Raw genomic sequence first — 72,089 nt, forward strand, 5'->3', positions numbered from 1 at the left:
TCAAGCGAGTCAACGAGAACGAGTTCGGATGAACTGGGCATTATACGACCTAACATACTGGTCGTATAAATTATACTGGCCGTATAATCAGCCCAGAATGGCACACCTCACTGGACCAGATCTACGGCCAGACATACGGTCAGTATAAATTATACGGACCGTATGTTGGTCCGTAAAATCTGGTCGGGACAGATTTTAAAACGATATAAGGACCTCTCCCTCATTTATTTCATTTCATATTCCACTCTCCACACTTCAAGAATCCTCTAGAATTCTCTCCACTCTCCATCCACAAGAACCTAAGAGAAATTGATGATCAACTTGATCAAACCCACAAAATCAAGTGCATGAAACATATCAAAGTTCATCTAAGCCAAGAAATCTCAAGGGAAGTGGACTAGGGTTTTTGTGCAAGAAGAGAATTCCCACTCAAGGCTTATGCTTCCATTATCTAAGGTGAGTTTTATGATCATTCCTTGTTATTTAAGATGTTGAAAGTTAAAACACTTGGATTGTAGAAAGATATAGAAAATGGGTCATAAATGTGGGAATAGTATCATTGTTGAGTAAAGGCTTGGATTGAGTCATGATTATCGATACGTTGTGATTTTAAGTATGTTATGAACGATATTTAGAACATGGAATGAGTATTATATGTGAGAAAATACAATAATGAATTATGACCATGACTATGGAGAAATTGGAGTGAAATTGCGAAATGTGGGTAATGTATGCGAAAGATGATTGTTGCTTGTGATATTGTGAATGTTGTTATCGATGTTGGGAGTTGATATGGAATATGGGGAAAGTTGTATAAACAAAGGAAATGCTGCCCAATTTTCTTTAGCTTTAGTAAGCACGTTTAAGTAATCGATTAGCTAATGTTCATGCGACTTCTCTTGAAGGTAGAAACGTGGGCATCGAAGGAGAACAAGCGAGCGATAGATTAGTTAAACGAAAAAAGTATGTGAGGCTAGTCCTTTTTTTGTAAGGCATGAATCCTATGGCATGATTTTTCATTCTTCTCCATGAATCTTCTACATCCCGGAAAGCTAAGAGTCTATGTTCATGAATAGTCATATGAGATAAGAGTTACATTATGAGCCTAACAATGATGATGATGAGCTTAAGCCTAAAGATTTTAGAGTTCATGATATGATGTTCCTATAAAGTTAATGATGTTGTTTATTGTATACACTCACCTTATATACTATTTCCTTCAAGGTGAGGCAAGATGCTTATAAATGTTCCATAATGTAATCGGGGGTTCACGACCTTATGTCACCTCGATAAAGTATAGCTGTCTTTGAGTTTCTATGCATGCATTATGATAAGTACACATTGATGATATTACATCGCGCCTATACGGCCGGGCAGACACCGCTAAGGTGGGTAGCGTATACACCATGTCTAGATGGCATGAGCAGACACCACTAGTGGGCGGCATGAGATGGTACCCTGGACGCGGGAAGCTTGGACGCAGCTTATGCATATATGCATACATGATATGATGATGATTATGAAGTAAGTTAGCATGCACTATTTCAGTTTTAAGTGACAGTCAGTTACAAATCACTCTTTATTCGATGTCTCCGTATTTCATTGATATATCATTATTGTTTATGCCTTACATACTCAGTACAATATTCGTACTGACGTCTGTTTTCTTTGGACGTTGTGTTCATGCCCACAGGTATACAGGGAGACGGTGTAGATCCATAGGGGTTATCAGCAGATTTACAGGAGCACTCCATTATTCCGGAGGTGCTATTTGGTTGATTCTTTTGTGTGTGTGTGTGTGTGTGTATATATATATATATATATATATATATATATATATGTATTTTGGGCACGACGGGGTCTTGTCCCGTCCATATGTCTAGTACTCTAGTAGAGGCTCGTAGATACGCATGTGTGGGTAGTATGGTCTCACAATGTTACTATTGTATATGTTTATATTATTTTGATAGCCGAAGGGCTTATGTATATATAAGTAATTATGTTTCCAAACGAGAAATGATTTCTCTATGATTTGAGTATGAAGTTGATAAAAGAACGCTTAATGAGTATGATGAGTAGTAGAATGAGTGGTGCTCGGTGGTTAGCCTCGGGTACCCGTCACGGCCTCTAGTCGGGTCGTGACAAAAGTGGTATCAGAGCAGTTCAGTCCTACGAGCTGTGTCTAGTAGAGTCTTGTTTATAGTGTGTTGCGCGCCACACTAATAAACAGGAGGCTACAGGGTATTTAAGAAAATTGACCATCTTTCATCTTAAGAGATCGTGCGATAGAGCTGTGTTATAAGATTTTCTCCTCTTAATAGTGTGCTATGATTTCAGAAATGCCGCCAAAGGGAAAGTTACAGCCGCCCAGAAGGGCAAGACTACAATAAAAAGGCGGGTAGAAAGAGAGCCGCCAATGAATGTAAAAGAGGGTGAGTCACATAATGAGGCCCCATCTTATTTCCTGGCTTTCTCAATCTTTTGAGAAATATATTTAAACTCTGTGTTGTTCAAGTGCCTTAGATCAGGTTTCAGTGCCTTCAACTTGAACCAAACATCCTTCATTCTATGGCCAGCTAGTCTATATTTCCACCTATCTGACACAATAGGCAAAAACTTATCATGTGTAGCCCAAATATTGAAGAACAAAGGTGTTTTCCTATTACATAGGCTGGTCTTCAAGCTCAACACCATAAGAGCATGGTCAGATACAGTTGGTACCTCATACTCTATCACAATGTGCCCCCAGTTCATCATCCACTCATGGTTGCCAAACACTCTATCAATTCTTGTGCAAACTCTAGCATTCCCTAATTGTTTGTTTGACCAAGTAAAGTATTCACCCTTCTAAGCTAATTCCGTTAGTGTTGTGTTTTGGATACATTCAGAAAAATCTTTCACTTCAAAGGCAGTCACTGCATTGCCCATCCATCTATCAGCAACACTCAGAATGGAGTTGAAATCACCACTTACGATCCAAGGTATATTTATGCCCCGATCTAAAGTGTTCAATTGTTACCATAGTGTTTTCCTCAAAGCCCCAGTATTGAAGCCATATACTACAGTCACCAACCACTTATAGTGTTCAATCACATCCTCTACCAAACAGTGTATCAATTGGTCTTCAACTTGCAGCACTTGCACATCATAACAGGCATTATCCCAAAGCACCCAAATTCTTCTATTGAGTCCTTTTTGATAGTTAGTATGGAGACCCCATCCAGGTAGAATACTATTGCTCACCCTTTTAGCACTATGTTGCTTAACTCTAGTTTCTATTAGTCCAACTAACTTTATTTTTTTGGTTTTCATATAGTTCCTAAATTCCTTTTGTTTATACCTTTTATTGATGCCTCTTACATTCCAAAAAAAACAAATCATGATAATTTGCTTTTTCCTCTATCAAGAGGTTGAGCATTGTTTTCTCTGTTCCTCAGTTTCACATTCCCAGTAGCTAGCTTTGTAGTAGTGGTTAATGCTAGAAACTCTTCCAAACTTAAACCTGGACTAACTACTTCAGTTTGCCTATTTGCAATTATCGGCCTCAGGGGAAGCTTCCCAGATGCTAAGTTTGTTGTAGCCTATTTAACTATCTCCTGGCTGCTGTCCTCATTTTGCACATGAGATACCACTTGGCTAGTTGAAGGAATATCAGGTGCCATTGCCACTTGTTCCTCAACTTGGTGCAAATTTTGCATAACTATTTTGGACCTCCATGCTTGAGGTACCCTCATGTTCTCCCTTCTCCTTCTAGGTTGTTCAACAGGTTGTTTAGGTGGAATTGATTCTTTGCAGATGTGTCCAATGACTTGACATTTACTACAAAATTCAGGTTTCCATTCAAATTCTACATCCTGTTGAAACTGCCTTCCTTTTGGATCAACCACTTTTATCTCCTCGGGCAAAGGTGTTGTAACATTAACTTCGATTAACATCCTTGCATATGATATTCAGGACTGCTTGGTGGTGCATTCATCAACATACAGTGGCTTCCCCAGTACACTTGCTATTTTACCCCAAGAGGCACGCCTCTAACAGCTCATTGGTAGCTTTGGTAATGTAACCCATAATGGAATTTCAGTAAGAAATTCCTTGTCCAGTTCAAATTCAGCTGTCCAAGGTTTTAGAATGATCGGTTTATTAGTTATTGTATAAGGTCCAGCATAAAGTATCTCTTACATATCCTCAACTGTCACAAATTTGATTACAAAGTAGCCTTCATCATGATAGAAAATGTTCGGGTCAGCAACACTTGACTCATTGCATGGTAGCCAGGTCCAGGGCCAATCACATATGCAATTAGGGCACATTTCCATTTTTTCCTCTTTAGATTCAACATCAGCTTGTTCCAATTGAACTACTGGTTGCCCATTAATCAGTTGAAGAGTAGTCCAGATTCATACCATTTGCGGCTGATTGATTCTTCTGGAAAAGTATATTCCATGGTTTCGCTGGTGATTGCACAAGGGTTGTTACAGTGTCCTCGTCGGTGTTGACGATTGTTTCATCGGTCATGACTGGGACATTCCCCAACTCAGTTACTATTGCTTTGGCTAGATTTGTACTTTTGGATGTCTTTGACAACTTCTCGATTGATTTCCCACTCATACTCAGTTGCTTATTAACACTGGAAGCTCGAGCAGTCTACACCTCTTCTCGATTTGTTTGTTGCTTCCCAATTTGCATACGGGTAAAGTCATCTTGGGTTTGTCTCTTTCCTTGGCCAAAAGATTTCAAAAGTACTTCGGGGAAGAAAAGGTGTTTTTTTAGCTTATAAAAAAATAGCTTTTGCTACAACTCAAAATCATTTAATTTTTTTTTCCTAAAAGCTTGACCAAACACTTTAATTCTTTAAAATAGATATCCTTCTAAAAAAGGAGTCAAGTACTTTTAACTTCCTAGAAGCTTGACCAACCATACTACTATATATTAATCACATAAAAATATGTTCTATTTTCCCCATTTTTCCTCTTTAAGTTGCCCTTCACCTCTTCTTCCAAAAATTATATCTCATTATCTAGTTTCTTCTTTAAAATATGAGAGATTACAGAACTGACCAAGTTGTTTTCTACATAATTGAATGAAACTAACAATAGTAGCTTGTGCTTAACGAAGACAAAAATTATTAGGACAAGAAGCGAAGAAAATAACAAAATAACAAAAAGAGAGGTGTATATCTTTTTGTACAAGCTTTTGACAGTACTCTAAAGATGATATCTTTTTCCTGTTATAGATTCCTTTGGCCCAGCCTGACAAACTTTGGACTACTTTCAATTGAGAAATTCATCATCCTACAAAAAATTTCACACACTAGCTAATTATCATCCTATATTCAAACACAAAAAGTTAAAAGTGTTACGGCTATTTTGTGTAAAACTAAAGGTAGTAGCAACCTCTTATCTATTTTTTTCTGCACTATGAGACAGTTCGATGACTAAGATGTCACAGTTAGAACATGTTTGGAACTACAAAAAATAAATAAATACTCTGTCGGTCCCATTTTAAGTGTCTTAGTTTGACTAGACACGAAGCTTAAGAAATAAAGAAGGACTTTTGAATGATGTGGTCCTAAATTAAAGAAGTGTTTAATGTACTAAAATGTCTTTCGAATCTTTTGGTTATAAACTTGTCATGTAGGATATTTGAATTGTCAACTAACTAAATATAGAAAGAGGCACTCGTTTTGGGACAAACCAAAAAAGAAAGTAAGACACTTAAATTGAGACGGATGGAGTAGAAATTAGCTAGGGGTGTCAATGGGACGGTTCGGTCGGTTATTTTAAAAAATTATAGCATCCCAATTCTTCGGTTATTTTATTTTGTATAACCAAAATTAGACTTTTCGAGACCGTCCCATCATCTCTGTTTTTCTTCGGTATCAGTACTGTTCGGTTATTCTAGTTTTAAAGTGTCACCTAAGAATACACCACCATTAAAATGTAACGACACAGACCTCCACAAACCTATTTGTAGTACACCATCAAATAAAGCTTCTATTAGTTTCTTATGAAATACTTAATGTAAAAGCTATTAAAAAAACTACACAAAGTAATTAAACTGAAATGTGTTATATCAAGTAGCAAGACAACAACGACGTGAAACCTCACTGATTGACCAGAGAGAAGAATAACTTGCCAAAGACAATAATGTTGAATTGAGCCAAAACAAACATTAACTTATAGGCCACGGAAACCACAACTTGAATTTGATACAATTACATCAAGCAACATAGTAGAGGAGACTAAGATGGAGGTAAACTTCTGTTACTGCTAACTATAACCAAAAATGCCTACTTAAATCATCTAAATCTATGACTGTATGACTATGTATATGAGGTATCCTTTTGAAACTAAATCGAATCAACTAAAGGCCCAAAATTTAGTGGCCAAAATTCTTTTCAATATTTGAAACAGAACTTATAAAATATATTTTATATTTTCAATTTAACATATCTGTAATATATAAAATATATTTCATACATGTAAGGCTATTCGGTTCAGTTCGGGAATTTTTCGGTTTTTTGTATAAATTAAAAAGACCACCCTAATTGTTCGGGATGGTTATAAGCTTAAATAAAAATCCACGGTTTTATTGGAAAAACACTATAAATCGGTTCGGTCGATTTTTCATATTTTTTTGACACCCTTAAAATTAGCGAGAAACAATTTATGTCGCTAACTAAACAACAAAAATCTATTGCCCAATTTATTTAACAATGGATTAGTTATGGGCTATTTAGTGATAAATTAACGATGATTCTCTCTCTCTCTCTCTCTCTCTCTCTCTATATATATATATATATATATATATATATATATATATATATATATATATATATATTGAGTTTGGAAGGCCCGTGCTCCCAAACTCAAAATATAAACAATTTTTTGTGCGGAGTGCCCTTACAATGCACTGGTCTTTAATTTTTGCCCCTCAAATTGGTTGTCTTTAATTTTTGTCCCTTTCGCCTAATGTTATGAGGTTTGGGGTTCGAACCCCGACTCAGTTAAAAAAAGAAGAAGATAATTTCGCAAGACAGAATTTTGTAGTAAAGTTGGGCTTGTTCGGGCCAAAGTTAGGCCTTAAGACAGAGTTTTGTAAGGCCTTAAGGCACTCTGCCTTTAGGTGTTTGGGCATGCCTGAAGGCAAAACTCTACCTTAAGGTAAACTCTGCCGGATCAGGAAGAGTTTTGAGGCAAACTCTACCTGAAGGTAGCAAAATTCTGTCTGAAGGCACATACACTTAGAATTTCATTTACATTTTGTGTATGGAAAACTATATTAAAAATTTCACTTACACATACACATTTCATACAGCTTTCATACACAAAAATTTGAGGTAATTTTTTAAGCCTTTGAGAGAAAAAGATTTTTTTTTTAAATAATTTTTTTAAAAATATAAAATTGTTTTTTTTAAAGTTTAAAATAAATTTTTTAGTTTTTTTTAAAATAAAATTATTTTTCTAAAAAAATATTTTTTAAAATAAAATTAAAAAAACGAAAAATATATGAAAATCCGTCATATTTCGTAAAATACCGTTATGTTTTGTAAATAAAGAAAACTATCGTCACGTTTCGTAAATATTTCTCCTTAACATGTATATATACGTAGTTTTTCCAAAAAAAAGACCTATGCTTGTCATCGGGCCAGGCCAAACCCAACCCCCAAGGGACAACCCTACCGGTCCGGGCCCTTAAGGGGCCAGGTTTTTGGGGGTAAAGTGTTGTCCAGCACAGCACCCTGCCTGTTTTTGGGTTAGCTGGGCTTTAGGCGGGGCAGGGCAGGCTGGTGAGGCGGGTTGTAATTTATTTATTTATTTATTATTATTATTATTATTATTATTATTATTATTATTATTTGAAAATAATCTTCAATTGATAACAATGTAAATTTAAATTCAAAATTTTCAAACCCGATTTTTATAATTTCATGAACTTAAAAAAATAGAGAAACTCCAAATTCAATCTCCGAACGATATTCTACTCTTCCTTTGTTTCTTCTTTCCGACACATCTAATCCAATCTCTGACCTTCTAGGCTTCTAGCCTTCTATTTCATCTCTCATATGTGGGTGCCTATGAACCAAGTGTCTCATGTATTTCAATACCTTTTATTCGATCAAAATAAATCTACGCCTTACTTTGTTTTTGATTGATTTCAGGGCCTAAACACACAAGGAGAACTATCCATTGTACAAATGGATATTTGATGGCAATTTAAGAGAGATAGATAATTAGGGAGATTGTAAGTAAAAGAGGTGTGAAAGAAATGAATAATGGTTAGGGGTATTTTATAGGTGAACTTAGGTTAAAATGTAATTTTATAAATTTGGGGATTAGAATAAGTTGTCCGTTTAGAAATGACCACTGGTCAACGTCTAGCAAGTAGCCAAATTAAAAGGAAAAAGTTACTTAAACGGGACAACCCGGGACAATGGCAAGATGGGCCGAGACCCAAGATACCACTACTAAAAAATCTCTATTTTCAAACTGAATGTCGGTGAGAAAAAACTTAAATAGTGTTTTCATGTAAGAGTACTCAATAAAAGGGGCGATCTTTTAGCGAGAAACGTAAAGAAAATCAAATCAAAGTGACTATTGAATAATAGAAACTTGAGTATGACTTTTAACTATTGGTATGTTTGTCTCTATAGCAAGACACCACAAGCATATTGTATGGTACAATCACAGTTTTGGATCACAAACTTTAATGAGACAACCTTAGTCCTTTCCTTTTGTCAATTTCCCAGCTTCTTAGTTGTATTTGTTCCTTCATATCTTTTCAATCTTTTCCCTCTTTCGTTCAATGGAGGTTTCTCAAGTGTTGTTTTGTTCCTACTAAGAGACAAATGGTAAGGGAAAAAATCGTCTCACCTTGTTTAGATTGACGCGTAATTATTGTTGTTGTTGTAAGAACTATTTGGGTAATGTAATTTGAGTCAATATAGAATTGGAAAAAAAAAAAAACTTTAGAAATTTATGATGTTAAATATGTCATAAGACATTGTTTGTCTTGCCATAAGATTTTCAAAATTTGTGATCTAAAAATTATAGTAGCTAAAAATTATTAGGTGATATGCAGAGTCACATACTATTTTTATTTAACTTGTACATCCCTAATTTTTTCTAGGGAAGAAAAATGCTAAAGGGTAAAAAAAGATTATGCACTCATATTTTATGTTTTACACAGAAGGAGAAATTACAACATCTTTTTACTGAATAAAAACAGAAGTGGGAGCAATACATATATTCAATTTGATACTGATAGAGTATCCAGTTTCAAGAGTTAGAATTACTCATGCATGTTTAATAAGTATAAATTAATTTTCAAAATGTTTAATTTTATTGATATAATTTAATGTAACTTCTAATAATATAAATATATAAATTTAATGTAACTTCTAATAATATAAATATATAAATTTTATTTCCTCATTATCCTTTGCCACAATAAAGATGAGTAAAATCTCAAAATAATTCTCTATGAGTTTAAGTTACGTACATCGTCATTGTACGTAAGGAATCTTTATACTATCGTTTCACCTTTACTTGTTGTAGCACGTAACCTATCAATTACCTATCTTATTTTCAAGATTACAAATTATCGCATTTGAAGGAGATTTACTTGTAAATATCCATAGATGGCCTGATGATATAAATATGTGAAGGTGTATATATATGACTTAAACTCTTATTTTCAAGATTACAAATATCACATTTGAAGGAGATTTACTTGTAAATATCCATTTGGTGTGACCTCATAATATAAATATCTGAAGGTGTATATATATGACTTAAAACTCTTTCTCTACTACTTCTGCTAAATATTTGATAGCTTTTACAATAAAAAAGCTTTTAATTTCAGTACCAAATTTTGATATTAGGAATTTCATTTTTCTTCTTTCAGAATAAACTAATATTTTGAGGGTACATAGGGACAAAAGGGTGTTTACCAGCTTTGGACCATACAATACACACACATAGTTTGTAATTCTACAACTGTATATTATCTCTTCTCCTAGAAAATAAAAGTTAGAGAAATCTTGCATACTGAAAAGGAGAAAAAGACAAAAATATAAAGACAAATAATAATCTTCCAACACGAAACATCCCATGCTATTGTTGAAGGGTTGATGGGAAATTGTACCTTAGTATGGGATCCTCTTTCTTGCAGAATATATTTGTTGAGAAAGACTTGTGGCATCAATATGTCTATTTGGTGTGTCTCTTAGATGCAAACAAAAGTATAGAAGACAAGATGCCACAGAATTCAGTGCAATGAAAGATGCCGTTACTACTGCTCTGGTACCCACCATAAAATTATTGAGTAGCATATGGAAGGTGTTTAATTCATATCACTGCTAGAAAATCGTTAATTTCCGATGAACATTCCAGATGAAATTGTCCTGTCGGCAACGTTTTCGACTATTCTTCCGTCGAACCCCTTACCAATGAGCCAAATTCTAACAGCATGTCCATTGAAAATTAACGACTTTTTGCTAGTGTATGCAAGATGTTAGATTCAAACCTAAGATTTAAATATGTTAATTTAGAATTATTATTAAAAAGATATGAAAGACAATTGGAAGTTGACAATTGAGTGACTTGAATTTGCTTGAGCAGTTTGAGAAAGATTGGAGGGAATTCTTAATATTAGCTATCATGGGAAGACTTCTACATCAATGGGCCTTTGTTTAAGATAAATGAGTGCAAATATATCAATTTCCTGTTGCGTTCAAGTCATATGCATAGATAATGTACTAACTTTTTAACACTATCATTGAATTTTAGCATGTAATGATAATAGGTTAGATACCATATTTATTTATTATGTTGTCAATTAATGTTTATTACAGAAAGTTACATGTAATTATCTTACATATCACCTCATTGTGATATAGCTGAAGCTCAAACAAAAATGACTGAAGTTCAGGCAAAAAAGACAGAAATGCAGAACTTCACTCATATGTAACTTCAGACACTTTGTCCGAAGTTTGATTTTGTCAAGGTTAACTTCAGACACCTTATATTTGAAGTGGTATATGTTGAAAAAAAAAATTAAAAAGCAGGTATAGGTTAATGACGGTATCAAAACAAACTGAACCGTGAAACTTTTAACGGTTTTGATTATGAGTGTGTAAAGTTGAGCTAAATAGCCCAAAGTTTGATTTTGTCAAGGTTAACTTTAGACACCGTATGTTTGAAGTGATATATGTTGAAAAATAAATTAAAAAGCAGGTATAGGTTAAATGACGGTATCAAAACAAACTGAACCGTGAAACTTTTAACAGTTTTGATTATGAGTGTGTAAAGATGAGCTAAATAGCCCAATCTGAAATATTTGGTTAATGGGCTAAATTGTAGCCCATTAATTAGATTTCTCTTTTACATTTGTGTGGGCACCGTAAAAAAGTAATTACGGGTCGCGTACCTCGTGTCTAATTATACCCGGTAGCATTTTATTTCAACCATTTCTATACTTTTAAAAAAACTATTTATACCCAGTAACTATCCCTTTTAAAACTGCAGAATCCCCAAAAGTTATGGATATGGTGATATTTTGAAGGTAATAAGTGTTACTAATGTGAGGAAAGTAAATGTGTAATGGAGGTTAATGAGTAAACACATCAGCTGCTTATTATTAGTTTCAACACTTCAATCTAAACAATTAGTTTCTCATTTATAAAATCATCTTAGTACCAAAAAGTATTTTTCACCAATTAATGTTTATCAACTACTTTCAATCAGGTAATCTGAATAGGCTCTTATAAGCTTATTCAAACAGTCTCATAGAAGACACATATAGTGATTCTATCGTTATTTTACTTTGCACATTCAAGATATATGTATTTCCTCCTGCTCCGTAGGATTAAGATTCATTTCTTGACGCTAATATTCACTTGTAGCATAATATATTTGATGAATTGACATACGTAGATGCAAAAGGAAATGGGATAAAATAGCCAGCAAATATATAAATTTTGTATATTATCTTTAAATATACATATGCTATGCATATAATGTACGTATAATATACATATCAATGTATAAGTTTCGTATATTTGGGCTACCGCCGTAATTAAGTTTGTCAGAATGGACAAAAGCAAGAATCCCAAAAGAAATTGGTAAAGCAGATGTTTATCTAGTTACTTTTCACAAATCTCATGTTAATTATCTACCATCAAGGTTTGTCAAAGTAACATAATTTACAGAACCTCCATTAATATCATCATAAAAGTTAGCAAAAGCAGGCTGCAATGGTGCTGGCAGACTTATAACTTCACTAGAAAGCATGGAGAGTACTGTTGAAATTGTTGGCCTGTCTCTAGCAAATTCTTGAACACATAGCAAACCTATGTGTATGCATTTTGTTAACACCATTTCAAAGTTGGGATCCCATATCACTGGATCAATGAAATTTGATAAATCATTCTCTTTCCAGAGTTCCCATGCCTGAACAAAAAAATGTTTTAGTGGTTTTAGATGTAAAGAGTTGCACAACTTCAGGTTCAAACACATAAACGGATTCTGGATTTGAAGTTTATGGGTTCTGGATTCTAGTCCTTTGAAGTTAGTGAGTTCTTATAATATGTACAACTTAAATGGACAGATACAGGATTTGAGCCAAAGCTACTGAGTTCTGCCGAACCTATAATATAAACGGCCTATCCACCCCCGTTCAAACATGCAGACATAATATGAAGGAAATCCAATAGAGTTCTAATCCGGTTGTCCACAGTAAACATATGATGACCCCAAACAAGAAATCTAAGACACCTAGATACTCAAAAATTGTTTTTCCCAAAAATGTTGAAATGATATGACTATGATACTGGATACAGTCATACAGGCAAAATGGGAATAGACACCTTTAGATGACTGAAGAACCAAAAGAGATGTTCTTATAATATGGGGGCTCCCCTCCAGCGGGATAAAAAAAAAGTTGTATTAAAGTTTCCATCGATCAACCTTATTTCACAGGGCTATAACATTCATAAGTTCTCAAGCTAGATTCTGATGAACGTCTTTATCAAAAAAAAATTGCTTCTCTCTTCGGTCAAATTAGAAATAATGTTATAATGTTTATTTTACTTTTCACACATATGTTTCATCCTAGTCTTATCCTTTGGGAATTAACGAGTATTGAGATAGATTCAATTTTTGTTTTGTTTTATGAGACTATATTCATCCGAGATATATTGAGAGGTACAAGTAGAACAGAGGTTTAAATGAACTTACATATCCAAGAAGGCTTAATGACATCTCCTCATTCCAAAAACTTGCAACCTTTTGCCCACTCATGATCTCCAACAGTAGCACTCCAAAGCTAAAAACATCGGATTTCTCAGAGAACGTCCCTTTGATCGCGTACTCTGGGGCCATATACCCGCTAAGACAATGAAAATTAGACGATAAGTCAACGAAATGGCTTAATGTGGGAACTTTTAGACAACAATGAAAATTTGCACGTTGAATGTTTATATACTATGGATTATCTTTATTCTTGAATCTCTGTGTAGATATAGTAGTCCTCGGCCAATCCCTTCGATAATGTGCAATCGTTTGCTCAAATCCAACATCCCTTTATACGTCTGATCTAAATATTCATCGAAAAGAAATGACATTTAAGATATTTTATTCCCGTAACAACTTAAGCATTTGTATGAGATAAAACAAGAAAGTTATAATGAACATACAGTCAAACCTCTCTATAACAATGACGTTTTTGTGGATATTTTTTTACTGCTATAGCAAAATACTATTATAGAGAATATATAATATAACATAATATTACATCGGTTCCAAAGAAAACTTGGCCTTTATAGTTAAATGTTGTAATAGAGAATGACTGTTATAGAGAAGTCTGATTATATATATTGCAGAGTAAGAGTTTTTTTAGGACTAACCAAAGAGAAAAACATCCAAGCTTTTGTTTGGCAAATACTCATAGATCAACATCTTCTCTTCTTTTTCAATGCAACATCCCAATAATCTAACAAGGTTTCTATGTTGGACTCTAGATATCAACAAAACTTCATTCATGAACTCTTCCATCCCTTGTCCAGAGGCGGTCGAAAGCCTCTTGACAGCTATTTCTTCTCCATCTGCTAATACTCCCTACGAACAAAACAGGAAAGCGATATTACTAGACAGTTGCATTTACAAGAACGGATTGCTCCACTCGAAGAAAAAATGGTTTACTTTGTATACTGGACCAAAACCACCTTGTCCAAGCTTATTGTTTTCATGAAACTGGTCTGTTGACATTGCAAGCACTTCAAACTTGAAAATTGGTAACTCCTCCAAATCAAGTTTAGTAACATTTTCTTCCCAAGAGATCTTCTTTCCGTCCAACTGACGTTTCCTTTTAAAGTGAAACCATATTTTACCTCTTCGCCTTGACATCCAAAACCAGCTGAGAAACACACCAACACAAATGGTAAAAAATGATACGATCACTAGAATCGCGATCAGTCTAATCTCTCCGGGATGATCTGCAACAAAAATAAAACATGTAAAACTACTGAAAACAGTGGAATAGACTATAGAGGCAAACCAAGAAATTGTTCTTGGAATCCCACGAACTCAATGAAGATCCATTGGTTGCAGAGACGGAGCCCGGATTTAAAACTTATGGGTTCAAGATTCTAGTCATTTTAATTTAGTAGGTTCTAGATTAATAATTTGCATTTATACAATGAATTTCTTAAGACAAATGCAGAGTTTGCTGGAAAAAAATTAGTACCGAGTTCCGAATGTGCCACACGGATGTAAAGTGTCGTGCCAGAGCCTTGGAATTTTTGAACGTCAATCAGGAATCTGCTCCAAGACATGCAGCCTATCCCGGTGTCAAAAGCATAGGCTAAGCAAGAACAATTACTCAAGCATTGGCTTCTGCATTCATCTTCAAGCTTAGGAGGTAACCATTCAGCTAAATCGGGCACTTTCATGAATCCCAACTTTAAAAATCCATCTCTTTTACTTGTTTTGTTCTTTTCTTGATTACATTGCAATGGTTTCCTCCTCACACAACCACTAGTCCAATTTCCCTTTTCCCATTCCTCTCTATTCTTTGGCTCGAACCCTCTGAAACACGAACAAATTGGCGAATCCAATGAATTGCAACTCCCAAATGGACCACAAGTTCCATAAACATCACAATCGTTTTGTATAGCCGACCATAAAAACTTCCAAATCCTATCAATCCCGTCCCAGTACGACTGCACAAAGTTCCCACTCGGGTCCAAGACGATCCTTGTCACTTCCTTTCGTTCAACAAGACCCGTAACATAGACAGTACCTTCATCATCAACAACATCATATCCACCTGTGTGCACGCTACGCATATCTTTCACCCCAATAAAAACCTGACCATTCCATTGACCACTTCGCCAGTGAATATTTTTCCCTTTCCAAATCAAAACCTGAGGAAGAATCGCGGTAATGCTAGTCGAAAAATTCCCAAAATTTGGGTCCAAAGGGTTTTTCCAAGATCTTAACCCGGTTTTCTCCCCTGTTTTGACAGAGTTAATAGGTATTTTCATCTTAGGCAAAAATGTATCACTAGGATGTTGGTAACTTTGCCATATTATGTTCCTATTATTCGAGTTATCGAATAAAACAAGGTTCCCACCTTGTAACTGAGCAGTAATTGAATTTGGATTAACCAATATATCTGACAATTTGTTAGATGAAACATTCGACGTCCAAAGAATTTCTTTCATTCGATTCATCATAACAAGATTTCCATCCTTGTGAATCTTGAAAACCCCAGATGAATCTTTCAATGGCTTATCTCTATTTGCAGCCCAAACAACAGTTGTTTCTGAGAAGTTATACCAAATACCAACGTAACGATTCGACGTATTTCCAGGACTGAAAAATCCCAACTTGAAGATGTTATCATTGCACCATAAAGTTGCTGGATCTCTTAGATACTGAGTGCTGTTAATGCTACATATTGAGAAGCAAAGTCCTAAGTAAAAAGAATTAAAAACAAGAATGTTAACAAGAAAATCTTGAAGATTTTGTTTACTAGTCATCATCACTTTGGTTTTTTCTCTGCTGCAAAAAATAAAGATTTTGTTGGAATTAGGCTGGAATTAATGCCCTTTTAAATTTGCAGAGTAATATGCATCTGCAACCACAAAAAAAAGTACGGTGTTGTAATGACTAAGTTCACATAATGGTGAGGGACAGTAGAGTCTGTTTCAGCCAGAATTTTTCCCCACCTAAGTGAATCACTCTCTAACTTTGTTATACAGTAGTTTGTCCACATTTTTGCTGATAATAAGTTAGACACTTGACAGTGCATTAATTTGAAAGAACTATATTGCTCCCAAACGCACACGCAAGTATATGCGATCTTACAAATAATATAGGATTCAAGTCCCAATATCGTATCCACAAAGACTTATGATAAACTATTTACTAAATTAAACTAATGCTAATTATCTAAACAAGAAATAAAATCCAAAGTTATATTTATAAACTAACTAAAAATAAAAGAAAGCAAATAATGAACTTCAACCAGAAAAGAGTAGACTTTTATCGGATAAGAGATAAATCTAGGGCTATGACCACTAACAATCCAGTTGAGTCTTCCAATTGTTATACCTATTTTATTTTCGGGATTACTAGTTGAAGGTTACTTTATGAGTATCTTCCGAGTTTTTCGCAAGTCCGTAGATGTTACTCCAATGCCTATATCCCTATAGTCATTAGAAAATAACAAGAACGCATTTAAATTTCCGTAATCAATTAAGCAAGGGTAAAGGGTATTCCTATCCTCAAGAGCGAAATGATTACTCGAACAAACTTTATTTATTCTAATTACGCATGCAAATTTCCTATCCCTGGTTCAATTCACATAGCCACAGATAGTGTTCAACTATTGGCCAGATAATCAAACAATTAAGACCAAGAATAAATAAATAACCCAAAGATGAAACCAATATATATAACCGATAATCAAAACGTGAACTTTCGCTAGTGTCAAAACCCTATAACTATAAAGTTTAGCTCCACATAGACATGGAGGAAAACCAACAAATCATCCGAATAAAAACGAAAAAATAAGTATTACAAAGAAGAAAAGATAAAACCCTATAACTTCGGCCTCTACGGAGGCTCCAAGCTCTCTTTAGGTTCAAAATTATGTAGAATAGGTATTTATAAGGTACCAAAAGGCTTGAATTTAAAAAAAAAAAACAATTCCAACTCGGACGGAGAAAAATTACTAGAATAACAGCCACAATTCCAGTGAGCAATATTTCTGGCTGCCAGGTGCGTGTGTTGACTTTGCTCTTCTCTTTTGTTTTGCTTCTTTATTCTTTTATTCTTCACTTGGTTGCCACGTACTAATTCAATTTCAATCTTCAGTCTACAATGTGTTACTCTTGAAACGTATTTTCCATTCAATCTATGCAATCCCTTTCCTTGTCCCCTTTTTTCCTTTCTTTTCTTTTCTTTTTCTTCCACGTTTTATTCAATTTTTGCTCCAAACTCACTAATTCAATTTCAATCTTCAGTCTACAATGTGTTACTCTTGAAACGTATTTTCCATTCAATCTATGCAATCCCCTTCCTTGTCTTCCTTTTTTCCTTTCTTTTCTTTTCTGTTTCTTCCACGTTTTATTCAATTTTTGCTCCAAACGTACTAATTCAATTTCAATCTTCAATCTGTTACTCTTGAAACATATTTTCCATTCAATCTATGTAATCATTATGTCCCCTTCCTTGTCCCCCTTTTTCCCTTTTTTTCTTTCTTTTTCCTTCCACGTTTTATTCAATCTTTGTTCCAAATCTCTTCATCTTCATCCTGCTTTATTCCTATCTAATAAAAATATAATATTAATCACATATCATTATAACTAATACTTAAACAACGATTAAAAGTAATAGAATGTGAGGCAACAATGAGTAAATATATGCATTTTTTACCGAACATCAAACTGCTCACATGTCACAGCCAAACACTTATTTTTCTTTTGGCTTAACCACTGAGTATATGAAGCTCATTGGCTCGATTAAGAATGTTCGGCTCAATTAGATCCACTAAGGGGGGTAAAATGCTCCTCACCGAAAAGTTTTTCATTCTCAGAGCTCGGATACAAGACCCGTAATTAAAGGTGAAGGTTCTCTTCCATTTCATCCATAACATTCCTCAGTAGTAGCTAGGCCTACTGGCGTAAAATGTTCCTTATCAAAATGTTGTTTATTCTCAATGTTCGAATCTAAAACCCCTAATTGAAGGTGAAGGATCACATCCAGAGTGAATAGGTTAAAAACCCTCTAAACTATCACCGTTTTGCGAGTCTCATACTTAACTATTAGATGTTCAAAAAACCCCTCTAAACTATCATGAACTCATACTAAAATACCCCCCAGAGAAATATGACATGTTATGTGAATATCACGCCTCAAAAGCTCCTCCAAAGAATTCCAAATCGTGATATACGTGGAACTTCTTGAGTGAATAAGTTAAAACCCCCACTAAGATTACCACCATCTTCCGAGTTTCATACTTAAACTATTGGGCGTTCACAAAACCCTCCTAAACTACCATAAACTCATTTTGCCACGTGGACTCATTTTTAAGACTTTCTCTCAGCAAATTATCCTAAACATTTTGCCACATATTCAACCGGAGGTTTGTAATCTAAAGAGAGTTACAGTCCAAAGAGTAATAACATGAACACCTAGCTAATAGTTAAGGCATAAAACTCGCAAAATAACAATAATTTAGGAGGTTTTTAACTTATTCTCTCTTTCATCCATAACACTCCTGATCAATGGTTGCCAGCCAGCCCCCCCCCCCCCCCCCCCCCCCCCACTGAAGGGGTAAAGCTCTCTTTACGGAATCATCTTTCATTATCAAAGCTTGAATCCAATACTCCTAATTGAAGGTGAGGATTCTCATCCATTTCATCCACCGCGCTCAACAGTGATAGCCAGGCTCATTCCTTAATGAAGTGACAAGCATGTTTGAGCTACCTACTGAGCAAGGTGTTGTTTGGTTACTCTCAAACACTCTTGAATTTCATCTTCATCTGTATAAATCTCTGTGTTCCACTTATTTCTAACGCAAGTGTTTGAAAACCGCAAGAGGCTAGGATTCAAATTTCAACAGAGATGAAAAAAAAAAAAAACGCTTGAGATTGATTTCTTCTCACCTATCTAAATCTTGGTTAAATAAGTTAGCTGGTACATAGAAGGTAGCAGAAGGTAGCAGGTATCCTTTAAAATAGTTGTGAAAATAAGAGAATAGAAGAAAATGACTTTTTCAAATCTCTTATGTATTTTTTTTTTCCAGATCTCTTATGCGAAAAAAATGAAGATCTCTTATATAAGGTCATAAAACTAAATAAAGCTTGTAAAGGACCACAAATCCATTTCTCCCATCCTTTTCTTGGACCACTATTGGTGATTGAAATAATTGCACACATTATAAATGCAGATGAATCCTCATATGTTCTTGTGAAGAGTCTCTAGTGGAATATTCCAGTGGTCACAATTGAATCATAGCAAATACTTATCTACATTGAATAGTTATATCAAATCAATCAATTTAATTTTAATAGTTAAAAATTGAAGTGAAAATATATATCATTAAATGGTTTGGTGATAAATAGATGTATGCAAGATATTTCATTGATCTCATGTGAACATATAAGTAAGTTTTTACCATTGAGTAATATATATAGTAGCTTCTCCCCAGTTAATCATTCCTTACTTCCCTTTTTTACCATTAGCAATCTGAAAAACAAAGAGAAAAGGATCATGTAACCAAAAAACAAATTGCCAGTTTCCGAGAACTATAATGGTCCTTTGGACGGTTCTATATATTGGTTAATTTGCTGTATTATTTGCGATATTTTCAAAGCAATTGTTGAAGATTTACTTTTCTGTCTAGTTTTTATTATAATTATTAGTTTAGATAATTAAATTCCCTCTCTCACATTGCGGATCCCAAGCCGGGGTAAAGGAGGAGGATTGCGGTAGGCTGACAGATAGAGTAAAACTTGTCAATTTATGACGAATCCTGATAATACAGATATCGTTGGGACATGCTCACCTAGGAAAGCATTAAGTTGGCACTTGGATGTGATGAAAAATGAATATGGAAAAGTTGAAGATATAATATCCAAATTTACTTCGAAATATTAGGCAATCTAACGCACATACACCGAATCATGTCACATAAAATGGACGAGGGGCCATGTTAGAAAAATAGAAAATCATAATCAGAAGAGAAATGGCTTTGAGGCATGGATAAATCGACTTTCCTTAAAGAGATATCGCCTGTATACAAATTAGGGAAAATACAGACAATTCCCTTTATGATACAACAAAGCTCGTGTTTATACCTGTAGATTTTTCTATATGCTACTTCAAGAGTGTCCTTATATTTATATAAATTGAGAGATGACTTTTAAGAATAGTCATACCCTTTTATGAACAGATGTGTCTGTTCATTTAAGACCTCCAAATATTACAAAATATCTAACCGGCTATGATTCCAAGGCCGGCTTTAGGGTAGAACCCCTAAAGCACAGCTTTAGGCCCCCAAATTTGGGGGGCCCCAATTTTATTTTCAATAATAAGCTAAATGGTTAATTATTTTGGAGAGTAATGAGTATATCTTTAAGTAGAAAGTAAGTATTTGGGCTACCGCCATAATTAAGTTTGGAATGGACAAAAGAAAGAATTCCAAAAGAAATTTAAAGCAGATGTTTATCTAGCTACTGTTCACAAATCTCATGTTAATTATCTACCATCAAGGTTTGTCAAAGTGACATAATTTACAGAACCTCCAATATTATCATCATAGAAGTTAGCAAAAGCAGGCTGCAATGGTGCTGGCAGACTTATAACTTCACTAGAAAGCATGGAAAGTACTGTTGAAATTGTTGGCCTGTCTCTAGCAAATTCTTGAACACATAGCAACCCTATGTGTGTGCATTTTGTCAACACCATTTCAAAGTTGGGATTCCATATCACTGGATCAATGAAATTTGATAAATCATTCTCTTTCCAGAGTTCCCATGCCTGAACAAAAAGAATGTTTTAGTGGTTTTAGGTGTAAAGAGTTGCACAACTTTAGGTTCAAACACATAAACGGATTCCAGATTTGAAGTTTATGGATTCTGGATTCTAGTCCTTTGAAGTTAGTGAGTTCTTATATTTTGTACAACTTAAATGGATCTTTTAAGACAGATACAAGATTTGAGCCAAAGCTACTAAGTCCTGCCGAACTTATACTGTAAATGGCATATCCGCCCCTGTTCAAATATATAGACAGAATATGAAGGAAATCCAATAGAGTTCTAATCCGGTCGCCCACAGTAAACATATGATGACCCCAAACAAGAAATCCAAGACACCTATATTGATCATGGTATAAAGCATGCCTAGATACTCGAAAATCGTTTTTCCCAAAAAAGATGAAATGATATGACTATGATACCGGATACAAGCAAAATGGTAATAAACACCTCTGGATGACTGAAGAACCAAAAGGGATGTTCTTATAATATGGGGGCTCCCTTCCAGCGGGATCAAAAAAAGTTGTATTAAAATTTCCATTGTTTAATGACATACAATCTGGTCGATCAACCTTATTTCACAAGGCCATAACATTCTTAAGTTCTCAAGTTAGATTCTGATGAACGTCTTTATCAAAAAAAAAATTGCTTCTCACTTCAGTCAAATTAGAAATAATGTTTGTTTTACTTTTCACACATATGTTTCATCCTATTCTTCTCCTCTGGGAATCAACGAGTATTGAGATTGATTCAAATTGTTTTTTTTTTCCTTTTGGTTCTATGAGACTATATTCATCCGAGATATATTGAGGGGTATAAGTAGAACAGAGGTTTAAAGGAACTTACATATCCAACAAGGCTTAATGAGGTCTCCTCATTCCAAAAACTTGCAACCTTTTGCCCACTCATGATCTCCAACAGTAGCACTCCAAAGCTAAAAACGTCGGATTTCTCAGAGAACGTCCCTTTGATCGCGTACTCTGGGGCCATATACCCACTAAGACAATGCAAATTAGACGATAAGTCAAGAAATGGCTTAACGTGGAAACTCTTAGACAAGAACAAAATTTGCACATTGGATGTCTATGTACTTACTAGGTTCCTGCAACTTTCCTTGTCTCTGCTTGATCTTGGTTACATTTGAATATCCTAGCCATGCCAAAGTCTGAAATCTTCGGATTGAAATCATTATCTAGCAAGATGTTACTTGGCTTTAAATCTCTGTGGATTATCTTTATTCTTGAATCTCTGTGTAGATATAGTAGTCCTCGGCCAATCCCTTCGATAATGTGCAATCGTTTGCTCAAATCCAACATCCCTTTATGCGTTTGATCTAAATATTCATCGAAACAAAATGACATTCAAAATATTTTATTCCCGTAACAACTTGGCATTTGCATGAGTAAGAGCTTTTTTAGGACTAACCAAAGAGAAAAACATCCAAGCCTTTGTTTGGCAAATACTCATAGATCAACATCTTCTCTTCTTTTTCAATGCAACATCCCAATAATCTGACAAGGTTTCTATGTTGGACTCTAGATATCAACAAAACTTCATTCATGAACTCTTCCATCCCTTGTCCTGAGGCGGTCGAAAGCCTCTTGACAGCTATTTCTTGCCCGTCGCCTAGTACCCCCTACGAACAAAACAGGAAAACGATACTAATGGACAGCACACTTACAACAACGGGAGTTGGAACGGATTTCTCCACTCGAAGAAATCAGTAAAAGAAAAAGTTTACCTTGTATACTGGACCAAAACCACCTTGTCCAAGCTTATTGTTCTCATGAAACTGGTCTGTTGACATTGCTAGCACTTCAAACTTGAAAATTGGTAAGTCCTCCAAATCAATTTTAGTAACATTTTCTTCCAAAGAGATTTTCTTTCCCTCCAACTGATGGTTCCTTTTAAAGTGGAACCATATTTTACCTCTTCGCCTTGATATCCAAAACCAGCTAAGAAATACGCCGACACAAACAGTAAACAACAATAATATAACCAGAATTGCTAATAGTGTGATCTCTCGGTGATGATCTGCAATGAAACCAAAGCATGTAAACTACTGGAAACAGTAGAATCACTACTAAAAAAAAAGCAGGAACTAGCGACCACAAATTTTGTAGTTAAACAATGAAATTCGTTGCTAATCGTATTTAGCGACTAATTATCAGATAATTCTATTAGCTATGAGCAATTTAACTACGGATTAGCGCTTAAGTTCATAGCTAAACCCCATTTTTTCTTTGTAGTGAACACACTATAGAGGCAAACCAAGAAACTATTCTTGAAATTCCGCGAACTTAATGAAGAATTATTGACTGGGAAAAAGGGAACAACTAGAATAGTTTTACGAGGATAATGAGAGTTTGCTGCAATAGAATCAATACCGAGTTCAGAATGTGCTACGCGGATGTAAAGGGTCGTGCCAGAGCCTTGGAATTGCTGAACGTCAATCAAGCTTCCGCTCCACGACATACAGCCTATCCCAGTGTCAAAAGCATAGGCTAAGCAAGAACAGTTACTCAAGCATATGCTTCTACATTCATCATCAAGCTTAGGAGGTAACCATTGAGCGAAATTGGGCACTTTCATGAATTCCACCTTTAAAAATCCATCTCTTTTACTACTTGTTTTGTTCTTTTCTTGATCACATTGCAAATTTTTCCTCCTCACACAACCACTAGTCCAATTTCTCTTTTCCCATTCCTCTCTATTTTTTGGCTCGAACCCTCTTAAACACGAACAAATTGGCGAATCCAATGAATTGCAACTCCCAAATGGACCACAAGTTCCATAAACATCACAATCGTTTTCTATAGCTGACCACCAAAACTTCCAAGTCCTCTCACTCCCGTCCCAGTACGATTGTACCAAGTTCCCACTCGGGTCCAAGACGAACCTTGTCACTTCCTTTCGGTCAACAAGACCCGTAAGATAGACAGTACCTTCTTCATCATCAACAACATTATATCCACCCGTGTGCACGCTACGCATATACTTCACCCCAATAAAAACCTGACCATTCCATTGACCACTTCGCCAGTGAAGATTTTTCCCTTGCCAAATCAAAAGCTGAGGAAGAATCGCGGTAATGCTAGTCGAAAAATTCCCAAAATTTGGGTCCAAAGGGCTTTTCCAAGATCTTAACCCTGTTTTCTCCCCTGTTTTAACAGAGTTAATAGGTATTTTCATCCTAGGCAAAAATGTATCACTAGGATGTTGATAACTTTGCCATATTAACTTCCCATTATTCGAGTTATCGAATAAAACAAGGTTCCCACCTTGTAACTGAGCAGTAATTGAATTCGGATTAACCTGTGAAGTAGATGAAATGTTCGACATCCAAAGAATTTCTTTCATTCCATTCATCACAACAAGATTTCCATCCTTGTGAATCTTGAAAACCCCGGACGAATCTTTCAAAGGCCTGTCTCTATTTGCCACCCAAACAACAGTTGTTTCTGAGAAGTTATACCAAATACCAACATAACGATTCGACGTATTTCCAGGACTGAAAAATCCCAACTTGAAGAGGTTATCATTGCACCATAAAGTTGCTGGATCTCTTAGATACTGAGTGATGTTAATGGTACATATTGATAAGCAAAGTCCTAAGTAAAAAGAATGAAGAACAAGAATGTTAACAAGAAAACCTTGAAGATTTTGGTTACTAGTCATCATCACTTTGTTTTTTTCTCTGCTGCAAAAAAATAAAATAAAAAAAATAATCAAGATTTTGTTGGAATTAGGCTGGAATTAATGACCTTTTAAATTTGCAGAGTAATATGCATCTGCAACCACAAAAAAAAGTATGGTGTTATAGTGACTAAGTTCACATAATGGTGAGGGACAGTAGAGTCTGTTTCAGCCAGCATTTTTCCCCAATTAAGTGAACATCACTTCTAACTTTGTTATACAGTGGTTTGTCCACATTTTGCAGATAATAAGTTGACACTTGACAGTACTCACATGCCACAGCCAGACACTTATTTTTCTTTTGGCTGTTACATTGAGTATATGAAGCTCACTGGCTCGATTAAGCAGGTTCGGCTCAATTAGGTCCACTAAGGGGGTAAAATGCTCCTCACCGAAAAGTTTTTCATTCTCAGAGCTTGAATACAAGACCCGTAATTAAAGGTGAAGGATCTCTTCCATTTCATCCACAACGTTCCTCAGTAGTAGCCAGGCCTACTGGCGTAAAACGCTCCTTATTGAACTGTTTTTTATTCTCAAAATGTTCGAATCTAAAACCCCTAATTGAAGGTGAAGGATCACATCCAGAGTGAATTGGTTAAAAATCCTCTAAACTATCACCGTTTTGCGAGTCTCATACTTAACTATTAGGTGTTCACAGAACCCCTCTAAACTATCATGAACTCATACTAAAATACCCCCGGAGAAATATGACATGTTATGTGAATATCACGCCCCAAAAGCTCCTCCATAGAGTTCCAAGTCGCAGTATACGTGGAACTTCTTGAGTGAATAAGTTAGCCCCCCCCCCCCCAAAGATTATCACCGTCTTGCGAGTTTCATACTTAAACTAATGGGCGTTCACAAAATCCTCCTAAACTACCAACTCAGTTTGCCACGTGGACTCATTTTTAAGACTTTCTCTCACCAAGTTATCCCAAACATTTTGCCACATATTCAACCGGAGGTTTGTAATCTAAAGAGAGTTACAGTCCAGAGAGTAATAACATGAACACCTAATAGTTAAGGCATAAAACTCGCAAAATGATAATAATTTAGGGGGGTTTTAACCTATTTTCTCTTTCATCCATAACGCTCCTAATCAATGGTTATCTTTCATTATTAAAGCTCGAATCCAATACTCCTAATTTGAAGGTGAGGATTCTCATCCATTCCATAAGTTAGCTGGTACTTAGAAGCTAGCAGGTATCTTTTGAAATAGTTAAGGTGCGCCCGAGTTATAGAATTAAAAAAATCACGACAAAAGTAGTTGACTCAATAAATTCCATAATAAAGTGGATAGATGAAGTGTGCTTTGGATCTCATATGAAAAATCAACATGTCCTTTTCTTCGACCACTATTGGTGATTGAAATAGTAGCTCCTTTACAATACCATAGAAACTGTTGGGAGCTAATTGCACACATTATAAATGCACATGAATCCTCATATGTTCTTGTGAAGAGTCTTTAGTGGAGTATTCCAGTGGTCACAATTGAATCATAGCAAATACTTATCTACATTGAATAGTTATATCAAATCAATTAATTTAATTTTAATAGTTAAAAATTGAAGCGAGAATGTATATCATTAAATGGTTTGGTGATAAATAGATGTATGCAAGATATTTCATTGATCTCATGTGAACATATATACGAGTAAGTTTTTACCATTGAGTGTTATATAGTAGCTTCACCCCAGTTAATCATTCCTTACTTCCCTTTTTTTACCATTAGCAATCTGAAAAACAAAGAGAAAAGGATCATGTAACCAAAAAACAAGTTGCCAGTTTCCGAGAATAATGGTCCTTTGGACTGTTCTATATATTGGTTAATTTTCTGTATTATTTGTGTTATTTTCAAAGAAATTGTTGAAGAATTACTTTTTTGTCTAGTTTTTATTATTATTATTATTAGTTTAGATAATTAAACTCCCTCTCTCACATTGCAGATCCCAAGCTGGGGCAAAAGAGGAGGATCGCGCTAGGCTGACAGACAGAGTATAAAATTTGTCAATTTATGACGAGTCCTGATAATACAGATATCATTGGACATGCTCACCTAGGAAAGCATTACCTTGGCACTTGGATGTGATGAAAAATGAATATGAAAAAGTTGAAGATTCTATATCCAAATTTACTTCGAAATATTAGGCAATCTAACGCACATACACCGAATCACGTCACATAAAATGAAACAAATAAGAATTATCGACAGAAAGAGAAAAGTTTGTCGCTAATTCAATTTAGGGACGGATTAATAACAAATTATTTAAAATAAATTAGCTATGAGAAATTTAGGAACAGGGTTAGCGATAAAGTTCGTATCTAAGTCCAAGTTCCTATATAGTGTTCATTGTCAAAATTGAGTATTTATATAAATTAAGAGATGACTTTTCAGAATAGTCATATCCTTTCACGAACAGATGTGTCTGTTGATTTAAGACCTCCAAATATTACCAAATATCTAACCGGCTATGATTCAATGTACTAAATAACTAAATTTATTTCTTACCTAGTCAACCCTCTCTTACGCGAACGCAAATGCATGCTTGTTTTGATTAAAAACAATTAAGAGTGTTTTTTTTTTCTTGAAAAAATAGTTGACTTATTTACCAGAAAACAAAACAAAAAAAACTCAAAAAACAATTGTTCCAATACACAAGAGACACTTCATACAGAACAAATATCAAATACACAAAATTAGTAATTCTAACAAACTCACAAAATGGGATTCCCTTTATTTTATATACTTTTGGCCGGCTCGTTATAACTTATGCCATGTGTTTTGAGTTTCCATTACTAGCCAACTCTCTCTTTCTTTATTTTTTTGTTTGTTTTGTTTTTTGTTTTTTTGTTTCCAATTCCTTAAACAAATGCCCATTTTTTTACTAGCAAATCAAAAACTTGAATATCAAGAATAAGAAAGAAAGAGGAAAAAAGCAGGGCAAAACACAAAGCTTAGAAAATAACAACCCAAATATACAACAATGAGGCTATGGAGAAAAGCTTCCGGTTTACTCAAAGATCAAAATAGCATATGGCTAGCTAGCCTATCAAGACGAACATCATTTCGAAATCCAGAAATGGAAGTTGCAATAATCAAAGCCACCAGCCACGACGAATATTCAATCGATATGAAAAACGTTGATCGTGTTTATAAGTGGTTACGTTTATCTCCTAGCCACCTAAAATCTCTCATATGGTCAATTTCGTTACGTATGGAAAAAACGAGGAGTTGGGTTGTTGCAATCAAAGGATTAATGCTCATGCATGGGGTCTATAGTTCAAAAATCCCCGCAATTCAAAGGATTGGAAGGTTACCATTCGATCTCTGGAATTTCGAAGATGGCCACTTGGATCCTTCCAAGATTTGGGGAATAAACGCGTTCATTCGTGCTTATTTCACCTATCTTGACCAAAAATCCTCCCTTCTTTTTATGAATTTGCAAGAAAGAAGGAACTTGCAAAACTTGGAACACGTCAACAACGACAACAACAATAATAATAATAATAATAATTATACTATTGTTGTTGGTGAAGGACGATATTCGATGATTCAAGATCTTGTCCTACTTCAAAAATTGCAATTTTTGCTCGATATGTTGCTCGAAACTAGGCCATTATGTGATACGGCTGTTGTCCCTCTTGTTCTTGAAGCTATGGATTGTGTCATGATCGAAGTCTTCGACGTTTACAGCAGAATTTGCAACGGAGTTGCTAGAATTCTGTTACGGATTTATTCTGCTGGAAAAGTCGAAGCTAGCATGGCACTTAGGATCGTGCAAAAAGCAAAGATCCAAGGTGAAGAATTGTCATTTTATTTCGAGCTATGTCGAAGTATTGGGGTGAAAAATGCAATAGAGTGTCCAAGAATCGAGCAAATCCCTGATGAAGATATCAAAGAACTCGAAGAAATTATCAACGGGGTTTCTGAAAAAGACGCGCAATTGTGTAAAACCATTGTGGTGCATGAAAAAACTAGTGATCAAAATCTCGAAAAGCAGACGAAATTGAGGACAGTGATTACTGATGATTGGGAGAAGTTTGATGAAGATTTGATGCAAAATGATGGAGTACTAATTAAAGTTGCACCAAATTCAATTAATCCTTTTGAAACTTGTACAAATAATGTACCTAGTAAACCTCAAGAGTTACCAGATCTAATTAGCTTCTTATAGCAATGATGACTGTATGTGGAAACTTTCAGATGCATTGGTGACACAAATCTTAAGATATGGAAAAAGAGAAAAAGGAAACATTATTTACATATTTGTATCACTATAGATATTAGTTAAAGGAATTCTTCTACATGTTTGAGTCATTTAAAAGCACTGCTACACACAAGAGCTACGATTTTCACTTCTTTTGAGCCGAGTTTATCGGAAACAGCCTCTGTACTACCTCACAAAGGTAGGGTAAAATATGCGTACATCTTACCATGCATCCCCATTATGAAATTACACTAAATATATTGTTGTTGTTGTTATTGCTGCACACAAGAATTATGTTGGTGAAGACCCCTTGAGGTTGCTACAAGTTTTAATATGTAAGATTCATTTAAGAGGAAACAAATGGCAAGGTGGTCGAAGCTCTTGGAATTTAAAGAAATTTGGTGGATCGCAAAATCTTAATGATCTTCTCTATCTAGTGAATAGGAAGTTTCTGCCTTGCACCCACTCCTGAGTATATGCTTCAACAGGAATCACCCCGGAAAAATGTCGGGATGGAGAGAACAATTAGGAATGACAAAGGAGAATGAACTATTGGCTTTCTCAAAATTAGGAAGACCTTTAGCCAGTGGTACCTTGCAACGAATCAAGTCTATGCCGTGCAATAAAGACTTTCCTTATGGTTTAATTTACCAGTGGCGACGAAGTTCTTGATGCATGTTCTTGGTTATCATTGACGACCGCAGGTTGGTGCTTGTTGAGGTAAGCTACCAACTACACAAAATGTCCATAGGGAAGCGAATCAAGTGACAGATGATTTATCAAAATATGGATGTAAATTTCTATGGGATAATATTATTATTCCTTTTTTTGTATTGAATACACTTGTGTAAGTGATCTCTTGGTATATGGTACCCAAGGAAAATCAACTCATGCACTACTATAATAATAATTATGAATGTGATAATTTTTTCCTTTTGAGCAAACAACAAAAAGAAAAAAAAGGGGCGGGGGTGGGGGTGGGGGCGGGCTTGTTTGAGTTGTTTTTATTCATATTCTAATTTCTACTTTGTCCTTTATATTATTCTAGTTTTTTATCTTTTTAAATAAATTGTGGTACTGTTAATTATGTAGACCTCTGGTCAAGACATATTACAGTTTGAGTTTCCACCAATAAACAAAAAGAAATAGAGAAGGTGATTTGGAAAACTGGAGGTTAACAAATACAAAAGTGTCAAAAACATTTGGGTCAAATATTGATTTGTACAATATAAGAAAGACAGATATTTGCTTTAAATCCAAACAATTTGGAGTCGATTATATAAATTCTCACTGAAAATATTACTTCATGTTCGTGGCAAGAGTCCGGAGCCAAAATGGCTTATTTTTGCAGTCATTAGACCAAAATAGGCTGCCTTTTTTTTTTATACCACAATGGGTATTTCGTTGGTTATCCAACGAAATACCCACACAAGCACTGTTCATAGCCGGATTTTTTTGTTGCATTTCGCTACACTTGTAGCGAAATGCAACAAATTTTTTTATTTTTATTTTTTTGCATTTCGTGAGTTAATCAACGAAATGCAACAATTTTTTTATTTTTTTTTTGCATTTCGTGAATTAATAAACGAAATGCAACAATTTTTTTTAATTTATTTTTTTTGCATTTCGTGAATAAAAAAACGAAATAAGAAATTATATATATATATATTTTTATTTTTTTTATTTTTGCATTTCGTGTATTAAAAAACGAAATAGGATAAAAAAAATTAATTTCGTTCATATAATGAAATTGGAAAATATATATATATATATATATTTTATTTTTGCATTTCGTTGGTATATCTGCGAAATAGTAAAAAAAAAAAAATTGTATTTCGTTTATTCAAAAACGAAATATGAAAATAATTTTTTTTGTATTTTTGTATTTCGTTTATATAAACAAATAGGAAAATAATTTTATTTTCATTTCGTTTATATAAAAACGAAATAGGAATACATATATATATATATATATATATATATATATATATGTATTTTATTTTTTATTATTATTTTTATTTTTTATTTTTTATTTTTTTTTTGCATTTCGTTGGTATATCTGCGAAATAGTAAAAAAAATTGTATTTCGTTTATTAAAAAACGAAATAGGAATACATATATATATATTTCATATACCAATGAAATAGGATAAATATATTTTTTTTTTTTGTATTTCATTTATATAAAAACGAAATAGGAAAATAATTATTTTTTTTCGTTTATATACCAATGAAATAGGAATAAATACATATATATATATATATATATTATTTCTTTTATTTTATTTGAAATATGAATTTCTTTTTATTTCATTCATATCAAAACGAAATTGGAAAATATATATATATATTTTATTTTATTTTGCATTTCGTTGATGCATTTCGTTGGTATATCAACGAAATAGTATATTTTTTCTTTTTTTCTTTTTTGTATTTCGTTTATTAGTCAACTTTATATGTCGAGAAAATTAGTCAGCTTTATTTTCAAAAATTGAAACCGCAGAAGTAAAATTGACATTCACAGCTACATTACCCCAAGATTTTACGTTGAAATCTATTGCGTATCATCATCTTATAAGTAAATAAAACTGAAAATTTCACGCCAATTTGGGGGGAAATCAAAATTGAATAGGATAAAAGCTGTTTTTTTAAAAATCGGCTCGGCCCGGTTTGTCCGCATAGATCTCGAAAAAATACGCAAGTTCAAAAAACAAAAACGCGTAAAACGGACGTCCGAGCGCAAAGTTATGACCATCTAAAGTTTGACGACTTTACAACTAGTTTTTCTCCTTATATTTTTTAGAATTATATTTATATTCAAAATAAAGTTATGTCTTGACTTTACAACTATTTGTTTTTTTGTTTATTAAAAAACGAAATAAGAAAAAAAAATTATTTCGTTCATCTAAAAACGAAATATGAAAATAATTTTTTTGTATTTTTGTATTTTGTTTATATAAAAAAATAGGAAAATAATTTTATATATAAAAACGAAATAGGAATACATATACCAATGAAATAGGATAAATATATATATATATATAAACGAAATTGGAAAATATTATTTTTTATATGAATATATATTTTGTTGGTATATAAACGAAAAAAAATAATTATTTTCCTATTTCGTTTTTATATAAATGAAATACAAAAAATATATATATATATATTTATCCTATTTCATTGGTATATGAAATATATATATATATATATATATATATATATATATGTATGTATTCCTATTTCGTTTTTATATAAACGAAATGAAAATAAAATTATTTTCCTATTTTTTTATATAAACGAAATACAAAAATACAAAAAAAATTATTTTCATATTTCGCTTTTTAATAAACGAAATACAATTTATTTTTTTTACTATTTCGTAGATATACCAACGAAATGCAAAATTTATATATATATATATTCCAATTTCGTTTTTATATGAACGAAATTAATTTTTTTTTTTATCCTATTTCGTTTTTTAATACACGAAATGCAAAAATATATATATATATATATATATATATATATATATATATAATTTCTTATTTCGTTTTTTTATTCACGAAATGCAAAAAAAAAAAAAAAATTGTTGCATTTCGTTGATTAACTCACGAAATGCCAAAAAAAATATATATATATATTTGTTGCATTTCGCTACAAGTGTAGCGAAATGCAACAAAAAAATCCGGCTATGAACAGTGCTTGTGTGGGTATTTCGTTGGATAACCAACGAAATACCCATTATGATATAAAAAAAAAAGGCAGTCTATTTTGGTCTAATGGCTGCAAAAATAAGCCATTTTGGCTCCGGACTCTTCGTGGCAATGTTTTCAAAGATTCATGGATTAGTAATGAAATCGTTTAATTTTCTTCAAATAGTGACTAATCATCGTGCATTATTCTCTATTTAAATTTTGCTTATGATTTAGGATAAATATATCCTGTCACATGTGCCCACTTCTCAAGCATATCAATGTCCCATGTGGCCACTCCTTAAGCATATCAATGCTAATATTACTTATTTTATTATCGAGTTTAAATTATATATACGGCCAATATAAATAATTTTTACATTATTTATACAACTTAAGTGGCTACTGTGGATAGTTACCCCTTCTTCCAGGTTGCCATGTTTAATCTAATAGTATAAAGAGTTATGTGTTATTGTAGGCCAACTTAATTTGATGACGTAAAGATTGTAAAAGTTAGAATAAAGATTGTAAGAAAGTTATGTCACATCGACATAACTGGTGAACAAGGCAAGATTTGCTAATCCGACAAAATTTTTGAACAACTTAGCAAGATATGTAGAATGAAAATTGTACAAAAGTTATGTCCTGCCCAATATAACTTGTGAAAGCGTACCTTTTCATTCAAATGTGTGGTGCTTAGCTATTTTTGTATTAATTCTTAAACGTAGACAAAAGTGAAAAAACGAAACGCAAATGATCCTATTTATGCAAATCACATCCTATTTATGCAAATCACCCTTATTACTATGTGTTTATTGGACATGTTCATATTGGTGAAGGGCTTGGCTTTTTCTCAAAACTTATTACTATGTGTTTATTGGACTTTAAGTGTAATTATACAATCTTGATGTGTTTGTCGTCTAGCCAGGCAATTACTTGGTCATCACGAAATTGACTGTAATTAAGAGGAAGTAATTACTCCATCCAATTCTCAAAAGGGATGGGAGAATTGCTGGTAATTACACAAAGTAATAAAACTTACTAGTACTAGTAATTTAAATGAAAAATCAATTTCTTATGACATCTTGATTGTGTTGAGCTGGCCAAGAAAATAGAGGGTCAAGACAGCAAGAATATCCTTGAATGACGTTGGAAAAATTATCTTCCACAGCCTGGCTAACTTGTCTATTTGTACCTTTCAAATCCATAGGTACGACCAAATATTTAATATGGGGGATCCACATGGCCCCATAGACTATAGTTACACTAAGAAGGTCACTCACATGTGAATTCAAGAATGGAAAATTCTCAAGCTAAGGTTTTTGTCTCTTTAAGGTGCCACATAGAACCATTAGATCCAAACAACATCCCCATGTTAAGGTCATGGTTACAATGTGATAATCTATGCATGCGAAAAACTTAATGCTCGCATCCGGGAAGGCTGCCTATATCACACCCTTTTTGGGTGCGGCCCTTCCTGGGACTCTGCTTAAACGCAGAATGCTCCGAACATTCGGCTGCCCTTTCCTTAAAAAAATAATTTGGGAGAGATTAGGGAAGGGAAAAAGAGAAAGAGGAACATGAAAATTGAATACACGCCTATTTGTGAGAGACTCCTACAGTACCACTAGAAGCCTTGGTGGTACATACTAAACGTTAGGTTGCCGGGAACAAGCTCTTCTTGGGATCTAGCAAGCTATTCGATTTCATCCAGCTACAGAATTTATTTATTTTTGTCACGCAAACGAACATGAAGTTATTAATGTTACCCATACATGAAACAAGCTCTTCTTGGGATCTAGCATATGAAAATCCTACATTATTCAATCCAAAAAAACAAAGTATGGTGGAAACTGTATTGCAATATATATCTACAGATAAATGATAAAACAAGTAATCACATCCAAATGCATATTGGTCAGTGATCTTCTGGTACCTGCTAATCTTCATATGCACAAGGTGGTCCTCAAAAAGCTCTACTCGTTACACTAATGTACATCTCCTTCGGTATTCACAAGTTTTTTAGGTGTATTATCTCTGAATGTGACCTGGGAAATAGTTGCTACGGATGAATTGAGGGTCATCGCCCTGCAAAGCCAATTAGACTACTATAAGTGAAAGAAATATCAAGCTGAAGCATGACACTTGAGTAAGGTGAAACAATAGTATTTGAAATTGAAGCAATCATATGCACTTTAAAGTAATAGGCAGAGCAAAATAAGAATAATAAGAGGACAATAAACGAATGACCGGATGGTTTTCACACCATCTATTTCAGATAATGATCCCCGGAAGCACTACTTAAAAAAATAGTAATTCGCGACGGACAAATTCTGCATCTGAACGGCAAAATTCGTCTTTATTCCTATTTGCGACTGATTATCAAAAAATTATGTTAGCTACAAGCAATTTAGTGACGAAGTGCGTAGCTAATTCTAATTTTTTTTCAGTGAAGCAAAAATTGGAACTTTTATTCATGAGTTCTAAATAAAATATCACGAGAGGGTAGCGGGAAAAAGTGTTTTCAAGAAAGTGATTGTTTAACATCAAAATTTTAAAATTGAAAAGACACTGAATTATATTCCACAATATGATTGAGATTTGACAGGTTAACTCCGAAAGCTAAAATGGAATAAGACAAGAAGCAGGAAAGACATACTATATCCAATTTGTGATTTCAGCCTTGAGGTGGAGATTCTGGCTCAGGACCCGAAATAGAAGAGAATGACACGGTATCTTCTTTAGCCGTAGCCACGAAGTTGAGAGGGACAGTAGAGAGCCTTCTCATTTCCTTGAAATAACCATTATGCCGCACAGAGTTGGAACGCGGTGTTAAGAGCTCTGGAGTTGCAGAAGAAAATGAGTTCCTGTGCGGTGAGGGTGTCACAGATCCATTTCCATTGGTACGGTAACCATTTGCTTTCCTAAAGCTGCTGCTCCTTCTCGGGCTAGGTTTTGAACCGTATACAGATTCCTTCTCTGCCAACAGCATATCGTGGAGTTTCTTCTGATCCTGGATAACAAGATAATACAGTCAAACCTCGCTATAACAGTCATCCGCTATGATAACATTTCACTATAACAACCATGTTTTGTTTGGAACTGATCTTTCATGTTATGTTATGTTATATTATACTCAAACATAATACTGATTGATTTGCTCGCTATAACATTTCACAATTTAGCAACAGATTAGCGATGAAATGCGTAGCTAACTCCAGTTTTTTCTGGTAATGAATATTGATTTATAGATGAGAATATTTGACTTACCCGAGCCCGTTTCTTTGCCTCTTCTTTCTGCTGTCTAACCAATTTGTAATCCTCCAATATTGACACCAATCTCACCTACAAGTAGAGTTCAGTTCATTTGAAAAGCAGCACAAACAAAAAAGATAACTCTAGGTGGAGGAGAACTTACCCCATCATAAATAAACAACTTTTGTTTCTCATCTTCCCAAGCTAGTGTCTTGTTAATCAAAGTGTTAACCACGACTGGAAAAAATGCAGTTGATTTCAGTTTTTTTTACAGACTACAGAGATAAAACGACAATAAAAAAAAGCCAGAATATGTACCTGGAATCTTAGTCACTTTAATTCTAGCTTGTTCAGCCCGCTTTAAGTTAATGTGAGCACCTCTTCCACCACTGTAACGTTTATAATCCTGATAACAGGAAAACCGCTACTTAAACATTGGACAAAGTAAATCTATAATTAACACACACATCATAAGGAAAACTAGAGTAACTGGATTAATCAGTACAGTAGAAGATGGAGTTCTATGATAAGCCATGTCATTGGTCTACAGGAATTCATTTGATTTATACCTGGTTATAATCTTCAAGCCAGTTTTCCTCCTCACAAGCAGAAAGCCACCAGTCTATTCTATCCATTATATCTTTTCGACTTAAAGCTTCATCCTCTGCTTTGCTTATTTGTGCTTCAATATTTGCCAGGAGTTCACAGGGGTCCACGAGACCTTCAAAATGAAGATTGGACTCAGTTCCGTATGCGGACGTCTTAGAGGAATACAGATTTGTGTAACCAAGATTTGATGTCATACCAGAGTCTATCATTGCACTAGATTTATCGGCTGAAGTACTTGGATCAGGTTCAATATGGTTTCTGTAGCATATGTCCTCCAGCTCAATCCTCCTTTTTATGACCAATTCTTTCATCCTGCTTGCTTTCAATTTGGTTAGCCTCTCAACTTCTGTCGATACCTATCAAAATCAATACAATGTCATAGACAAAACCAAAACTTCTCTACAGCCTGAGAAATTGTCCACTACAAGTAGTCACTACGATCAGCCATTTAGCACGTATGGATAATATTCAGTGACAGATCAATGGTTGCAATTGTGGGAAATCAATCCAATGCATTAGTACATTAACTCTATGCTTCGTCAGTTTCATTAGAATCCTATTATGAGGTATACTACTGCCTTTATGCAAAATTTATTAATGATTGACCTTATTATCAGTGTCGAGTCAGTTAAGGGAAATCACAACGAGAAGTTGTGAGAACAGAATGTCTAGCACTACATTGTCTCCATTGTGCGGCGCTATGAAAGAGAAAAAGAATTCTTCCTCGCTAGCCTTTTCGCCTCTTCTCTTCCGAGCCTTTTTGTTAAACCAGTTTCTTCACTCTTTTGAATGAATTACAGATAGTAAAGTAATCTGGTGGAAGGGGTCCATAGACAAAAAATTGGCTTCTTTTTCTTTTTTCATTTAGTTTTAGAATAGAGAAAGAGTAGAAACTAAGGGTACGCTCTATAGAAGATTTGCTCGGAGCTTTATTTTTTTTCCTTGGTTTGCTGGTATCTTGAAACTAGCTAGAACTGAATGTGGAAAGTATGAAAAACATCTCGTAATATATTTAACCAGGAAATAGATTATGCTCCTGCAGAAGTAGCTGCTCCTTACGGGATCTCAGGTGTCGAAGTGTGGCTTTCATATAGTAAAAAAAAAAAAAAAAAAGGGACGTGCTATATCTGAAACGTATGAAATATAGTAAATATCATAGGCAGATGTAGTAGGGATTGCATTTCTTATGTCGGGATATGGATCAAATTATAAATATTCCTTTTTAGGTGGTCTATGGGCAGCTGCTCAATCAATTAGTTATGAAATATCATTAGCTTTATGCATGATATCAATATCTCAACCTGTGATTCGGTGAGACATAAAGTTTCTCCAAATTCTTTGCAAGGCAGAAAGTTTGAAAAGATTGTAAATGCTCACAAACCTGTTGAATAACCTCCAACGAAAGAGCACCTGGTTCTGTAACCTCTGCCTCAGAAAGACAAAGAACGGAAGTGATCCTCGATAACTTACTCTTTTCTTCTCTGGTTGTATCCATTAAGGTCCAAAGCTCAACCAACAATCCAGCAACATCTTTTAGCTGCATCAGTGATTATATTAAAATTGGAAAAGAAGAAAAGCTAAGAGAAGAGAGAAGTAAAGTAAGCAATACCTTCTGATATCGAACTTTTCTTTCCGTCTTCAGTCTGATGATGGCCTGTTCTAGACTTTCCAATGCACTGGCGCTAATGTTAGTGGATTGTCCCAAGCTTGTTTTGTGCAAGCTCGGATGCACATCACTCACAGTTTTTCCAAAATCCAGACCTAGCACACCACACAAAGAGTGAACCTCATTTACACAGTCCAAAACTTTTTGGATCCGCTCAGCCTGCAAGCATAAAAAATGAGATAATTACAGTCCAATGCCTTTCAGTGATCTAATTAATAGAATAGCCAGCAAATGTATAGGTTATGTATATTAAGTATAAATATACATATAATAAACAGATAGTATACATAAATATACATATAATATACATAACCCGTGTATATGCTTTGTATATTTTGGCTACCGCCCGTAATTAATTTCGGCCAACGAGCCAAAAATGAAAAAATCCCAAAAACGTATACTCAACATAACCAAAAGTACAACACTCATGATGGTTAAGCATGAGGTGTTGTTCCTTGTTAAAATGCAAGTCAATCCATGCATACCTTTTCCTTTTGAAGAGCACGAAGATGAGATTGGTATTCGGAGAGGTTTCTCAGCGATAAGTCGTGATTTTCCTGATTTAAGGAACTCATAGCATTGATGATATTAAAATACTCGGAAATCTCACTACTTATCTTGTCGATTTGTGCCTTTACATCTGCAAACTGCTTAACTCTTTCATCTTTCTTAACTCTTAAATCATCTATAAGTGGTGTAACTAGTGCCAGTTGCTCCTTCAATGACGCTGACTTCTTCTCTGGCTTTATCTGTTGAGTTGAGAAAGCACGGTCTTGAAACATTAGAATACGAATGATGTTTGCTTGACTTTTAAAGTATCAAAATGGACCTATCAATAAGAAAAAAATTCAAAAGGATTTGATAATTACTATTAGACTTAATACATTGATAGCCCCTTAAACTTGAGAGTAAATTTCATTTTGATATTCGAATTACGACTTGTTCCAATTGAGCACCTGAATACGTGATAAAAGCGTTCCTATTAGACATTTTCCATTCAAATTTTAGAAAATATTTTGCGCGTGTTCTCAAGCGTCTATTAGGTAGTTAACCACATAAAATATATCATCTCCTTTAATTACACACATTAGCAGGAACACTTTATCATGTGTTCAGGTGCTCAATTGGAACAATAGTAGTTCGAGTGTCTAAATGAAATTTACTGGTTGATGTATTAAGCCTTAATATTAGTTACATCTAAGTATTTAACCATATAGGGAGGGGAACAAAAAAGAGGAAAACTAACATTTGTAGAAGTTCATATATCAACCTTCAACCTATTCAAGACTTTTAGCACATCCCTTTATCTTAAAGAGAAAGCAGCACTAATAGATTAAGGGAACAGAAAATTGTAAACACAAAAGTGGGTAATCTTCTATAATTTTTCCAACACAAGGAGAACTGGAGAAGAGTTCTTACCAGTGAATTAATATTGAGTTCACCAAGAGCAGCCATTAACGTTGCAACCTCGGCTTCTTTGGTAGCAACAGATTGATGAAGACATGATTTTCTATTGGAAGCTTCTTCAACTTTTCTTCGGTATACTTCCAAACAATCCCTCTCCAGCTCCGACAACATACGGTTTTTATCAGCTTCAGTCTCTCCAATGTCCTTCCATATTTGCTGAACATCACATAAATACAGTCAAATAAGGGTTGTATATTCCTAGTTCTAACTTGATTCACTGAATTCATTTTCTCCCATATACAGGGAAAGAAAACTACTAGTATCAAATTTAGCAAACATTTTAGGAACTCCATGATTTTTGCCCTTTTAACTCCTTGCTCAATAAACAAGGAAAAAGTTGGACATGATTACATGAATATTCAGTATTCACCAACACGACTAATTGATGAGAAAATCAAACTAAGACACTTACAGAAGCACAAGAATTTAGCAATTGAAGATTCTTAATTCTAACTACAATCAATCAACTATACCTCAGCATCGAATTAGTTAGGATTATTCATATGACAGAAAATTTAGACAACATCTTAGATGATCGACTAAATCAACGATAAGGTACACAAGAATTCGAAGCCAATGAAAGCATTAATTATTCCCATCAGAACTCTTCTAGTCCCTCTCATCAGCCGAGTAGCAAAAGGAATGAACTTTATTCTTCCTTTATGCATATGTACAAAGAATCGAACTTTATTATACTTCATCATTCTCTGGAGGCTAAGGTATATGTCCTCCTCCGTGTACTAATCCTTTTTGATAACTCACAAGTCGGGGTCATGGCCTAACCTCCACCAAGGTGGAATCTGTTATTAAAAAAGAAAAAACTACATGATTTCAACTTACCTAAAATAATGCAAAAAGGGAATGAACTATTCCAGCTCAATTGAGCTATCATGATAGAACACTCATGCCAATTGCCAAAACATTAACAGAACACTCATTCCAATTGCCAAAACATTAACAGACCACTCAAAGCAAAAAAGTGATTAATTATGTTCAAGTCCCAATCTACAGCCAAGTAGCAAAATACGACTCAAATCAATACACTTCCACAAAACACAGAAATTTGTCCAAATTTATGAAAATTAAAGCAATAAATTTTGAAATAAGTGCAGAAGGGAACTATTCCAAGTTTCCAACTCAATTGAGCTACCATCATAATGAGAATAATCATGCCAACTGCCAAATCATTAACAGACCACTCAATGCAAAAAGTGATCACTTAGTTAAGCAAAAAAAATTGTCCATATTATGAAAATTTAAGCAAGAAACTTTGGAATATCAAGAAATAAAAATTCAAGAATCATTAATAAGGTTCCTGTAAACAGAACATTCCCTCAATAAATACCCAAACATAAGCAATAAATTTTGAAAATAGTGCAAAGGGGAACTATATTCCAACTCAATTGAGCTACCATGATAGTGATAATACTCATGCCAACTGCCAAATCATTAAAACCCCACTCAAGGCAAATAAGTGATCATGTAGATAAGCAAGCAACTTGTCCAAATCTATGACAATTTAAGCAAGAAACTTTGGATTATCAAGAAATAAAAATTCAAGAATCATTAATAAGGTTCCTATAAACAGAACATTCCCTCAATAAATACCCAAATTTCCCTATGAAAGAACAAGAATGAAAGCTTTCCTAAAGCAGCAAAATCAAGAAACAAAAAGGGAAATACCTCTAGTTCTTTAAGTAAAGTTTGGCAAGTGGAACTCATATGGACACTGCAACATGGACTTGCAAATTCCATCATACCTTCTGGTAATGAATGATAATATTCCCCTTTCTTTCTCATTCACAAACCACAAAAAAAGCTAAATATGAACAGAAGAATAAAAAGCCAAACTGGAAAAAAGTACTTTTATCCTCAAGTCTTTTCAATCAACAGAAAAAGAAGCTAATGATAGTACAATTCTTTTTTTTTTTTTTAAAAAAAAAAGAACAAACTTCTAGATAAACCAATTCATAGTACTTCTTATGGTAACAGAACAAGTCACTATCAACCCAAAAAGACACATATACTTAAAAGATAAAAATCTTTAAAAGAATGTTTCCTTTCTTATACTAATACTAAATCATATGATTTTTGATCAGCAAAATAGAAAGCCACAATACAATTGTTTTTTAAGAAAATAAAACAAACTTTAAGATAAAAACATTCATATAATTATTTTTGTATGGTAACAGAATGAGTCATTATCAACCCAAAAAGAGACTATTACTTAAAACGTAAAGAATATACACGTAAAGGGAACGTATTACAAACCCCAAAATATTTATTTTTTTAAAAGAATGTTTCCTTTATGATATTTGAACTGTGAAGTTTCCTCAAATTAGGTAATAACCACCAAGCCAACAACTATATAAAAAAGACAAATATAAACTTTGCTTTCCTTAGTAACTTCGTTTCTTGGTTCTTTTTTGTGCTGTTTACTTTAGGATAAAACAAAGAAAATGGAAGTTAGGTACAGAAAAAGAACAACTGAGTACTTCTAACAGAATTTACTAACAAATGAAGAATTAATTGGGAAAGATATGTTGCTTTTTGAGCTGATTTTAGCTCAGTTTTTTATGTTGGTTGGTTCACTTTTTTTTCTATCTGTGGAACAAGAAGAAGTGAGAAGAGATGCTTCAACTGCAGGACAATCCAGCTTTGAAAATAGAAATATATATCTCAATTTTATATCATTTTTAGTTTATAAAATAATATTTTTTCTGTTTCAATTTATAGGACATTTCTCACTTTTCGAGTAACAACAACATATCTAGTGTAATTTCATAGGTGGAGTATAGGGAGGGTGGATTGTACGCAGATCTTACTCATACTTCGTAGATGTTGTTTCCGATAGACCCTCGATTTAGGTAAAAAGCAATTTTAAAAAGTGAATACATAAAAGAAAGCAACAACAATGCAAAATGGGAACCAGTTCACAGCAATTTTGAAGAAAGAATATTAACACCAACTAAATTATGTGATACCAGAGCACATGCAAACTATGTAAATTTTTATTAATATTTTAAAGTATATATTTTCATCAAATTAACTTTCGAGAAGCGAATAGGAGAAAGCATTTTATGTTTTTATTTGAAAATAATTTAATTTTTTCGAATAGAAGGAAGTATTTTATGTTTTTTATTTAAAAATAATTTAATTTTACCTTTGAATTGCTTTATACTTATATAAATGTTTGTAACTTATTTTAAATTATAATCTTCTTTTAAAAAATTCTTTTTTAAAGTTTTGTGTCCAATCAAACATAGTTTTTGACTCATTAAAGTGATGGATAATTCTGAAAAAAAAAAAATTAATACTATATTTTTTGCCTTTGAAAAATTCATTTATTATGGACATTAAAAAAAAAAAAATCAGAAATTCATTTGTATTGAAACAGAAAGAGTACTGAGTAATTCCAATTATTATCAATGATTAGAATACGAAGTAGATCATCATATCATTAAAGAATGATTGGTCTGTTTCAAGCTTATTCATATTTTTAATACTACTATTTTCTTCTGTCAAGCCAATGATATAAACCATGTGATATGTGAATAGATATATTCCAATTTCCAACATGAAAAATTTAGGAAGAACACATTTTTTGCCTCACTCTCCTTAAATTCTGCTGCTCTACAGATCTCAATAACTAAAATGCAGCGTGAGCTTCACGTGCGAATAAGCGCGTGGTTTAGAAGGTTCCAGACTTCCAGCAGTGACGCCAGCTGTTAAGAATTGTACACTAGGACCAAAAGATTTTTTAAAAAATGTACTTAAATTATTGAAAATAAATTATCATTTATTTGTTTTTGGTATAAAAATATTTTTTTTCCTGTTAGAATATATGTATTTTTGTGTTAAAAAGTAAAACGGAGGATTTAATGCTCTATTTTCACTACTAAAAAAATAAGAATTAGCGATTGACAAAAGCTAAACAACAAATATGTTGCTAATTCTATTTAGCGATGGAGATTAGCAAAAGAAATTTGATAAGTGCAAACAATTTAGCGACAGATTAGAGATAAAGTTCGTAAATAATTCAAATTCTTTTTGTAGTGTTTCAATAATTCAGGGTATTTCCCTTCTCTATATAATAAAAGTGGATGAGAAATATTACAATGATGACTGAAAAGTAAATTTGATAGAAAAAATTTAAATTTTTTGGCAATCTGCGGCATACTTTATTTTTTAATTTATCTTTAAAAGAATGTCATGATCATTCTATATTTGAAATAATTTAATTTAAAATGCTCATTTTAATATAAACGCATGCATATTTATAATCACTAAAATATCTAAAATTTATTTTATACCACAAGTTTTAAAAGTTTGTTTTTTAATAGAAAAGAAACCAATGTTCTTTTCAAACTCTTTCGCCTTATGCTCATCGTAAAATATCGGTTAAGATTTGATTCCTACATATGGTACTTACAATTATAGCCAACTTTGCATGGGACATATTCTTACTATTTCAAAAGTCGTTTTTCTTATTTTTCAATCACTTTTTTGTTTTTTACTTTTTAATTTTACTGCTCATGATGTATACATTTGCATAATAAAATGAATATTTCGTGGTTAGATGCTATAATTGTCTTGCTTTTCCTTTTCTATAAAGTGCCAAACTTTGCACAAATGCTCATGTAAAGTGAGCATTTATGTACTAGTTAAAGCGTTAAGCTTGATTGTTATGACGTGTTTTTGTATTAAACAATATGTGTTAGTTGTGGTTGAGATTGGAATGGAATAAAATGTGTGGTTGGTAAAATGAAATGGAATTATTTGGGAGTTAATTAATGTGAACGTTATAAGATAAGAAGAGTTGGAGGGTAATGTATATATGCATGATCGAGGCAAGAGATCCAATTATTCTCACCAGTGAAACATGACCTAACTCCAAAAATATATAACACAAATATATATAGGAAGAACATGTAGTATGCTTTTTTTAAGGAAGCTGATAGCCTTTTAAGTTTAGTTTCCAACGGTTTATTAATTATTTGAATTTTTTTACAAAATTTTGTTATCATTTTATCGAAGTGTGACAGTATTGTAGCAAAATGCTTCACACAATTGTGCGAAAGTTGCATTTTTTATACCACACATTGACGCAATTATTGTGTGAACTTTCATATATGCCCCCTCCCCCCCCCCCCCCCCCCCCCGCCCAAACCCACCCCTTTACCCTCAAAATTTTAACGAGAACATCGCTAATTTCCGACTAAATCCGTCAGAATTTAGCTTGTCAGTAACATTTCGATGAGTTTCAGTAACATTTTCAATGAACTCTCCATCCAAAATCCTTTACCGCGATGAGTACTTAATTTCTAACAGGATGCCCGTTAGAAATTAGCAATTTCTGATAGTATAAACATGGATATAAGATCATAAGTAAACAACTTCTCTTTCATTTACCTGCAGGTATATTAATATGCTAGTAATGTTTATCAAGGTAAATAATCAAGGGCTTGAGACCGTGATTGATGTATTAGTATTATCGCTGCAACCTAATTTCAAGTTTTTGATGTGTGTGACATTTTATCTAAATTTAGTCTCCCTACCCGTTTATAGTTTATACTTTATATCAACAGTGATTAGTTTGGTGGGATTAGGTCGATGAATACAACTGGAGAAAAGTGATGATACTATGATAGTTCTCACCTAGATTAGCAAACACTAATCCTAATAATTGATGTTATGAAACAGTAATCCTAATAATTGATGTTATGAATTAAGGATGACAAGAAAATTAAATAATATCCAACAACAAGATGATGACGTAATGCAACTATGCAATAATGCATGTGTTCTTCAAAGGGTAATTTTATATAAATGATCACTCAAAATTTGTTTTATTTTACCAAGTCAGTAAAATTATACTTGTAACAAAAAAAAAAAAAACTCAACTTTAATTAAGTATCACAAAAACAAAATTGTCTAAATATCACCGAAAGAACATCGCTGAGTCCTGAACTCGAATAAATTGTCGAATACCACTTTTATTACGAACTGTCCTAAGCTAAACTATTATAAATTCGTTCCTCTAACAAAAATTTGACACTAGAAAGTAGAAACTAAGGAAAGAAAAAATGATACGGACAAATTAAGTTCTTAACCCAGATTGGTGGACTGATTTGCCAGATTTATTAGTTTTTAACATAGTCTAAGGAATAGATGAAACATGCAAAATTCTGGACAATTAAGGATATTTTTCTATTCATTGTGATTGTTTGGATGTATCTTAAGTTTTAGTATATTTTTAGGAATATTTTTGGCCAAAAACTCGCCTAAGTGAAACAAAAATATTATACCCAGTGAAACACTCGACCCCAGAACCTAAACTTAATTAATTTTATTTGTTAAAGCTAATCCAGTTATGGCCGTGTGGTGGTCTTAGTGGACCTCACAGTCATCAAAGTGTCGTACATACTTTTCTAACACCGACACAACTCTAAAGTATCGGTGCATATATTTGAGGTGGGGATTAAAAATTTTAGTTTATATATGTTTATTAAGTAGATCATGTAAATAAATTTTTAGTAAAGGATCAAAAACAATTATCACTGTTTCGTGAGTGTCACACCTCAATAACTATCAATTGTTCTCTTTTTCTATCTTACCAATCATCATCTATATATTAAAACACACATTCTGTTGGGTGTGCGAACAAAGTACCACATTAATAGCTGAAAAGAAAATGAAACTATTTATAAGGAGTTGGATACTCTTAATGATGTGAGGCCTTTTCGGGAAAACCGTGCGGGCTTGGCCCAAAGTGGACAATATCACATCATGTTAAGAGTATCCTTGGGCCGTTTTAGCCCAACAAGTGGTATCAGAGCTTGTGGTTGTATTTGGTTGCGTTGATTGTCTAATTGAATGATGGAGGCAAATATGAGCAAGATGGCTTGTTTAAATGGCAGTAATTATCATATTTGGAAAAGCAAGATGAAAGATCTTCTATTTGTCAAGAAATTGCATTTACCTATGTTTGTCTCACAAGTAGGTAATAATAAGTTGTTCCTATTGAAACAATTGATGAATATTAGATACAAAGAGGGTAACCCTATTTCTGATCATATTAATGATTTTCAGGGTATTCTTGTTCAGCTGTCTGGAATGGGTGTCAAGTTTGATGAAGAATTACAGGGACTTTGGCTTCTTAATACTCTGCCAGATTCTTGGGAAACTCTTAGAGTTTCTTTGACTAATTCTGCTCCCAGTGATGGTGTAACTGTGGAATATGCTAAAAGTGTTGTTTTGAATGAAGAGATGAGAAGAAGATCTCAAGCTTCGTCTTCTTCAACTTCACACTCTGATGTTTTGGTTACTGAAGTAACTTCAGAGGTCAGAATGACAGAGGCAAAAGTAGAAGCAAGTCAAGATCCTCCAGGTACAATACTCTTACATATGACTATTGTCACTTGAAAGGGCACATCAAGAAACATTGGTACAAGTTTAAGAGAGACAAGAAAGAAGGCGATAATGAAAATCGTGTTGTTGTTGTAGCCATTTGGAGAACATTGTTGTAACTCTTGTTAATTATAGTGGAGCTTTTGTGGGTTGGAGGTCCCGTGGATGTTTCCTCTTCACCTTGAAGGGGTTTTACCACGTAAATTTGGTGTCTCTTCCATTCGATTTATTTTTGCTTGCTTTGTTATTTGGGGAAAACCGTGCAGGCTTGGCCCAAAGCGAACAATATCACATCATGTTAAGAGTATCTTTGGGCCGTTTTAGCCCAACACATTAAAGCTGATTAGGCCAACTATTAGCTATTCCGTTATCCTATCTGAACTATCAACATTCACTCAACTAGGTGTGCTTTAATATATAGGTGGTGATACTTCATATAGGAAAAGGAAACAACTGCTAATTGGGATGTGAAACTCGCGAAAAAGTAACTGTTCAGATATGGTTTGATCATTATTTCATAAATTTTTGTAACACAAATACAAAGTTTAAATTAAAATTTCTAAAATTCTATCGAACACATAGAATTCGATATATGTACTCGTGTGACCCGTACCATTTGAAACTCTTAAAAGTTGTTTATTAGCTGCAAGGTTCATACACATCCACAATTTCCATTTGCAAAAGTTTGTTGGTAACGTCCCCACTTTGACTGCAAAAGTTTAATTAAGATCATTTATCATGACTCGTGAGACCAAGATTCACTTTAGATAAATTGGTATCAACTATGTCCAAAACAGACAAACTACACTCAAAATCCAGGGACGTACACTCCTGTGCTTTGACACAGAATCTTTTAATTAGTGGATGTAAGAAAAGTTAGCAAACAAATCGTCCAAAAATCACAGCTATTTTGGACTTTGGCCCTTTCCATCACAGCTCACAAAGTATAATAAATTTTGAGCAAATATTGAACTCAAGTTTGACACTCCGTGGAACGAAGTTTAGTTATTAGATGAGGCCAAAATTTCCCCTTGCTACGTTATGTTATTCATGATTTAGATGTACGGTTTTTTGTGTTGTGCATTATTTTCTTTGTTTCATTTTGTTTGTCACACTCTGATTTGATACTAGTTGTGTCCCACTTTATGTGATATAATTCAGATTTTGAGAGTCAAACTTCTTTATTTTGACCGTGAATTTGGACGTACAATTTTTACATTTTTTGAAACATAATTTACATATTTAGAAACTATATAAAAAGTACTATAAGTCAAAATATTTACAATTTAAAATAATTAAAGGGCATACAAATAAATCGCTGTCAAAGTTTGACTCTCGAAATTAGAACTGTTTTGAAATGAGCTATAAAAAGAAAAACACGAAAACATAAATTAAAAAGGAACCACGAAAGGATGTGGTGCAGCGGATGGGGGTGCTCTTCCCTTTATCAGAGATTTCGGGTTCGAGCTCTGGGTATGAAAATATTCTTGATACGATAAGTACAATTTTTACATTTTTTTAAACATAATTTACATATTTAGAAACTACATAAAAAGTATTATAAGTCACAATATTTACAATTTAAAATAATTAAAGGGCATACAAATAAATCGATGTCAAAGTTTGACTCTCGAAATTAGAACTGTTTTGAAATGAGCTATAAAAAGAAAAACACGAGAACATAAATTAAAAAGGAACCACGAAAGGATGTGGTGCAGCGGATGGGGGTGCTCTTCCCTTTATCAGAGATGTCGGGTTCGAGCGCTGGGTATGAAAAAATTCTTGATACGATACGCTTTTCTTAAATGAACCCTACAAAAAAAAATTAAATTTAATCGGGCTTAAATACGGATATCATACGAAATAAAAACCAAAAAAAGATATTAAAAAGATTGGAGTAAAAAAAGTTTGGTAAGCTATTGATAAGAATAGGATGATAAGACAAATGTGTCGACAACATTGAGATGACTATCGAGTACAAGCTGGAAAGAATGAAAGCCATTTTCAATCACCAAAAGGAAAATAAAAAATAAAAAATAAAAAAGTAAAAGTGGGCTGAGGTGGACACCCATACATACTGTACCAAATAATCATTTTCAATCATATTGACTAACCAAACAGTGGTTCATTCAGGTCTATCTCCGATCAACAGGAATACAAGAGCAATTAATGCGGTCCGTTTGTTTGGCAACTTTTTTTTTATTTTCTGTTTGGCTAGGGTGGTATGACTATTTTGTTACTGACTTCATTGCAATCATTAGCCTTGCTTAGGGGTGAACATTCGGGCCATCGGATTGAATATGAAATTTTCGATTTGAATATTCGATTTTCGGATTGAAGAAATTACAATCCAAATTCAACCCAAATAAGTTTGGATTGGATTGGATATATTAAGTTAGGTTTTGGATTATTCGGTTTGGATATTTCGGATTTTCGGATTTGACTCTTGAGCTTAAGGCAAACTTATTAGGAACGAACTTCATGTGTTAGTTCCACATAGGTAAATTTAAATTTTAATTGCTTAGTAAAAAAAAGTCTTCCAGTTCAAATTAGGACTAACAAATCCAAGTCATGTCCAACATAGTAAATCCATACCAAATAAAAGCATTCTGGAAAAATGGAAATGAACAAAATAACATGAGACTTTTGAGACTTGAGAAGTAAGAAAACATAGAGAATTGTATATTGGATTTAATATTTTAATGGATAGGGCCTTAGTTACTAATCTATTGGACCTTTAGAAACTAGATTTATTAATACTGGTCACATATGATATAGGCAGGGCTAGATAAAAGGTATAATTTTTTTGAATATTCGGATATCCAAAAATCCATAGTACTAAATTCATATCCAAGTCGAAATCCATAAATTTTAAAAATAAAATCCGAAGTTCAATCCATAATCCAAATATCCAAACCAAATATTTAAAAAGTTCGGATTTCGGTTTGGATTTCGGGTTGGCCCAAACTGTGCCCACCCCTAGCCTTGCCTTTCGGCATTTCCTCCTTGCCGTTAAGGTAATTTATTGTAAATCAAGCTAACTTCATACGGGCCTAGGATCTAAAAGTGGTGAATGAGATTAGACATGAATGAGATTCGACAGAGTAAAATATTGGAGTGTTTTATAAGGGATTCAGGCTCAGTTAGTAATTGGTTAAAAGGGACAAGGGGTTTGAAATGTGAGAAAATGTTTGTTCCTCGCATCTTCTTTTTTAGAGTCTAAACTTCTCATCTTTCATTCTTATATCATTCTTAGTTACTTGTTATTTTAATATTTTCCATTGTAGTTTAAGTGTTGTAATTGCTATACTAGAGCTATCTAATCAAGTTAAAGTGTCTAGATTTACATTTTCAAAGTTGGAATGTTAGTTACCAGTTAGGTCAAGTTAAGATATCTATCTATCTATTATGTCAAAAATTTATATAGTCGTCGATCTTGTGTGATATTATAATGTAAACTTATGTCCTGCAAAAAAGTTGTTTGAGTTGAGGAGTAAAAATTAAAGACCAGCACAAAACAGGAACAAAAGTGCAAATGACCCGTAGTTGCTTCCACAATAAACGAGTTAACTAGGAAGCCCATGGGCCATGATGGAAATGGCCCAAAGGATTTCATTTGCTTAGATGTCAGTTGGCCCATTTCAAATATGCATGAGATTTCTGTTAACAAGATATTGTCCTTTAAAACCATATAAAAGAAGAATAGATATATCTAAGAAAAGTACTTCAAGTAACACGAAGAGAGATCCAAATGAGAACCAAAAAAGTGGGAAAAAAAAATACACTGAAGTTGCAAAGAAAGCTAAGTTAAATTTTCACAGTGAATTAATAATAGGCAATTGATGTGTTCGATAAAAAGAAGTTAAAAAAATTTAAGTTAAACTTATTTCTTCACCAAAAAATCGGTCAAAACATCTTCATTCTCTAAATTAAATAATCTTTTACTTAAAGAAAAAAAGAACTTCTAAACTTCCAAAATTTGGTCAAACAAGCTAGACTCTAAAAGCGTCCTTTTAATACTTCTACACGTTACAAATCCACAATTATAATTGTCTCTTTGGACAAATTAAGTCCATAATTTCAATGGGCCAGTCCTTGTCTCATCAACTTATAAACTTTATATTATCCAAATGGTAATCTTTTGCAATATATATGGGGTCATTTGCAAGATTGTCCTTCAAAGGCACTGGTATTTAATTTTGGCCCCTCAAATTGGTGGTCTTTAATTTTTGCCAATACCCCGAGGTCTTAGGTTCAAACCCCGACTCAATAAAAAAAAAATCACAAGGCAGAGTTTTACAAAATTTCAATTGAATAAAAAAAATTATCTTAATGCAAACATCTACCTTAAGGTAGAGTTTTGTCTTCAGGTACAAGACAGAGTTAGCCTCACACTCTGCCTGAAGATAGCAAAACTCTGCTTGATCAGGTAGAGTTTGAGGCAAAACTCTGTCTTGCGAATCCAAACTCTACCTTACAATTTTTTTTTTAATTTTTGACTAAGCGGGGGTTCAAACCCGAAACCAAGGGATTTTTAGCGAAGGGTAAAAATTAAAGACCGCCAATTTGAGGGCCAAAAATTAAAGACCAGTGCCTTTGAAGGGCATTCTGCACAAAAAAAAAAAAAAAGGGGGAGAGAGATATATGTGCTGATAATCGTCGCATAACTTAATATGAAGTTTGATTCGCTTCGTTAAGCTCCACATAGCTAATGCTGATATAGTTATGTAAAAATTTGCGTATTATTTTATGCATGATTAGAATATGATAAAAGAGTACATAAATTAGCAATATATGAAGGGGAAAAAACCCTTAAAATAAGCAATTTCTGAATAAAAATCACTATATTATTATTATAGCATAACAAGCCATTCATTATTTATCTCTTAAACAATTCCTACATTATAATTCATGCATAGTTAGTACATGAACCAAAAATTCTTTATGTAACAAATCCACAATTAAAATTGTCTCAATACTGGACAAACTAAGCCCATAATTTCAATGGGCCACTCTTTGTCCCTATATAATCCTCTAAGTATTCCGCATTATATTTCACTGTTTGTGGTGTTTTCAAATTAAAGCATAATCCACTTTAGGGAACATTAAGGATAACACGCCCCATGTCTCTTACGGACCCCTACATCATCAAACATTTCACAAATCACAAGTCTAAATTATTTAGCTTAAAAACAAACATATGTAAACAAATAAATAAATGGTATACAAATGAATTAATTCCTATGCCATTTACGTAATATGTATTAAAGGGTCATAAAAAGGTATAATATCTATATATAATCTCTATATATATAATCCTGCATCATTATAAGAATGTTCCAATTACTATACATAAGTCATGCAAAATTATATGCATTGTAAGAAGAATACAGATTTTCGTAATATATGGATGGAAAGAACTAAAATGACAAAACTACTAATCTCCTAATAGCAAATAAACTTTCTTTTGTTTGAAAAAGAAACACATCTTTTAGCTCCGCACAATATGTGTTAATATATCGAACAAAACATTTAACAAGAAATAATCTTATATTATATTCCATGCATAACTAATTCATATTTTACTAGTCCCTACAGTACAATCACTGCATTACTAATCCTCGCATTACTTATATCTAAATGAAATGATTCTTAACATATTTGTGCATGATTAATGTCAAAAAGAAAATTATGAATTCCAATTTCAAGTTGTAATGATTTAGTAAATTTTTTGGAGTAGTATATATGATCTTTTTAATTATATAATCGGCTGGTATCTGGAACCTATTGGTTCAACTAATATAGATAGAATTTTTACTCATTGTAGCTTCTTTTAAGAACTAATTATTAATATTAACTACCTTTTTATTTAATTATATTTAGTAGCTAATTAACTTTTCTAAATTACAAATGGTAGCTATATTAAAAATACATACCCAAACACATATATCTTTCTTTTTTCTTAATCACTATCCATTTCAGATTTTTCATTTTTCAAAACCCTAAAAAGATCTCTCTCCCCTTCTCTCAACCACCACCACCATGGCCGCGCCGCCCCTTTCTCTCTTCTCCCTCTCCCTCTGTGCTCACCCCTCTCTCTCTCTCTCTCTCTCTCTCTTTTCACTCTATCCGGTGAGGCGATGGCACAGATCTGGCCGTGTGTATTGTTGGTGGTGGCGGCAATGACACTGATTTTGAGATGGCGGCAGAGAAGATGACGTGGAGGTGGAGAGATTAGGGTTTTGTTGGTGGTGGAAAGATTAGGGTTTTTTTGGTAGTGGTGGTGTCTCAGACTTGAGTTTTTGGTGGTGGTGGTGGTGTCTCAGTTTAGGATTTTGGTGGTGGTGGAAAGATTAGGGTTTTTTGTGGTGGTGGTGGTGTCTCAAATCTACATCCACAAATACACGGTTTTTTAATGTATTTGTCTTTGTATTTTTTGAATGTATGTTTTAGTGTATTTTGTTAATAGACAAACACAATGTATTTGTCATGTATTTGAATTTTTTTGTCTTGTATCTGAATGTATTTGTTGAAATCCATTCAAATACAAGAAAATTTGAATATATTTGGCTTCATATGTAGTTGGAATGTACACAATGTATTTGAAATACATCAAAAAAAGCCACTGAAATACATCAAAAACAAAAAAAAAAAATCAGTAAAATACATCAAAAAAAATCACTGAAATACATCAAAGAAAAAAAAAATCACTAAAATACATCAAAAAATATATGTTAATATCTAATTTAATTGCTCCACCGTTAAAGGCTAAAATCAAGGATCCTGTTTTTTTACTGTGTTCTCATGTATTTGTTGACAATAAATACACACGAAAACATATATTATTTTACCAAAATGTAGCTACAAATGGTAATATTTAAAAGGATAGCTATAAATGGTAGGAAGCTACAATAAAGTAGTTATTTGAGTAAGTTTGCCAATATAGATTCGCCAGGCGTAGCTACTAAAGACTGGAAAGCCCTCCATACCAAAAATTTCTCAATTCTGATCAAGGGTCGATCAAAAACTTTCGATTAAGGAGACGAGGAATCTCATCCATCGATCCCACCACATTCTCGAGTGTTGATCATCGCATGCTAGACGACTAATACTTGATTCAAAACATTAAAATTAATTAAATAAATTCGAGTTTTCTCTTTTTTCGGATTGCTACAAATTTTCATGCTTCTAGAGTTCTAGTGTTGAATTATCAGACCTTGATTTCACTATTTCATAAACCAACAACCAAGTCGACACATTAAAATAAAACTAAAAGATAAAACTGGTTTATATTTTTCTTGAATAAATAAATTGTAACGTGTATCTGTGTATACATCCAAAGTAGTCAAAATTTGTTAATTGGTGTATGAATTTCTCCACTCTGATTGGTTCATTCTGTCCAATCAAATGCTTGAAAGATTGTACCAATCATTTGCAAATCCTTTCAATTTCTTTAATTCACCAAAAAAAAAAAAAATTAATAAAAACATAAGAAGGTGGGCCATTTTTAATTGAGAGTTGCATGGAAGAACCTGTCTGGAAGCATCATCTAAGGATAGTAAAATAAATAAATATGCCAAATCCATGTATGGAGAAAGCATTGATACGGACATATACTGACCCACTGATAATAACATGGTGGAGAAAAAAAATACTGCCGACTTGCAATATACTACTGATTAGCTTGTGCTTTTTCACTTAAGTATTTTACTACTACAAGCTAAGTTCTAAATTTTGTTACGTTTATAGATGGAGTTTCAGTTATATATACGTGGTCAGTGTAAGAAATTTCTTATACTATCAAATCATTCAAAAACCCTTCTAGGAAACTTAAATAGTGTAAGAATTTTTGTACTAACGATTTATATAACTCAACATCTTTTAGATAAATAGCTTATATATGAATTTTTTCCGCTTATATATGTTTATTTAAAGGAGTTATATTATTAACGTCCTTAATTTGATATTTCTTTATACTTATGTGTATATATAATCAGTGGCGAAGACGGAAGTACTTAATATAGTGATTAATTGCATGGTCCAAACTTCGCTTTTGGTCACATGTGTTTTTTTTTTTTTTAATTTCCCAGGATGAATCCTGGTAGAGTTGTATATTATTATTGAAGGCAATAACTGGGGGGATTACGCCTTACCCCTAATATACAACAGCTGATTGTAAGCAACCAGCACAAAAAGGAGAATGCAAATCATAAATCTTATGCATTCTCTTAGATCAGACTGACCTATACATCTAGCTAACAAAAAAGCTGGCTTTGTCATATCTTAATCTCACAGGGCAGCTGCCTTTTGTCCAAACTGAACAGCCCAATATGTAACACCCCGTATCATTAGAGCTCTAGTGGAAAAACTGAAGGTTTGAATGTTTTCCGAAAATGGTTAACAGACCTACTTGGGGAAATCATAAATCCTTGATTAGTTGGGAATTTGGAAAAGTACCCTTAATGAAAGTTGTAGTACGTAGAAATACCTTTCTAACGATATAAGGAACAGGCCAATGAGAGATCGGAGCAAGGAGATATGATCGTCTCAATATGGCTAATAGTAAGACACTAAAAATTCTATAGAATCGGCTAAGTTTTCGATACGTCTGCCTTCCAATCAAATTTCGTGAAAATACGTTGGGAATTTGAGAAAACTTAAAACATGAAAGTTGTATCTCTTTGAAATAGCTTTCCAACGGTATATTGTGGAGCCCAAAAAGAGCTGTGTACAAGAAGTTATGACCATTTTACCGAACACTGCATAGTACCGACACACGCCGCTTTTCAAGGCGCGTGAGGGCGCGTGCGATGGCCCCGCATCGCGGGCCGATCGCGCAACTCTGAGTATCGACCTGCAGAATGTCGCGCGATGCACGTGCATCGCGGACCCATCGCGTAACAGGTCGGGTTTCGGGTCAAAAATCGGGATTTCGCGTTTTAAGTTATATTTAAGCTTGGGGTTTATTTCCCTAACACCCCTAGTCACGAAAGATCACCCTAAAGTCAGAGGGAACAAGTTCCAAGCCTCAAGAACCCTCCAAGGTAAGTTTTATCATGATTCTAGATTGAATTCAAGTCCCTAATCTCTTTCTAACTTGAGTAAACCCTTCTAATCAATAGAGTTGTGAGTGGAACATTATTGTTGGGCGTGGAAATCCTAGACCTCGTATTCAATAGGATTGAACGTCAAAAAGGTAATGCTTCTACACTCTAATCATTCATAATAGTGAATTGATGAGTTCTTGGGAGAAGTAAATGGGATTAGTAAAGAGAATTACACGAACTATAGTAGGGTTTTGAATTGTTGACTTGAGATTGTTATAATGATATGGGTGATGGAGAATGATGTTAATTACATCTAATTGAGATTTTAGAATCACCTAGAAGTAATAGGATGAGAATTGGGTGAAGAAACACCATTAATGGAGATTGTAGAGCTTTATGCCCACTAAGTGTTTGATAAAATGCTTAGATAACCAAAGCATGAATATTATTATTTTTTTGGCCAAATGAACAATTTTATTCAACCAAAGTGACAGTTTTACACCACTGACTCTATATTGGACTATAGAGATCAGATCCTAGATTTTTCAGTACAAGCAGATTACATGATTCAACTATATATAACATAAGCCTACACAGGGTATTGTTGTAGACTCTCTAACGCTCTACTCCAGGTGCTCATCCTCTGCCCTTTAATATGTAGTTGTAGTATGATGTCCCTGATAATCAGCACTGGATGCTTGCTTTTTTGTTGGAATCTTCTGCAGTTCCTTTCACTCCATATCCGGTAGACCACTGCTGCAAAGAGGAATCCCAGTATGCCTGACCTTGGTCTGTTGCTATGTACATTCATGGATAACCATTGTAATTCTGTATTCCAGACTCCTATGCCTCTTTGTATACCCAGTCACTTCAAGAGAGTATGCCAAATGTATTGTGAAAATTTGCAGTCAAAGAACATATGTTGCATTGTTTCCACTGCTTTCGTATTACACAGCACACAGTCTTGAGACACTTGGATCCCCCATTTAGTTAGTCTATCTACTGTCGCCAATCTCTGCTGCACTGCTAGCCAAAGGATAAATTGTTGTCTTGGTATGCTGCCTTGAGACATCACCAAGCTCTTCTATGGTACCTTGGGATGTTGGGGAATGAGGGATAGATATGCCTTTTTGATACTATATTTCCCACCCATAGATAATTGGTCCAGATGAGTTATAGGATTGATACTAAGGAACCATCCTCTTGCATCCAGTATCTTTCTAACAAGCCAACAAGCTTGTCTAGGAGTTGGGAAAGTAGCTAAGTCATTTATTTTGATGTAGAAGCTATGGATCCATTGCACCCAGAGAGTGTCCTTTTTGTGAGATAGATCCCATAGTAGCTTGCACACAGCAGCTTTATTCCATAGTTCAAAGTGGAGAATATTTAAGCCCCCTGCTGCTCTTGGTAAACACAAGCTGTCCCAAGCCACTAGGGCCTTTCTTGAGCTCTCATGACTACCTGTCCAGAGAAAAATTCTACAAGCAGTAGTGACCATTTGGATGATCTTCTTAGGAAGTAAAAAAACCTGTGCCTAATAAGTCTGCATTTCGAAGAGAACACTTTTAATCAATTGTAACCTGCCACTATATGAGAGTAGCTTGGAGGACCAGCATCTAATTCTAGCTGTGATTTTCTCCACCAGTGGCATGCATTGTTATATGTTCAGTTTTCTAGAGCTTAGAGGAACCCCCAAGTACTTGAAGGGTATCTCACCCAGGGTAAACTGCATCTCTTGCCAAATCTGATCTCTAAATGCATCTGTAACCCCAGCAACATAAAATGAACTCTTGTCCAGGTTTGCCTTCAAGCCAGACACAGTGGAGAAGTGGTTAAAAGCTTCAAGCAATAGTTGGATTGAGCTTTTGTCAGCTCTGCAACATAGTATGAGATCATTAGCAAAGGAAATGTGAACCAATTGTAGCCTTTCACACTTAGGGTGATAATTGAAGTCTGGGTTATGTCTAAGCTACTTTAATGGCCTGTTGAGATATTCCATGATTAGTACAAAGAGATAGGGTGACATAGGGTCACCCTGCCTAAGGCCTTTTTTTGCTGGAAATTTCTCAGTTAGTGACCCATTAATAAGTATAGAATAGCTAATTGTTGTAACACAAGTCATTATCCACCCTACTAGCTTTGTAGGCATTCCAAATTCCAGCAGTACCATGTTTAAAAATCCCCATTCAACCGAGTCATAGGCCTTTCTAATGTCAATCTTCATGAAGCATCTTGGGGAAACATGTTTTTGTCCATAACCTTTTACCAATTCATGTGCAACTATAACATTATCAAGTATACTTCTGCCCTCTATAAAGGCAGATTGAGAGGGTCCTACCAAGTGATCAACCACAATTTTTAGCTTGGCAATAAGTATCTTGCCTATCAATTTATACATAGTAGTGCAGCAAGTAATTGGCCTGAACTCCTTCACATAATTGGGGTTAGGCACTTTCGGAACTAATGTGACAGTAGTACAATTTATACTTTTCAACAGTTTACCAGATTAGAAGAATTGTAATACTGCATCTGTTACCTCTTTACCCACCACATGCCAATATGTTCTGAAAAACTCAGCAGGGAAACCATCTATCCCAGGGGCCTTGTCATTTGGAAGAGTCCATAGTGTAGATTTTACCTCTGCAGCTGTAACAGGCAGTAGAATCTGCCTCTTTTGTTCATCAGTGATATATGGTCCATCTCTAGCTATAGCAGGGTCAATGCATGGACATTCAGCTGCTGCAGTACCCAACAAAGTTCTAAAGAATGTGATAAACTCATGCTGGACCAAAGCAGGATCAGTAAGTCTATCTCCTTGTTCATTGCAAATTGATATAACCCTGTTCCTAGTTTGTCTTGCCTTCAGGTGAGCATGGAAGAACTTGGTATTGGAGTCACCATGTGCTATCCAAGTGGCCCTTGACCTTTGCCTTAAAACTTGTTCATGAATGTAGTCCCATTTCTGGATTTGGGTGATGATGCTCCTCTTAGTGTCTATCAATGTTGGGTCGAATAAGCTAGCACTAAGCTGATTTTGAATCACTTGCAGTTGGTCTCTCAAGCCTTGAATTTTTATTTCCAAAGTTGACATTTCTTTGTTTAACTGTTTGGATTGAGCCCCTAACATCTGCAGCCTTCTCCATACCCTAAACATAGCATATCCCTACACTGGGACAGACCACACCTGATTAACCCCTTCCTTGAATGACTCTTGTTGTAGGAGCACTATGAGTAATCTAAATGGTCTGACACCATGCTGATAGACAACAGTAGTGTCCATTGATATAGGATAATGATCAGAGCATTCTGGGTTGCCAATATTTGCCTCCAAGTTGCCATACTTCATGAACCAATGAGTATTGCCCAATATCCAGTCTATTCTGCTATAGATCCTCACTTGAGCATCTCTCTTATTGCACCAAGTGAAATCACACCCACTTCTAGCTGGGTGGCCTAGTCCCAGGTCATCTATGCATTCCATAAAATCCCGTATCTCTTGTTGTTGTACAGGGGCCCCATTAATTTTGTCATGTACTGAAATACAGGTGTTGAAATCTCCCAGGATCAGCCAAGGTTCCACCATTACAGCATGAATTGCCCTTAGGCTATCCCATATCCCTTTCCTTCCTCCAATAGTGTTGACCCCATATACAAATATGATGTATGAGTTGAAAGATGAGCCCCTATCTCTCACTTGGCAGTGGACCAGTTGGGGTTGAGTTAAGACCACATTTACTTGCACATTACTCTGCTTCCAGCATACCCAAATTCTACCATTTGGGTCCTCTGTGTAATATGAATAACAGGTCCATTCTGTACCCAAATACTTCCTTATTTTATCTGTTTTGCCCTGCTTTACTCTAGTTTCAAGGCATCCTAACAAATTTATTTTATTCTTTCGCAAAAAGGATTTCAACTCCTTTTGCTTGTAGGGCTCATTAAGCCTTCTGATGTTCCAGGAGCAAAATATCATGTGGGATGGAGCAAGGGCTGCTCAGGACCCTTTATACTAGTATTATCCTCATTTACAAACCCCAGGGTACTAAGCTGTTGCTAAGCCATTATAACTTCTTTTGAATTTATACCTATTTCTACAGATGTCTGAGGCTGTGTCTCTATTGTACAGACAGTGTCATGTGTTTGTTGTGCTTGCCCAGGCTCATTAGCTTTAGAAGTACCAACTTGTGTTACTCGAGCTTGCCAATGAGTTGGTGGTTTTTGTGTAGCCTGCTTCTTCTTTGGATCACCCACATTCTTGTTCACCACCACTGGTTGTTCTGCTACTGTGTCTGGGTTACCCTTTTTTGTAGCTGGTTCCTTCTCCTTAGATTTATTTTCCCTCTCTTTAGCAGCTTGATTCACTGGGCAGTTCGTTGTTTCATGTCCCAAACACATGCAATCTTGACAATATTCAGGCCACCAATCATAATCTAAATGTTGCACTCTGAGTTTCCCTTTTGTCTCTTCAATAATCATTTGTTCAGGGATAGGCTGTGTGACATCCACCTCTATTAGAATTCTTGCATACGAAAACCTTTCCTCCTCAGCTGTAAGTCTATCAGTGCATAGAGGCTTTCCCAAGTAGCTGGCTATTCGACCCAAGTTCTCAGTTGACCAATATTGCACTGGTAGATTTGGGAAATTAACCCAGAGGGGCATCTCTTGAATGGATTCTTTACCCATACAAAAACCTGCAGTCCATTTATGGAGCACCATGGGTCTATAGTTGAATGTATATGGTCCATTTTCTAACACATCCTCTTGTCCCTGCTCCGTAGTGAAATTGAAGATAAAGTACCCATCGTCATGTAGGAATACCCTAGGTGTTTCAACAAAGTTCCAGATAGCATAGAAAAATTTGAGCATTTGCTTAGACGTGGGGTTTTTTCCTACCACATAACCTATGAGTGCACAGTCTCATTTCTGCTTTTGTATTTCTACCTCATCAATGTTCAATTTAATGACCTTTTGACCCTCACGGAGTACTGGAGGGAAATATGATAAGGGTTTACCTCTCTTTGGGGATCGATTATTCCTTCGTGGTGTATCCGCTGCTCCCGCCGAGCTCCTCGTCGAGAAGGTAAGCTTTCGTGCTGCTTGAGCTGCCATAGTGTCGTTACCAGCACCCGTTTGAGGTGTCAATGCTATTGTTGGTTCTCGTTGTGTCACCACTTTCGTCGGAGCTTGTTGTACCTTAGATTCGTGCGTAGCACCAGTTAGCCACTGAGTAAGCTGAATCGGTGCTAGGGCTTGTGGAATTCCCGTCTCAGGGGTAACAACACAGCTATTTTCAGGTAATGGTGGATCTTGTGATTATACTGGTGGCGGTAGAGGTCGCTTTGCCGCTGTAGTTGCACGTTTTCTGGCCATTACTCCGCCAGGCGTATGTTAGCTGTCCTTGCGTAACGTGCGCCTGTGGAACGGTTTTCTTAACGTTCCTATTTAGTTAAGGCATAACTAAAAGTATGCCCCATAAGGCGGAACTTTTCCTTAAGGCATAATTAAAAGTTTGCCTTGAAAAGTAAAAAAAAAAAATATCTCTCAAGGCAAAGTTTGCCCCCTCTGGCATAACTTTAGTTTTTCCTTAAGGATTGTATGCCGGATCCGGTATGAATATTATTGTTTATATAAAATCCCTTTGACTTGTATTGATATAGATCAAAGTTGAAGAGGTTGACGAATATTGTATTACGCTCAAAGGCTGGAATTAAGGTATGTGAGGCTAACTATCTACGTTCGGGAATGTTCATGACTCTCCCTACGCCTCATTCTTCATACTTGTCAGTAATTTGACTCAAAGTACAGTTTAGCCCTAGTTTCATGATATGTTGTAGAACTGTTATCTTCTAGGGTTGCGGTTACAGAATTCGTTCATGGTTGTCAATTTGAATATCATGAACTCAGCACGTAATCTTTATAGACTTATGTATTGTTATCACATGAGTCTCAGTCTAGAAATTCAGTATGCTAAAAAACAGTCAGTGTTTTCAATTCAGTCCAGCATGTCTATTTCAGTTCAGCATTGTTCATTGTTACTATGGTCTTAGTCCTTATTAATTAACCATAATTAAACATATGTGATTTTGCCCAAGGACACAGCACAGTCTTGTGTATACGTATATATGCCGAGGCCATTGACTGACGCACTACTAGGCCGAGGCCATAGCGTGCATTTATTAGTGGGCCGAGGCCCCACATATACAAACACAGATAATACAGATGATTCAGATACAAAGCAGGGGGTATTCATATCTCTACTTCCTTGCTATTACAGTTACAGTTATCAGTTTCAGTTTCAGTTCTAGCATTTTATTGCTTCAGTTGCTTTACATACCAGTACAATTCAAATGTGCTGATGTCCCTTTTAATGCTTGGGGGCCTGCATCTCGCGATGCAGGCAATGATATACAGGTTGACGACTCAGCTCTTTAGGAGTGCACGTATCAGCTGCTGGTGAGCCCCAAATTCCTTCGGGGCGTTGTCAGCTATCCAGTTATTTCAATTTATAGACAGCTCTATTATTCAGTACTCTTAGAGGCTTCATAGACACAGTTCAGACAGTCAGATATTTGTTATGTTAGCCTTGTAGACAGTTATACTTAGTCATTCAGTTGTTTTGGTTTAGCCATGTTGGCTACTTTCAGATATATTTCAGATTGTCTACGTATTTCCGCATTATGATTTCAGTCAGACCTTTAGTATATCAGGATGTGTTTAGTTATTTCCTCATTCAGTTATGTTTTTGATATCACATGTTGATTCAGTCAGCCAGTTGGTTTGCTCGGTCACATGCAGTTTGGCACCGGGTGCCGTGTTACGTCCAGGCCCAGGTTCGGAGCATGACACAATAGCTCCTCTAGGTAACCTGAATGGTAAGAGGCTCATCCAAAGTAGTAGCAAGGTTTGCAAAATAGTCTGCAACTCTGTTAGCTTCCTTATAACAGTGGTTGATGCTCACTTCCTTGCCTTCAGTCAGTATTAAGGTATCCTCAATAATAGGTTTCAAGTTGAGGTTGCGGACATTTTCTTTCAAAAGCAACTTTGTTACAAGCATTGAGTCCAGCTCTAGAATGCATTTGTTGATATTTCTATCCTTTATCCATTGTGCAGCATACTTTGCAGCCATAGCCTCTGCCACATTATGGCTACTACATTGTATTTGGACAGAAAATGCAAATAGAAGATCACCATTTGATCACATGGTTGAGTCCCAGATGTAGCATTTTTCGCATTTTTTTTATTGAATCCCCTTATTAAAATTTCCGGCACGAGTCAATAGTCATAAATCAGTATATTCATATTTATACAGATAAAAAACGGATTGAGTCATGAAAAAGGCTCTTTTCTTTTGATCTCAGATTTAAAATACAAAAGCACCAAGATCACACAATATTATACATTGTGTACATGTGGGAGGTGGGGTATATTATATATTGCTTATCTTTAAGTTGAAGGTTTAATCTTCCATTACATATTCTGAGTGCATCTCTAGTTGGCCTGTAATCTGATCAAATCTTTCTGATAAAAAGAAACTCTGTAATCTCTTCAACTTTCTTGAAACTCTCACTTGTGTGCTGAAAATTGCCTTCACTGGTCTGTGATCTGATAATGTTGATTCACCTCTTGCATATAGTTGTTTTTTTAACCCTTCACCATACCATATTATTCTATCACACCTAAAAATATAGTTCCATCAAATAGGAAAGAAGAATTACGCCTTTGTCAAATATTTTTTGCATTACTAAAGGTGAAAAATAACTTAATATACAAAAACGGGGGGATCGGGGGGTGGGGTGGGGGGTGGGAGGGGGGAGTAGGTGGGAGGAAGGAGAACTAATTTATATGATCCACTTTTATTTTTGTTCTGTCAAGTGATATAATTTAACTTAAGATTTCCCAATTTACCCTTCATGTGGTGATTTGTAACCCTATAAATATCTACGGCTCATTTAACACTACAAGTTTCAAAAGTGTTTATTTCTTTCTTAAGCTTTATGATTAATCAATGTGTATCTCATATCAGTTCAAATTAGTGGACTATGAAAGGAGAGATCAGACATTATGCAAACGAAAGTGTATAAATACAGTTTATATATTTTGTGCACTAACAGTATAAAGAACTTTTACACTCTCCGTTTAAATTGACCTATATCAATAGTTAACTCTTCATATATATATAAAGCTTGATATGACAACCTGAAAATAAAGTAATAACCTGCTATAATCCATGAAAGTTAGACCGCAGTAACTATATATCAGATTCTTAAAGATACTAATCAATATTCATCTATGTTTAGGTAATCTCTCATGAACAAGGTATGCATTTTTATTAGTGTGTTACTTGAGTTACAAGTAAATAACAAACTTACCATGCAGGAGAACGTTTCTTTTCGCCTCTTTTCACCTCTGGTCTACCATAGTAAAAATTACTCGAATTTGGATAATATTTGTATGTAGGAGCAAATTTGATCATCCCTTCTTGCCAACCTTCAAATACTTGTCCATCCATGAGCTCCATCCTCAACTATATTTAATAATGACACATTTTTAAAATATTAGTTATAGTGGCTTTGAATCTACTAAAGGCAGCCCAGTGCACAAGACATCTCACATTTGTGCTGGTCTGTAAAAGGGTCGTATCCTACAAGGGTGTAATTTATACTAGGCATAATACCCTGATGCAAGTATTAGTGGCTGATTATAGAACTCGAACCCCTGATAAAGGTCTCATGAAGACAACTTTAACGTTGCTCCAAGGTTCCCGACACCTTTTGGCTTTCAGATTTCCTAAAGAACAGTCTAGTGCCTGAAGCACTCCGCACAGAGTCCAGGGAAGGGCCGCACTCTAATCTAGGAGGCGTGATAAAGGCAGCCTACCCTGATGCAAGCATCAATGGCTAATTCCACGACTTAAATCCTTGACCTATAGGTCACACGGAAACAATAACTTTTTATAATTAATACTTATAATAAGCTACCTGATCATTTTCCAAGAGTGCGTTCCAATCTCCTTTTTCCACTAATATTCTTGTAGTTGATTCTGGTAAAGAAATCCTGTAGTTCAAATCTCCAAGCAGTATCACTCGGCTACAACCAACCAATTCGAAAATTAGGTTAAAAGTGATGTCATGAAGATACATAATTACTTTTTAAAAATGATATTTGTGTTCTTCATGTACAAGGGATTGTGATGTCATTTAGATATTTACTTTTAAATTGATATTTGTGCTATTAATGTAAGAATAATCAACTTTTCCTACCGTTGGTACAGAAAAAAAGTTATACTTTTACAACTTGTTGAAGGTCAATTGATATTTAATAGGCAACATGCCCAAGTTGGAAATTGTCTTTTTCTTTTGTATTCTTTTCATTGTTTAGCTACCTATTCAAGACTACTATACTATAACAAGATTATTATATGTTTAAAAGGTGATTAATAATTATCAAGAGTTAATTGTGATTCGATTGGCGGCTTCAACTAACAAAACAATGTTTAACTCTTCAACAACCAATACTTAATTGGTTGTTAAAGTTTAATTTTTATGGACTTACTCATGTCTTATTACCACAAATATCTGTCATTGATTAGAAAATTTACTAAAAAAGTCGATTATTCGAAGTAATCGTTAACGAATCGTTTTGGAAAGTTCTTATTAAATTAAGTTAAGTTAAGCACCAAGGGTTGTTGGTGGGATAGATACGATCAATCCCTCCACCCTTAACTACAACCAAATATTTCATATTCGAACCCTGAGAATGAAAAAAATCTTGGTTTGGAGCATCTCCCCTTTTAGTGGGCCTTACGCGGCGCAAATCACTGCACAAAATCACTAATTTCCAATGGGCGTTCCGTCAGCATTTGGCTCGTCGGTAAGGTGTTCCCAAGGGAAAAACTGGGAACGTTATCGATGAGTCAAATTTCGATGGATTTCATCTGAAATTTCCACTAGAAATTAGAATTTTTCTGATAGTGAATCCAGATTTGTCGGGTGGACACTGAGCACTGGATGAGAATCTAAAAAACATTAAACTAAAGGAGCTTAATTAAGGTTATTGACATACTCATGATCAAGAATTTTTCTTGGCAATTCAAGTGAAGAGCCTTTGGGGAAAGTTGTTCTTGAAAATATTTCAGCAACATTTGAATTGCGAATTTTCTCATCTCCTTCTCTACCACCAGAAGCTAAATGAGTGCACACAAAGCATAAGCTTGTTTGATGTAATTGAAATCTAACTGATACTGCACCCTGCAAGACAAATTTTATACATAATTAAATACCAAATTAAATAATAAACCGCCATTTAAATTAAGAGTCATGTCTTGTTTCTGCACAATTTAAAACAAAGACAAAATGAAAAATACATGATATTATTAGTCTGTTCGGCCAAGCTTCTAAAATCAGTTTATTTACAAAGTATTTTTGTTTAAAAGTACTTTTCAAAAAAGTACTTTTGGCGAAAAACAGTTTGTGTTTGGCCAATTAATTTAAAAAGTACTTTTGAGCAGCAATTAGTGTTTGACCAAGCTTTTAAAAAGTGCTTCTACATGTATTTTTCTCAAAAATACTTTTCAAAAAAGTGTTTTTGGGCAAAAACTATTTTTTTTAGCTTCTAAAAAATTGCTTCTGCTACTCCCCAGAAACACTTATTTTCTCTTAAAAGCTTGGCCAAACACCTCATTTTTTTTCAAATAAGCACTTATTGAAAAAATAAGTACTTTTGGGGGGAAAATAAGCTTGGCCAAACAGGCTAGTAATATGCTTGAGACTAATCCGTTTTCCATAATAATACTTCCTCTGTCTCAATTTATGTGGACATGTTTGACCGGAAAATGAAAGAAATTTAAAAAAGAAAAGAATACTTTGAAACTTGCATACTAAAACAAGTCATAAATATTTATGTGGCTATAAATAAACTCATTAAGGATAAAAACAAGAAATTTAAAGTTGAACTATTTTTAAATATGAAAAATGAATCATGCTTTTGTGGACAAACTAAAAAAGAAAACTATGACAGGGACAGAAAGAAATAGAAGTTAAAAGATTACTCATTAAATGTAGAATATGCGACTTTGCAAACCAGAATGAAATGGTATGAACGTTATCATTCATGAAAAAGGAGGAGCTATATTTCTTTGTTGGGAAGTTGGATTTTTAAGAAGAAAATAATATTATTGAATGAAATTTGGAGATGAAATATTATTTCTGATTATTTTACGTGTCTTAGTTGATTGGACATAGAGTTTAAGAAAGTAAGGATCGGAAAATTATGAAATTTTGTAATTTTAAACTAAATATGTATATAGTGTACCAAAATATCTTTTGAATACTATCATCGTAAACATACATGTGATACATCAAAATTAAAGAGTTACTAAATATAAAAAGTGACATTTTCTTTTAAACAAACTAAAAAGAGAAATTAAACACATTAAATTAATTAGATGAAGTAATAATTACCTTGTTCCCTAAGCAACCCATGACTCCACAGCCAACACAAGAAACACTAGGGTATCGAATAAACGAACGAAAATCATTTCGAACCCAAACTGAAATCAATATTCCAACCATTTGTTTACTGATAATACAACTGAATTCTTGTGGAAATAATTGGCCAATATTTGCATTTCCATTCTTTGGAGAATTTGTATTTTCTTTTCCTTTCTTGTTCAAAGCTTGTCTTATTAAAGAATTCCACTTTGCTGAAATCCTTCCACTCTCTAATCCAAGAACATTTGCTGCTCTTAGTGGCACTACTTCTTGAAACCTTCATAGATATTACCAAAAAAAAAAAAAAAAAAAAAAAAAACACTGGATACATTTCATTTTGTAATAACTTGAATTAAAAAAAAATGTTTGGGGAAATAAGAATATACCCAAAAACATAGATGTCACATGAGGTGTGGCACGTGCCGAGCAGATCATCCACATTGAAATCATCAGTGGGTACAACTCCTCCAACATTCCATGTATTAACAAAAACACTGTAAAAAAAAAAAACACTATGTATGATATAATAGGCATGATAAACACATTATGAGAAATTATAACAATTAAGCCATGAGGAAGGGAATTTTTCTTATAATTATTCGGTTTTCAAACTCACTGGCCCTATTAATCTAAATTTGCGCCGCATAAGGCTAATTAAATAGGAAGCACTTTATATCAGAAGTTTCTATTTTCGAAGCTCGAATTCAAGATATTTTATTAAAGATGAAGAGGTTATATCCATCCTACCACAATTCGTTGGTGGTACTATGAAATGATTAATTTCCTCAATGGAATATTCTCCTAGTATCGTTCCTTTTCGGAGAACGAATTTAAAACAATATAATAAAGTTGAATACATGTTTCAAGAATTTCATTGGTTGAATTCTAACCACTAAAATCTAATTATATCTAAATAGTGGTTAGGATGTTGAGCACTCCACTAATGAATTACCTATAGTTTTGAGTTTCCTCATGAGGATCACTGAAAGTTATATCACCAGAACTGTGGGATTTTTTATCAAAATGATGTGGAATCTCTAATAAATCTTCAGAACCATCACTTGGAAAATCTGCCACAAAATTGGTGCTCCCCAATCTCTTTAGGACCTTACTAGCTACCAATCTCGGCCACATAACCTTGAAAATGAAAAAAAAGAAAAATTAGAACTTAATAGAGACATATACAGAAAAGAACAAAGAATTCAATTAGCCATGCAAATTAATAACTATGGACAACATCTAATTACTTCCAAAGTATAATTATGATCTCCTAACCCATCTATAAATTCTTGGAGACATCTAGAATATTATAGAGAAAATAAAAGTATAAGCTACAACATATTATTAACTAAATTATAGATTCTCACAAAGAGAATGCAGTAATAGTGTTAAATCTTGAAGTTGTATATAGGCCCACAATGATATACAAAACAATGAAGTTAAACACAAAGACATGATAAGAGAAGAAACGAGAAGGGAGATTAGAAGAAAATGAAGTGATAATTTTCTCAAGGGGTTCATCATCTATAATATACACGTAAAAAGAATGTTTTGACTTTATATATATACAGTGTAATTTTCTGACAAAAGGATTTCGGATGAATTCCTTCCGCCCCTCAAGCTTCTACCATGGTTTCGAGTGTAGAGGAAAATGAAGTGATAAAAAGCAATAAGAAAAGAAGGGGTAAAACGCTATAGTGACAGACAATCAGCTTTTCATATACAAACAGATTATTTCTAACAAATATTGGAAAATGGAAGCATGAAAACACAAAGAGAAAGAGAGAGTGAGAGAAGAAGCATACTTCTCCTTTCATTGTTGAGGGTGAAGAATGAAGAGAAATGGTATTGTAATGTTGAAGAAGGTGTCAAGAGAAATGGACAAAGATATATATAGGCATATAGTACGTAAAAGAATAAAAAGGGAGAGATTATGCTGGGGAAGTACTATCTAATAGTAGAAGATTAGAACTAATTAGGAGTAGAGGCAATAGTATCATGACGTGGTCATGATACCCTTCTTTCAAATTACCCCACATACATAAATAAAAATAATATAATATGCTAAAGTAGTCCAGGATCATATGAATTCCTTTGGGAACTCTAGCACAACTAATGAGGAATAAACTCTTGAATACCTTCGCACTACAAAAAAAAAAAAAAAAAAAAATTGCGGAGGTTGAAAGTTGCAATTCGCGGGGATTTTAGCCTCCTCAAGCAATTAACGGAGGCGAAAACCTCCACAAATTGCAACTTTCAACTCCCCCAAATTACCCCTTTTTTTGTAGTGTCGGCACGTATTAATCGGTTCTAGAATGTATATTTGAGTTTAATTATTCTGTTTATTTTTTATTTTTTTCTTTAGAGATATAATGTTTGTTTACCCGTAAAACGATTCAGTTGAATTTATAGACATGGTCAGGGACACGTAGATCAGAGTGACTAGTAAGATTAGACTATTCGTATAGAAATAATGTAAATATACATAAATAAGCAAGAAATAAGGAAAAAGCCTGGGCCATAAACGATTGTCCCGAACATAGTTTCCTCCATTCCGATCTAGTCGTGGCACCGAAGCTTGATATGAACACAATAGAGTTAAAGAGCTATGCAAAGAATTTGTATTGGAACTGAGTATATTATCTTGTATTTTGTGTCGTTACAATAGGAATGATCACCTCTATTTATACTAAGACCAGAGGCACATATTCCATATATTATGCCCCTACTCATAATGAGCATTGAATACAGGGTAATAATGAATAATGAAGAGGGCCATAATGTCTGATTGCACCGAATCTGTAACGCCTGGCTTGACTTATAACGGAAGATCGTTGGAGTCTCTTCCGGAGCTATTATACTTCACCACCGGGCATGGTACTTCTCTGGTACCACGGTGCTACCACCGGTGGTAACAGTGCTGACTCGTCTTATGACTTGTCCTCTATGCCACGTGTCCTACCCGTATTGGTACAGTTGTATACTTCGTATTTTGCCCAATACAATGCTCAATTGGAGTACCGGGTCTCTAAAAAATGAAGACTGATTAGACTCAACAGGTTAATAAGTAGGCCTAGAGCAATATGGTCTGATAGGTTGAATTTAGAGAGATAAAGGAACCCTAGAGCAGCTCCATTGATTGAGTTGAAAGAGAAGTCAGAGCACAATAGAATTAACATGACGGGAGAAAGTAGTTGTGCAAACAGGTTCACTAAATGTTGGCTCTGATACCATGTGAAAGAATGAGAATTCAACCCAAAATCTTAAGACAACGAATGGGCCATTTAAATCAATTTGGAAAACTTTCACAACTAAAAAGGGACAACAGACAAGCTCTCTAACATTAGTAAACACAAATATGAATCATTTATATTACTAAATGGATAGAAACTTTAAGAAGTAATAGAAATTTTTTAATGCATAATTTAATTTTACTTTTTTTTTATTGGTCAAAGAATCAACATTTTCTTATTCACATCTCAACCAACACGTTACATCTTTACTCTTTTGAGAAATCAGAGAAATAATTGTTATACCCCATTTTAAACGGGTCAAATCGGAGTATACCATATTGGTGATTCCTATTTGTTTATTTTAAGGAGTCGCCACCTAATTATTTAATGGTGAATTAGGACACCTAATTATTAACTAAGGTAAAGCTAGACTAAACCTCCGTTAATGGTCTACTTAATTAATGCGATTCTAGGTAAGGGTTCTTGGTTATCCTAAAGGGAAGGGGTTAGGCATTCTTTAAGATTCGCTAACTACGATTAACCGGCCAAACTTAGGTTATTTAGTTAAGACTAAAAATACAAATATAACATTTAATGTTTAGGAAAATAGTTTGTAAATATTATCAAGATTTCAAAATGGAAAATATAAGACTGCTATTTAAATTTAAATAAGATAATAATTTATAGAAAAAGACTTTAGCAATATTATACTAAAAATATGCTATATTAGTCAATATACTAATATGCCTTGAAATAATTCAATGATTGCGTATCAATTGATTTTAACTGCTTAAATTATTAAGTGACAAAATAAGATCAAGAAGCCAATAAACAAATTAACTCCCTACTATTATGTGAAAAGTAGTTTAAAATATAACTATCCTCTTTTATGAAAAAAAAACTGAGCCTTGTGTGGAAAATAAAGATATAAATTAAATTTGGGAAAAAGATTCATCTCCAATTACCACTAGAAATGGTCATTTATTGCCTTTAAATAGAATTAGCCATAAAAACTAAAAAAGGCTTATAAAATAACGTTAAGCTATAATTTGAAGTAGGTGGATAATTTGAAAACGGATTTAATTCTTAATCGGATTGCTCAACCCATTTTAAACTTGCAAAAAAGTGATTAAAAGAAATCCTGAACCGATGAAATAGGCCAAATTATTAAACCTCTAAATACGTTGTTTCGAAGGCAAGCTTAAAATCTAACTACCTATTATCACTAAACTATCCCATATATTCCCCTAAGATTCATCTAAGCTAAGA

The 72,089-nt window shown here is 34.2% G+C and overlaps 5 protein-coding genes across 7 annotated transcripts; 1 reads left to right on the forward strand and 4 right to left on the reverse strand.

Annotated features, from left to right (window-relative positions):
* Positions 1-12,037: 12,037 nt before the first annotated feature.
* On the reverse strand, positions 12,038-17,754 carry LOC132625835 (G-type lectin S-receptor-like serine/threonine-protein kinase At1g11330). Of its 2 annotated transcripts, none has more exons than XM_060340417.1 (6): positions 14,746-17,754; positions 14,202-14,494; positions 13,907-14,117; positions 13,486-13,596; positions 13,239-13,441; positions 12,038-12,452 (listed from the first exon to the last, which is right to left on the reverse strand). In XM_060340417.1, exons 1-6 carry the CDS (start codon positions 16,043-16,045, stop codon positions 12,171-12,173), a joined length of 2,400 nt encoding a protein of 799 aa, XP_060196400.1. In that variant the 5' UTR covers positions 16,046-17,754; the 3' UTR covers positions 12,038-12,170. The 2 variants fall into 2 exon arrangements, 1 of the variants encoding a protein (XP_060196400.1); XR_009577006.1 differs by having other exon boundaries at positions 12,313-12,452; positions 13,239-13,389.
* Positions 17,755-20,702: 2,948 nt separating this feature from the next.
* Positions 20,703-24,966, reverse strand: LOC132625833 (G-type lectin S-receptor-like serine/threonine-protein kinase At1g11330). 2 transcript variants are annotated; one of them, XM_060340416.1, is made up of 7 exons: positions 24,811-24,964; positions 23,434-24,657; positions 22,788-23,080; positions 22,472-22,682; positions 22,142-22,379; positions 21,893-22,043; positions 20,703-21,050 (listed from the first exon to the last, which is right to left on the reverse strand). In XM_060340416.1, the coding sequence occupies exons 2-7, from the start codon at positions 24,413-24,415 to the stop codon at positions 20,769-20,771; spliced, it is 2,157 nt and encodes a 718-aa protein (XP_060196399.1). In that variant the 5' UTR covers positions 24,416-24,657; positions 24,811-24,964; the 3' UTR covers positions 20,703-20,768. The 2 variants fall into 2 exon arrangements, with proteins under 2 accessions (XP_060196399.1, XP_060196398.1); XM_060340415.1 differs by having other exon boundaries at positions 23,434-24,966.
* Positions 24,967-27,466: 2,500 nt separating this feature from the next.
* Positions 27,467-29,182, forward strand: LOC132629212 (putative clathrin assembly protein At1g25240). The gene has a single exon (XM_060344929.1). The coding sequence runs from the start codon at positions 27,727-27,729 to the stop codon at positions 28,915-28,917; it is 1,191 nt and encodes a 396-aa protein (XP_060200912.1). The 5' UTR covers positions 27,467-27,726; the 3' UTR covers positions 28,918-29,182.
* Positions 29,183-34,359: 5,177 nt separating this feature from the next.
* Positions 34,360-42,266, reverse strand: LOC132625836 (65-kDa microtubule-associated protein 6-like). The gene is made up of 12 exons (XM_060340418.1): positions 41,325-42,266; positions 39,594-39,797; positions 38,660-38,923; positions 38,118-38,333; positions 37,890-38,045; positions 36,705-36,864; positions 36,469-36,620; positions 36,218-36,305; positions 36,063-36,136; positions 35,915-35,989; positions 35,304-35,657; positions 34,360-34,732 (listed from the first exon to the last, which is right to left on the reverse strand). Exons 1-11 carry the CDS (start codon positions 41,439-41,441, stop codon positions 35,322-35,324), a joined length of 1,842 nt encoding a protein of 613 aa, XP_060196401.1. The 5' UTR covers positions 41,442-42,266; the 3' UTR covers positions 34,360-34,732; positions 35,304-35,321.
* A 21,178-nt stretch (positions 42,267-63,444) lies between these two features.
* LOC132629213 (type IV inositol polyphosphate 5-phosphatase 9) lies at positions 63,445-68,721 on the reverse strand. The gene is made up of 7 exons (XM_060344930.1): positions 68,540-68,721; positions 67,974-68,081; positions 67,558-67,864; positions 66,161-66,345; positions 65,077-65,185; positions 64,468-64,622; positions 63,445-63,774 (listed from the first exon to the last, which is right to left on the reverse strand). The coding sequence occupies exons 1-7, from the start codon at positions 68,719-68,721 to the stop codon at positions 63,555-63,557; spliced, it is 1,266 nt and encodes a 421-aa protein (XP_060200913.1). The 3' UTR covers positions 63,445-63,554.
* Positions 68,722-72,089: the final 3,368 nt, after the last annotated feature.

The sequence above is a fragment of the Lycium barbarum genome, chromosome 2 (assembly GCF_019175385.1).
Source record: "Lycium barbarum isolate Lr01 chromosome 2, ASM1917538v2, whole genome shotgun sequence".
NCBI classification, from domain to species: Eukaryota; Viridiplantae; Streptophyta; class Magnoliopsida; order Solanales; family Solanaceae; genus Lycium; species Lycium barbarum.

Excerpts from the sequence above, each read along its gene's own strand:
- LOC132625833 (XM_060340415.1), bottom strand. The coding sequence starts at position 24,727 with ATGATGACTAGTAACCAAAATCTTCAAGGTTTTCTTGTTAACATTCTT. Across the intron at positions 23,081-23,433 it reads CGTAGCACATTCTGAACTCG|ATCATCACCGAGAGATCACA; the intron begins GTATTGATTCTA and ends GTTTCATTGCAG. Across the intron at positions 22,683-22,787 it reads GTTTTGGTCCAGTATACAAG|GGGGTACTAGGCGACGGGCA; the intron begins GTAAACTTTTTC and ends TTTTGTTCGTAG.
- LOC132625836 (XM_060340418.1), bottom strand. The coding sequence starts at position 41,441 with ATGAGAAAGAAAGGGGAATATTATCATTCATTACCAGAAGGTATGATG. Across the intron at positions 38,924-39,593 it reads AACTCAATATTAATTCACTG|ATAAAGCCAGAGAAGAAGTC; the intron begins GTAAGAACTCTT and ends TCAACTCAACAG. Across the intron at positions 36,137-36,217 it reads TAAAGTGACTAAGATTCCAG|TCGTGGTTAACACTTTGATT; the intron begins GTACATATTCTG and ends CATTTTTTCCAG.
- LOC132629213 (XM_060344930.1), bottom strand. The coding sequence starts at position 68,721 with ATGTGGCCGAGATTGGTAGCTAGTAAGGTCCTAAAGAGATTGGGGAGC. Across the intron at positions 64,623-65,076 it reads CACTCTTGGAAAATGATCAG|TTGAGGATGGAGCTCATGGA; the intron begins GTAGCTTATTAT and ends TATTAAATATAG. Across the intron at positions 63,775-64,467 it reads AAGAAACGTTCTCCTGCATG|GTGTGATAGAATAATATGGT; the intron begins GTAAGTTTGTTA and ends CTATATTTTTAG.
- LOC132629212 (XM_060344929.1), top strand. The coding sequence starts at position 27,727 with ATGAGGCTATGGAGAAAAGCTTCCGGTTTACTCAAAGATCAAAATAGC.
- LOC132625835 (XM_060340417.1), bottom strand. The coding sequence starts at position 16,045 with ATGATGACTAGTAAACAAAATCTTCAAGATTTTCTTGTTAACATTCTT. Across the intron at positions 14,495-14,745 it reads TGTGGCACATTCGGAACTCG|ATCATCCCGGAGAGATTAGA; the intron begins GTACTAATTTTT and ends TTTTTGTTGCAG. Across the intron at positions 14,118-14,201 it reads GTTTTGGTCCAGTATACAAA|GGAGTATTAGCAGATGGAGA; the intron begins GTAAACCATTTT and ends TTTTGTTCGTAG.